The 64,834-nt window shown below is 47.3% G+C and overlaps 1 protein-coding gene and 1 long non-coding RNA gene across 2 annotated transcripts; one reads left to right on the top strand and one right to left on the bottom strand.

The window, feature by feature from the left end:
• Positions 1-20,650: 20,650 nt before the first annotated feature.
• Positions 20,651-50,430, top strand: CBLC (Cbl proto-oncogene C). The gene is made up of 12 exons (XM_083627444.1): positions 20,651-20,681; positions 20,899-21,439; positions 25,402-25,548; positions 30,458-30,614; positions 35,018-35,139; positions 38,837-38,974; positions 39,924-40,011; positions 40,715-40,846; positions 45,195-45,380; positions 45,486-45,617; positions 48,050-48,205; positions 49,198-50,430. Exons 2-11 carry the CDS (start codon positions 21,105-21,107, stop codon positions 48,176-48,178), a joined length of 1,566 nt encoding a protein of 521 aa, XP_083483570.1. The 5' UTR covers positions 20,651-20,681; positions 20,899-21,104; the 3' UTR covers positions 48,179-48,205; positions 49,198-50,430.
• On the bottom strand, positions 31,649-34,186 carry LOC310769233. The gene is made up of 2 exons (XR_014551555.1): positions 33,856-34,186; positions 31,649-32,407 (listed from the first exon to the last, which is right to left on the bottom strand). It is a non-coding gene; the product is annotated as an uncharacterized lncRNA (long non-coding RNA).
• Positions 50,431-64,834: the final 14,404 nt, after the last annotated feature.

Here is a 64,834-nt window from a genome sequence, read left to right on the forward strand (position 1 = left end):
CATCTGACGGAAGGGCGTTCCACAGGACGGGCACCACTACCGAAAAGGCCCTCTACCTGGTTCCCTGTAACTCAGGCACAGGCAACCTCAGCCCTCCAGATGTTTTGGGACTACAACTCCAATCATTCCTAGCTAACGGGACCAGTGGTCAGGGATGATGGGAATTGTAGTCTCAAAACATCCGGAGGGCTGAGTTTGCCTTTTCCTGCTGTAACCTCACTTCTCGCAGTGAGGGAACCGCCAGAAAGCCCTCAAAGCTGGACCTCAGTGTCCGGGCTGAACAATAGGGGTGGAGACGCTCGTTCAGGTATACTGGGCCGAAGCCATTCCTGTTTCCTTTTGGAAACAGACACAACAGAGACTGTGGTGTCTTTATAATATATGGCATATTTACACATAAATATAGCCTGAGCCTATAATGAAGCATCAAGTTCCCAAGACGTTCCAGCTCCTGCGGGAATGGCTTGATGAAGAGTAGTGGTTTGAAGCGCTAGCTGGGGAAACCTCCCTCGCAAGGGAGATGCCAGAGGAGTAAGACTCAGAGCCAGGGGATTGGTGGTGGGACAATGGGAAGAGGTCAGAGGGGGAAGATTGGGAGGAGGTGCCGGATGCTGAAGGGACAACAGGGCTTAGTGAGCAGGAGGAACCTGTGACAGGGAGCAGTTCAAACTCCAAGCTGAAGCAGAGGAGGGGGATGATGAAGAAGAAGAAGAAGAGGAGGAGTTTGGATTTGACATCCCGCTTTATCACTACCCTAAGGAGTCTCAAAGCAGCTAACAATCTCCTTTTCCCTTCCTCCCCCACAACAAGCAGTCTGTGAGGTGAGTGAGGCTGAGAGACTTCAGAGAAGTGTGACTGGCCCAAGGTCACCCAGCAGCTGCATGTGGAGGAGCGGGGAAGCGAACCCGGTTCACCAGATTACAAGTCCACCACTCTTAACCACTACACCACACTGGCTCAACGGAGACTGTTGAAGAATTGGGGCGGGGGTCTTCTTCCCCTGCTGCGACAAACTCCCCTCCCCACTGGTCTCCAAGAACGCACAGAATAATGAGGGCAGAACAGAGCTCAGAGGTGTGCAGGCGCAGTTTGAGACTGCTTGGGAAACATCCAGGAGAGGAAGAGTCTTGAAAGGGTGGAAGGCAGCAACCTTAAAGTCCTAGCAACTGCTCCATAGCGGCAAGACCTGCTGGGAAGTGTTGCTGAGTTGTATGTACAAGGTGTGACTGGAATGTTCGGTGAACGGTCACAGAAATCGGACAGCGAAATATATTCGAACGTAACAATCAGCACCGGAAACCCACGAAATGCTCACAATTGTGTACGGAGTTGAAGCTGTAAGTCGAAAGACAGTGTACGAATGGTTGAAGCATTTCCATGAAAGACAGAAAACCATCGAAGATGACCCTCAGTCCGGCAGACCGTCGACGAGCAGAACGGCAGCAAACGTCAACAGTTATTGATGCGGCATTGGCATTTGTCCGCCAGAATGATGGCGGAAGAATTGCATATTCCGTGTGAAATCGTTACTGAGGTTACTGAGTTGTCCCACCCTCCTTATTCTCCCAATTTGGCCCCCCCCCTCCGGATTTCTTTCTTTTTCCAAAACTGAAAACTGCACTGAAAGGGCGCAGATTTTCCAACATTTCACATGTCCAAGCTGCTCTGACGAGGGAACTGAAAGCAGTAATAAAAGAGGACTTCTCCAGAAGTTTCCAACAGTTCTATGAACGTTGTCAACGGTGCATTGTATCAGAGGCGGCCTACTTTGAAGGCCTGTAAGGTATGTACAGGGACACGGGTGGTGCTGTGGGTTAAGCCACAGAGCCTAGGACTTGCCGATCAGAAGGTTGGAGGTTCGAATCCCCGCGACGGGGTGAGCTCCCGTTCCTCGGTCCCTGCTCCTGCCAACCTGGCAGTTCAAAAGCACGTCAAAGTGCATGTAGATAAATAGGTACCGCTCGGGCGGGAAGGTAAATGGCGTTCCGTGCACTGCTCTGGTTCGCCAGAAGTGGCTTAGTCATGCTGGCCACATGACCTGGAAGCTATACGCCGGCTCCCTCGGGCAATAAAGCGAGATGAGCGCCGCAACCCCAGAGTCGGCCATGACTGGACCTAATGGTCAGGGGTCCCTTTACCTTTTAAGGTATGTACGTTCAAATATTTCTCACTGTCCGATTTATGTCACACCTTGTAGTTTCCTTGACTAAAGAGTTAACTTCGCGGACAACAGAGCGACACATCTTTCGTATGCCAGCTTCTCCCGTAGACACAGCAAGATCCTTGCTCTCTATCTCGACTTCCTAGGTCACATAACGCCCTGTACTTAGAGCTTAGCTCTTTTTATCTGCAGAGGCAGGGCCTATTCATTCACCCTTTCATTCGCATCTCACATGGCTCTTCTGATCCTGTGTTGTGCTAACGGCTCATTACCCCCAGGCTATTGCCTCAAAGGAAATTTGACTCAATTAACTCTTAGCTCATGTTGGTTGCCTGGGATTATCATGGTCTGATACTTTAGGAAGTTTGCCTGGCTTAATTACCTCTTAACACACGCCAATTCCAGCAGATCAAAAGCATCCAACGCACACACCTTAATACACATTGGGTCCAGCACCGTTCTAACACAAGCCGTAATTAAATTCTAACGCTAGCACGATCCAGGAATTTAAGGGAGTTGGGCACCCACAAACTCATAACTGTATGCTAATGTGCTGTTGATGCAATGAGTCTGGTTCATGCAACAGCGGGCTCCGGCTGCGGCTAGTAATGGCCAAGAGCCATAGCTGTCAACTTTTCCCTTTTCTTGAGAGGAATCCTATTCGGAATAAGGGATTTTCCCTTTTTAAAAAAGGGAAAGTTGACAGCTATGCCAAGAGCAGAGAGAAATGGTGTTACGCCCTCCAGGCGCAGTTGGACTACAACTCCCATGAGCCATCGTATGTAGGGCATCACATTGCCTAGAATAGGGGTGGGGGGAGTCCTGCTAAAGTCATTCCCCGGTTGGAAGCTACAGCTGTCAGTCACAAAATGAAACCACCTTCCTCCTCCTGGAATTTGCCATTTAGGGAGAATTTAATCTTTCAAATTGTGCACTTAAAGTGGGCGGGGACCCATTTTAAGTGGGTCCAAAGTGTTGGGGACCAGCTGCTTCACTTTGAACCATTTCGGATCAGGCCCACTTCTCTTTGGAGGCAATTTGTTTACCTCCAGAGTAGGCCATTTAGGGGCTGCATAGCCCCTAATGGGGATAATATGTTGTCTTTTATAATTAATCCAACTGATTGAGCACTGCGCTGGAATTCTAAATAAAATTATGTGTGACATAAAAATATTTACAATAATAAAACAGGATAAATAAATCTGTCCTGCCTTAGAGGGTTGTGGCAAACTGCTTTCAGCAACGGAAATGTGCTCTTTAAATGCTATCAGTTATTAGAACTTTCTACAGGCAGAGTTCCTGAAATATGAAATCCATAAAGGTCACAAACACACAGCAGCATTGCACAAGTCCAGAATAACTGTGTGGTCTCTTGGGATTGCTCCCTGATGAATTTAGAGTTGAAGCAGTAATGTCAACTGCTTGTGTGTCTGTTTGGACTAACCTTGTGATGCCATTCCCAGAAAAAATGGAAAACAAAAACTCAGGGTAAACAAGACAAGACGTTGTTGCCTTTCTGTGGAAGTGACTGGCACAGGTTCAGAGACCACTGATTCTGCAAAATTCAGCCCTGGTTCCTTCCCTCCTAGAGTAACGCTTGAATGAAGACGAGGAAATGACCGGGGTGAAAAAGAATGCACAAACCATGAGATTGCGTTTCGGAAAAATGCACGGTTGACCCAGTCATTTGGGAAAAGCATATCCTAACCCGCTCCTGCCTAGCGCAGTCGCGCCCCAGTGGAATGAGCAGATCTCCTTCAGACTCTCAAGGTGTCAAGAAGGGCTGGTAGCCACATGCCTGGAGGAAGGCTGTCAACATTCCTTGATGGATGAATCAGCCCTGTGCTCCAAGCTCCGAACATCTGTGGTTGAAGTCAGCCGGGTCTGTGCGTGATGTCATACAGTGGCTCCAGGTGGGGCCATTTAAACTGGTTCAGGGTAGCAACATGGTACAGCGGTTAGAGTGCTGGGAGACCAGCGTTCAAATCCCCACTCGGCCACAAAGCTCATTGGGAGGCTGCGGTCCGGTCCCTGCCTCTCAGCCTAAGCCGCCTCGCAGGGTCGTTGTGGGGAATGAACGAGGAGTTGGAGAGCCATGTACCCCACCTTGAGCTCTGTGGAGAAAAAGGTGGGATTGAAATGCAACAACAACAACAACAACAGGCTGAGAGTCTACCTGCCTGCAGACTGTCTCGCCAGAGTGGTGCATGCTCTAGTTATCTCCCGTTTGGACTACTGCAATGCGCTCTACGTGGGGCTACCTTTGAAGGTGACCCGGAAACTGCAATTAATCCAGAATGCAGCAGCTTGACTGGTGACTGGGAGCGGCCGCCAGGACCACATTACACTGGTCCTGAGAGATCTGCATTGGCTCCCAGTACGTTTCTGAGCACAATTCAAAGTGTTGGTGCTGACCTTTAAAGCCCTAAACGGCCTCAGTCCAGTATACCTGAAGGAGCGTCTCCACTCCCATTGTTCTGCCCGGACACTGAGCTCCAGTGCCGAGGGCCTTCTGCTGGTTCCCTCGCTGCGAGAAGCCAAGTTACAGGGAACCAGGCAGAGGGCCTTCTTGGTAGTGGCACCTGCCCCGTGGAACACCCTCCCTTCAGATGTGAAGGAAATAAACAGCTATCTTATCTTTAAAAGACACCTGAAGGCAACCCTGTTTAGGGAAGTTTTTAATATTTAATGCTGTACTGTTTTTAACACTCGATTGGAAGCCGCTCAGAGTGGCTGGGGAAACTCAGCCAGATGGGCGGGGTATAAATAAATTATTATTATTATTATTATTATTATTATTATTATTATTATTACAACAACAACAACAACAACAGAGGGCATCCTCTGGGATGAGTTGGACTGCTTGGTTTTAAGGAACAGCAGAGGTATATAAGGCATATTGTAGCAGACTGGGGAGAAGCAGCAGGACACAATTATTTCTGGATACGAAAGTTATATGCCAGGGAAGGGTGAACTGGGGCTGGCACCACTCAGTATCCACATAGAATCCAGTAAGTTCACCGGTGCTGGTAGGGCTGTCTCTCTCTTTTTATTTTAAATGGATTTTTATCAGGGGGTTTTTTTACACAAACTTTGACATTATTCAATTAACTTTCAGTATAATAATTTCTTACATTTTCACTTCCTATCTTTACTCCCGTGACGTTCCTGTTCTGTTCCTTGATCTGCTGCCACAACTGCCATTGATTTTCAACCGCCTTATAACTTATATTGTAATCATTTATTTATTCTCCCTCCTTTGCCTATCATTCAAATCAGGCTCGCGATTTCATCTGACTGTAGTCCCGCCCCCCCCCAAATAACCCAAAAAGAACCTCCACTCTTCAACAAAATTCGCATCTTTGTGATCTCTTATTTTTTGCTGTCAACTTTGCCATCTCTGCATAGTCCATTGACTTCAAAACCCATTCTTCTTTCATTAATAAATAAATAATAATAAAATTTATTTGTACCCCGCCCTCCCCAGCCAGAGCCGGGCTCAGGGCAGCTAACACCAATAAAATCATAATAAAAACATAATAGGGGGGGAAGAGAAGGGGGGTAACCAATTTAAAATACAGGTTAAAATGCAATTTAAAATGCAGCCTCATTTTAAAGTAGCCAATAAATCATTGGGACTGCTTCTCCTTCTGTCCAGACAGGTTTCTGGGCTGTAGTTGTGACATACATACGGTAAACAATTTAAACATCTTTTTTGAAACCTCTGCCCCTATAATCCCTAGAAGAAATGCTTGGGAATAGCTATTTTAAACATCTTTCTGGTGGGGCTGTATCTCATGGCCAAAGCTTGGGCTCTCATAAGAAAACCAGAGAACTGCAGGTATTCAGTACGGCTCTTCTTACTTCCTTGTCACCTCTCTCCCCCACTCCTATAGCAAAGACCGTTCATGTTGCCTTCTAGTGCTAGCAGTAAAGTCTCACTCGCTGGATCACCCCCTTGCCGTGGGGAGTGGGCTTGCATGTTTACAAAGCTATTGTACTACCAACCTTACTGCGTGCTTGTGAAACACAGGCCACTTATAAACGCCATCTCCAACTCCTCGAAAGATTCCATCAACGGTGTCTCCGAAAAATTTTACACATCACTTGGTGTCAGGGAACTGCCATCGGAGCTAGAGGCGGAGGCAAGACTCCCAAGCGATGCTGGAGAAGGGCCCAGCAGGGAGAGAGGCAGCTCATAGGCTGGGGAAGGAAATCAGCGTAACACCAGGGATAAAGGGGGGCAGATGGGGGAATCGGCGAGGGGGCTCCAGGACTCCTCGCCGGAGACCAGCGGGGAGAGCACGGGTCCTCCGCTGCCCACACCCACCCTGCGCAGAAGACTTCCGTGCAGGGAGAGTAGGCGGAGACTTGGCGTCAAAGAACTTCTATGCTGGAAGAGGTTCAAGAAACGCCCACTGACGGATTCTGCTAGCGACTGAAACAGCCACGAAGTGAAGGGCTGTCCAGACAGAAAAGGTTTAACCAGGCAACCTAGCAAGGAGTGGCGGCAACTTATGCACGAGCAACCCCTATAACCATTACACTTGGCGAACTAAGACAGGCGAACGAATGCCAGTGTCCTGGAAGAAGCAAAGATCACCAGTGTCGAAGCAATGATTTTTCAACAACAACTTCGTTGGACTGGTCATGTTGTGTGGATGCATGATGATCATCTTCCAAAGCCACTACTCTATTCTGAACTTAAAAATGGAAAGCGTAATGCTGGTGGTCAACAAAAGAGGTTCAAAGACTATCTCAAGGCAAATCTAAAAAAATGTAGTATAAACACCAACAATTGGGAAACACAGGCCTCCGAATGCTCCAGTTGGAGAACAGCCTTTACCAAAGGTGTCATGGGCTTTGAAGACACTCGAACTCAGGACGCAAGGGAGAAACACGGTAAGAGGAAGGCACAATTTGGCAAACCCTCACCGTGATCAACTCCTGCCTGGAAACCTACGTCCCCACTGTGGAAGGACGTGTGGATCCAGAATTGGCCTCCACAGTCACTTACGGACTCACTGTTAAAACCGTGTTTATGGGAAACATTCTTACTCGGCTACAAGGGAACGCCAAAGAAGAAGCAATAAAGGATGCTTAAGGAAAATTATTCCTCTCCATTCTGACGTAAACTGACCTGATTCCCGCCTCCCAGGTTAATGCGCAAATCGAAATAATCTGCCAGAGTTCAAACTCTGAATTCACCAGGTCTGATAGTACAGTCCTTGGCTCTCAAAATGCACCAACATGTGCATTTTAGGATAATATGCATTTCAAAGAGTTTGAAGGGACCTCAGGGGTCATCTAGTCCAACCCCCTGTAATGTAGGAATCTCAGCTAAAGCGCCCATGACAGATGGCCGTCCAACCTCTGCTTAAAAACCTCCGAGGAAGGAGATCGGCAAATGGCGATAGAATGTGGCTTTAAACATTTATTTTTGCTGTGAGTTTTTTCTTTTTCTTTTTAACATCAGCAGATTAATATAAGTACTGGACAGAAGGGACTTTTCAGTGCACACACGTGAGTCTGACACAGACCAGAAATAAAACCACGGTGGCGTTTCACGTGCTAGGATCGCTCAGGTTAAATGTCATTGCACACTCTGATGTGGGAAAGCAAAATCTGGCGGAAATTCTCTCTGGTCCATGCAAGAAGGAAACAACAACAGAGCAATATCGCCCCATGGTGGTTGCTGCAATGTGGCGAGGACATAATCTCTTTTGGGACTCTCCTCCCTCTCTGCAAATATTTTTTGGGCCAGGCTCCAAGGTAAGCCGAGAGTAGGGTGGGGTTCCCAGGTGAGCAGATAGCAGCTGGATAGACAGGTACAGCAAGTCACGTCTGCCACCTCTTCTCTTCAAAATGTCAGCCAAGACCTGGGGGAACACTGAGATGGCTCAATGCGAGAAAAGACCCCACTCCCTTTACACCCCAGGTGCACCTGGTATTCAGGCCCGCCAGCGCCATCCCCTCGTAAAATAGATCAAGGCGACTTGCAACACAAAATGCAATAAAAAACACACACATACAAATATATGAAACATAATTAAATTATGTTTGCTAAAAAGAGAAACTCTTTTTATTGTGAAGGCCTGTTTTAAAGGCACCGTTTTGTTTTTGTTTTGTTTTTGTATTTTTATTAACCAGGCATGGCAAACTTTATCTTACGTAACCACAAAAGTCACATTACAATTCATTAGAGCACAATTTTTATTAATTTAAAAAGACTACCAGCTTTTAGTACAGTTCCATGCAGTAGCTTCAATACAGGTGCTTAGCAACAGACGATGCCGTAAAGAACAAAGTTCAGTCAGTTAAAGGGAAAGATTGCAGGGGAGGGTTGTGTGTTTTTTGCAAGAGTAAGAAGAAAGCAAGATTAACTAGGGAATGCATCAAGTTTTGTTCAAATCAGTTCTCCAGAGCTTTTGCTGTAGTTTAAACAAAACTTATGCAACCATACATTGTGACATTAAGTTTGGGAAAACAGGGGGAAACACTATGGAAAACACTTGTTGAGAATTCTGACTGGGGAAAAAAGCACCGTTTTTGAGAGATGTCTGAAAGTAGGCATGGGCAGTGCCTGCCAAACCTCTTGTGGCAGGGAGTTCCACAGGGCAGGGCTCACCACACTAAAGGCTCAGTCCTTGGTGAACCTCAGGGATATGGGGAACCACCAGAAAAGCCCTCTCAGAAGATGCCATCGATCAAGGTGGAGCTTGAGGGATCAGATGGTTGTTAAGGTAGTTTAGCCCTTTATGAATTAACACAAGGACCTTGAACCTTGCCTGGACTACAAGTCCCATTGTCCCAAACCTTTGTTCCATGTATCTTGCACTCTTTGCAAATACACCTAGCGACTTGCCTCCTCTTCTTCCGAGTCCCAAGGTTTCTGCTTTTATTTTTCTCACGTTACACGGAAAGAGAACGTTTCCCACCCTATAACATTTTTTGGGTGTGGGGAGGAATTAATTGAGGCCAGAGCATAAATAAGCAGGTACAAAGTGCCTTTCCCTTTCCAATCACCATCAACCCATATGCTTCCGGGAGTAGACAATATCAGAGCCAGGGAAATTCCCTCTCAGAGATCAAGGAAGGTGATCGGGTTCAAAGCCTGTCTGCTGATTTTAGCTCAGAGGCTCTGATATCTGTCCTCTGCCCAGAGCCAGGTGCCACGGGAATGAATGTGGTGGTTGATCTGTTATGACGGAAAGATCATTTTAATGTCTTTAATGTCAAAAGCTAAGATTTGGAGCAAAGATTGGGGAAGGCTGTTAAGTTGTGGGCGAACATATCAGACGACACAGCGATTCTTCAAACAGCTCTTGTTTATTCAAAGGCCAGAACAGAACTGAACTGAGGAACTCACTCAGCCTGCTTATATAGAGCTCCAGAACAACGTAACTGTTGCAACTTTCTAAAACTATCCAATCACTGAATGTCACTTTCGATCCTTCATTTGCATACAAACTATCCAATCACTGAACGTCACTTTCGATCCTTCATTTGCATAACTATCTACAGTATCCCCCTGCTGGCCCAGGGTGAGAACTTCCTCAAACAAAGCTCAGCTTAGTTCCAGAGCCTCTTGTCTTATTAATTCCCTTTTTATCCCATCCTTTTTCTGCAAGGCACTCAGTGTGGAGACCCGTATTTTTCCACAACAGCCCTGTTGGGTAGTACGGATGGAGGAAAATCTCAGTTCTCTTCACGTTTGAATGCAAACCTACTAAACAGTACTTCCTCCCAAAAGTACACAAATTGAAACGTATCTTTTCTTTGAAATCCACACGCCATGTTTGAGGAAAGCTGCTTGCAAAAAAAAAAGTGAATATTGGGCAAAATGGCATACAAAAAGGGCACAACAGGAGACAACGCACACCAAGATGCTGAGAAGTTTTCGCGAGGACTCTAAAAAAAAAACCAGCATCGCACCCTGATGTGGAAATATGAATGGAAAAGATTAGAAACTGAGTGAAACCAAAACTAACATATTATTGGCCCATCTCTTAGTGGTAGGTTAGACCGAGAGAGAATGTGTTGCACAAATACACAACGAGTGTTTCCTGGCAAAGTGAGGATTTGAATCTGGCCCTCCCCAGTCACAGTCTGACACTCTAACCACTACAGGGCGCTGTCTTATAAATAATATGTCCCGCTTGCCCTGCTTCCTGTTTCTTCCAGGGGCCAGATGATACATTATCTTGTCCCCACGGTAGGCCGCTTCTGCAAAGTGAGTAGTGGTGAGTAAGGTAAAGGGACCCCTGACTATTAGGTCCAGTCATGACCGACTCTGGGGTTGCGGCGCTCATCTCGCTTTATTGGCCGAGGGAGCCGGTGGACAGCTTCCGGGTCATGTGGCCAGCATGACTAAGCCGCTTCTGGTGAACCAGAGCAGCGCACGGAAACGCCGTTTACCTTCCTGCCGGAGCGGTACCTATTTATCTACCTGCACTTTGACGTACTTTCGAACTGCTAGGTTGGCAGGAGCAGGGACCGATCAACGGGAGCTCACTCCGTCGCAGGGATTCGAACCGCTGACCTTCTGATCGGCAAATCCTAGGCTCTGTGGTTTAACCCACAGCATAGTGGTTGCATATTTCCATTGGGTCTGGTTGAGTAGCAGGCAGGGAGGGAGGCCACCAGTAGGTGGCGCCAGAGCCAGTGACAGGCAGAACCAACTCCTCCTGGGTTTGTCCCCATCCTCCACCGAGCAGAGTTGCGCAAAGTTAAGACGGACACTCAGGCCACATGGACGATCAGGACAGATTGGAGAACTGGCCCCAAACCAGCAAAATGAATTTCAATAGGGACAAATGCCAGGTTCTACATACTAAGGCAGGAAAAACCTGCTATACAAATACAAGAGGGCGGGGCTGGATACTTGGCTTGCCAGCAGTACTAAGATCTAGGGGTCTTAGTACACCACAAGATTAACATGAGATGCAGCACCAAAAAAAGAGCTAATGTTATTCTAGGCTGCATCAACAAGTCTAGTGATCACAGAAAGTAATAACACCGTTTATTCTGCCTTAGTCAGGCCCCACCTGGAGTCCTGTGTCCAGTTCAGGGCACCACAATTTAAGGATACAGTGGTACCTCGGGTTACATACGCTTCAGGGTACATACGCTTCAGGTTACAGACTACCCTAACACAGAAATAGTACCTTGGGTTAAGAACTTTGCTTCAGGATGAGAACAGAAATCATGCTCCAGCGGCGCAGCGGCAGCAGGAGGCCCCATTAGCTAAAGTGATGCTTCAGGTTAAGAACAGTTTCAGGTTAAGAACGGACCTCCGGAACGAATTACTGTAAGTACGTAACCAGAGGTACCACTGTATTGACAAGCTGGAACATGTGCAGAGGAGGGCAACCAAGATAATAATAATAATAATAATAATAATTATTATTATTATTATTATTATTATTATTATTATTATTATTATTTATTATTTATACCCCTTCCCCAGCCACTCTGGGTGGCTTCCAACAAAATATCAAAATACAGTAATGCATCAAACATTAAAAGCTTCCCTAAACAGGGCTGCCTTCAGATGTCTTCTAAAAGTCTGGTAGATGTTCTCTTTGACATCTGGTGGGAGGGCGTTCCACAGGGAGGGCGCCACTACCGAGAAGGCCCTCTGCCTGGTTCCCTGTAACTTGGCTTCTCGCAGGGAGGGAACCGCCAGAAGGCCCTCGGCGCTGGACCTCAGTGTCTGGGCAGAACGATGGGGGTGGAAACGCTCCTTCAGGTATACTGGACCGAGGCTGTTTAGGGCTTTAAAGGTCAGCACCTACACTGAATTGTGCTCGGAAACGTATGTAACCTGAGGTACCACTGTATATCAAGAAAAAAGCACACCAAGAACTCAGACCAATTTAAGTTTCAGTAGTGGGAGTGATCCCTACTCGCAAATCAATAGTCAATTGTAACAAAAACTAACCCATTCAAAAGTATGTATTCTGACAAGGATTACACGTGAAGGTCTTAGTTTCAATCATTGAGCAGAAGTCAGAAGTCAATTATGGATCAGAAACCTTCCCGTTGAATCTAACTATGGACTAATATGAACTTATCTCTACTCATAAACTCTTATCTCTAATTCTGTAATTCTGTAACGAATTATTGTGTTATACATATCCTTATGAGTTTGAGTTTGTAATCTCTGTTTGAGTTTGTAATTTTCTATTTGAGTTTGTACTCCTTGTCAGAACAAATACTTTTGAATGGATTAGTTTTTGTTAACAACTGACTATTGATTTGCGAGTAGGGACCACTCCCACTACTGAAACTTATATTGGCCTGAGTTCTTGGTATGCTTTCTTCTTAGCTGAGATTTCTGCATCACAGGGGGTTGGACTAGATGACCCTCGGGGTCCCTTCAAACTCTAAGATTCTGTGATTTCCCACCATATATTTAAAGCACTGCGTGATGCCACTTTAAAGCAGCACGACTTCCCCCATGGAATAATTGGAGCTGCAGTTTGTGAAGTGCGCTAGGAGTTGATGGGTGAATCTTCGGAGTTCCCCATTAAACTGCTCTCTGTGGGTAACCACGAAGGCTGCTTGCTCTTTGTGTGTCATCCAAATCACATGAAGACTCCCCACACATTCTTGGTGTTACAAAGCACCTGCAAGCTGCCAGAAGAGCTCTTGCATTTTCCTTTTGTTATGAGAATTCTATTTTTTTTATAATAATTTTTATTGAGTTTTCCACATTTATCATAGCCACATTTTATTACATAATTCTATAGCCTTAAACATTGCTCAAACAGAGCATCAACCTCCTTCCCTCCCTCTTTCTGACTTCCGAACATCTTTACTAAATTCTTAGCATTTCTATAACCACTTTTTTACCTTCTATCTTCTTTTTACATTTCACCTCATTATATGTAAATCAGTTCCTTACATTCACATTACAAGACATTTCAACTCAAACCTAGAAACGTTTTCAGATGTTTACAATTCATATTTTATATGAAAGAAAAATGTTATGAGAATTGTAAGGTCTAAGATATAAAATAAATGTTCATCAATGTACCAGGCAAACACATAAATATATAAACCACATGTCTGAATCAGCACAGGCAAATGGTCCTTAAACCGTTTTGACTCGCCCAAATTGACCTCAAATGTTTCTCTGCAAGGAAGAAGGAAATGGGAAAACCTCTCCATGGTCTCTTTGCTCACAAATCCTGTCTTAAGGGCATATCTGTGTGTGAATAGGATGAGCCTGTGACCTGGATTCAGGAACTGAGTATTTACCATCCATCACAAAAGAATGGCCAGACTGCCCAGGTAATGCAATCAGTGACCGTTATCAGGTACCCTGGCAAACAGGATTTCTGCTGTAGACAGCCTCCTCTGCTGTTGACCGCCTCCTTCCGTGATGTATGCATGATGTTTCAGGGGGTTGGTCTTGGGATACAGGGCGGGCAATTTCAAAAGTCTATATAAGAGCTTGCACACCAATGTTCCGTGTTCCTCCTCCCTCCTGCGTGGGAGGTGTGAGCACCCTGCTGCAACAGTTTAATAAGGATCAGGCTTACTAGCTGCTTTGCTTCTCAATATTCTCTGGTTGGCGTCTGTTATTTTCTCCTACCGATAGAGAATAATAATAATAATAACAATAATAATTTATTATTTATACCCCACCCATCTGGCTGGGTTTCCCCAGCCACTCTGGGCAGCTTCCAACAGAATATTAAAATACAATAGTCTATTAAACATTAAAAGCTTCCCTAAACAGGGCTGCCTTCAGATGTCTTCTAAAAGTCTGGTAGTTGTTTTTCTCTTTGACATCTGGTGGGAGGGCGTTCCACAGGGTGGGCGTCACTACCGAGAAGGCCCTCTGCCTGGTTCCCTGTAATCTCACTTCTCACCGGGAAGGAACCGCCAGAAGGCCCTCGGAGCTTGACCTCAGTGTCCGGGTAGAACGATGGGGGTGGAAACTCTCCTTCAGGTATACTGGACTGAGGCTGAGAACCTACATAAGGACTCTATACGGGCTCTTGGATACCCCCAGGGAGCAGTTTTTTTCTTATAACACTTTGAACAAGAGACTTCCCCACCACCACCAAACCCTTTGGCCTAACCCCCATCCATCCTCACCTACAACCAAAGCAAACAAAATATGTTTACTCATATTTGCCTGAACTCCTCTGCCTCTTATGATATCCTGAGCCGCATATGTTCTGTCTGGCTCCCGGCCAGCAAATCAGGAAGGGACATTCCACACAACTCCACCTTTTGCTCCCACTGCCAGTGTCCCCGCCCCCTCCAAAGTAAAACCCCATTCTAACTTTACAATGCAAGCTGCTTGCATGCAGAGACCTTTTCCATGCCCTCCAACATTTCTCCAATGAAAATAGGAGTCCTTAAGAATGATTATGATGATTTTATTAATTACACCCTGCCCAGTCACTCAGGTTAAACCACAGAGCCTAGGACTTGCCGATCAGAAGGTCGGCGGTTCGAATCCCCGCGACGGGGTGAGCTCCCATTGCTCGGTCCTGCTCCTGCCAACCTAGCAGTTTGAAAGCACACCAGTGCAAGTAGATAAATAGGTACCGCTCCGGTGGGAAGGTAAACAGCATTTCCGTGCGCTGCTTTGGTTCGCCAGAAGCGGCTTAGTCATGCTGGCCACATGACCTGGAAGCTGTACGCTGGCTCCCTCGGCCAATAAAGCGAGATGAGCGCTGCAACCCCAGAGTCGGCCACGACTGGACCTAATGGTCAGGAGTTCTTTTACCTTTACCCTGCCCAGCCACTCTAGGAGGCTTTCAGCATATATAAAAAACATAATTAAACATTTAAAAACTTTCCTATACAAGGCTGCCTTCAGATGTCTTCTAAAGGTTGTATAGTTACTTATCTCCTTGGCTCAGGGGTTGCATAACTCCATACCCTCCAACATTTCTCCGATGAAAATAGTAAAAGGTAATGGGACCCCTGACCATTAGGTCCAGTCGTGGCCGACCCTGGGGTTGCGGCGCTCATCTCACTTTACTGGCTTCCGGGTCATGTGGCCAGCATGACTAAGCCGCTTCTGGCGAACCAGAGCAGCGCACGGAAACGCCGTTTACCTTCCCGCCGGAGTGGTACCTATTTATCTAGGGACGTCCAAAAGAAAAGTGGGATATTCTGAATTCAAATCAGAAATCAGGACGGCTTCTTCTGTAAACCTGAGGCTGTCCTTGGAAAATAGGGATACTTGGAAGGTCTGCTTTTCCTTGTGTTGCCCTACAAAGAGGTATGTACATTGAAATAACATCAAACGACAAAGATTAAAAAGTAGTAAGGAGAATAATGAAAAGCAACCAACTTTTGGATAAGTATCAGTATGATAATCTCTTGCATCGGGTCCAACTAAAACATCACGAAGCAGCTAGGAAGCTTTCAAGTTCCCTGAAAGATAAATAAAATGGCATTTGTACACGCCTTTCCACCAAAACAGACTCTCAAGGCAACAGGCCAAAAATCAAAAGAATCTATAAGCAAATCTTAGAAAAAATGCAGCTTGCCTTGACTGGAAACCACTGGAGGAGAGAAGGCTCTTGTGCAGGCCGTGCAGGTATAAATAAAAAGGGAATTCGCTGGATGCCTAAGATCCAGGTTGGGGGCTAGTAGTCTTTGGTGAGAGAATTAAAACCACAAAACATGCAGCAAAGGAAAGCGTGGAAATATAGGCTGTTAGACCCTTAAAATATCCTAAGTTGCTCCCAAAGTTCCTCTTTTCCCTTAGCACAGAAAGAGACCATAGGTTTGGTAAGTGAAAAATGATTTTCTTACAAACTCTTCAAAGGTCAAATTCATGTGCTTTTCCATACAGCAGTCAGAAAACACAGGCAGCAAAACTTCGGTTTCCAAGTGGTGAGTGTTTCTAAATTGTTTGTATAGAAACGCAAAGGGCGGCTTGCTTAAGCCACAGAGTCTGAGCTTGGAACAACCAGCATAGACCTCCTTACTGGTGGGGTTCACATGGTGGAATGGAAGAACAAGGAGCTTGATAACCCTTCCTCCCAAGGTGAGGGGGTGTGGCCTAGCTAAGCCTGGCGGGACAGCTTACTCTATGGTCTTAACCCCTTCATGCATTAATTTGACTTGAGTATGCTGGTTATATGAGGCTGGTTTCCCAGAGCAGTTTAACAGTCAATCCCTCTTCCCAGGAATCAGCGGGAATTATAGCTCTGTGAGGAGAGTAGGCGCCTTCTAACAACTCTCTGCAGTCTTAACAAACTACAGCTCCCAGGATTCTTTGGGAGAAGACATGATACTGTTTTAATGTAGTGTGCAGTTGAGGCCTTAGCTTATGGGCCTTCCAAAGAGGCAAATGCTTGCAGTTAAAGGTCATATAATAATAATAATAATAATAATAATAATAATAATAATAATAATAATAATTTATTATTTATACCCTGCCCATCTGGCTGGGCTTCCCCAGCCACTCTGGGCGGCTTCCAAAAGAATATTAAAATACTGTGATACATCAAACATTAAAAGCTTCCTTAAACAGGGCTGCCTTCAGGTGTCTTCTAAAAGTCAAGTAGTTGTTGTTCTCTTTGACATCTGGTGGGAGGGCGTTCCACAGGGCGGGCGCCACTACCGAGAAGGCCCTCTGCCTGGTTCCCTGTAACTTGGCTTCTCGCAGTGAGGGAACCGCCAGAAGGCCCTTGGTGCTGGACCTCAGTGTCCGGGTAGAACGATGGGAGTGGAGACGCTCCTTCAGATATACTGGACCGAGGCCGTATGCAAAATAGGCATGGTTAAAGTGGCCGGACGGGGGGTCGTCTGCCTTCTGACGGGGGTCGTCTGCCTTGAACGGCTACCCTGCAGCCAGAAACATAACCGTTGAAGGTTTTCCTGACCAAGGATGCAACAGTGCTAGGCAATCCAGCCAAATGGGCGGGGTATACAATTATTATTATTATTATTATTATTATTATTATTATTATTATTAAATATTATTATAATTTCTGCATGCATCTGTTGGAGGCAAAAGAGGCAAATCAGAAAAGCTGGCAACCTTCCCTGCAGTCTTGGCCCCGAATGTGGCCCCCAGGCACTCTGTCCAGCTCTCGAAATTCTCCTCAAGCCCCACCTTTCCCTAGCCCTGCTTAGCCCCTTCCCAAACTCCTCCCCCCCGGCTAGAAACATTATTATTATTATTATTATTATTATTATTATTATTATTATTATTTCAGGTCGGAGCTAAACAATACAAACTGAGAGCGTTTGCAGATGACCTAGTATTAACTTTACAAGAGCCAGACACTAGTACGAAAAGAGTTTTAGAGTTAATACAAGTATTTGGTCAAGTAGCAGGTTTTAAGCTGAATAAACAGAAAACGAAAGTACTGGAGAAAAATTTAACAGCTGCTGAAAGAGAGAGGTTTCATAGTGAAACTGGTTTAATGGTAGCAAAGAAAGTGAAATACCTGGGGATTAATTTGATATCTAAGAATGTGAACTTATTTAAAGACAATTATGAGAAATGTTGGACAGAAGTTAAGAAAGATTTAGAAATATGGTCAAATTTGAGACTTTCCTTGTTAGGCCGAATTGCTGTTATTAAGATGAATGTTTTGCCGAGAATGTTGTTTTTGTTTCAAACATTGCAGAATGTGGATAAAATGGATTGTTTCAAGAGGTGGCAGAAAGACATATCTAGATTTGTCTGGCAGGGCAAAAAGCCCAGAATAAAATTTAAGATATTAACTGATGCAAAAGAAAGAGGGGGGTTTGCCCTGCCGGACTTAAAATTGTATTATGAATCAGCGGCTTTTTGCTGGCTGAAAAACTGGCTGCTTCTTGAAAACACAGACATTTTGGATCTGGAAGGGTTCAATAATAGGTTTGGTTGGCATGCATATATATGGTATGACAAGGTTAAAATTCACCAAGGTTTCAAAAACCATATTGTTAGGAAAGCACTATATAATGTTTGGATTCGGTATAAAGATCTGTTGGAAAACAAAACCCCTAGGTGGCTGTCACCAATGGAAGCTAAGGAAGTGAAAAAACTTAATATGGAATCTAAATGGCCAAAATACTGGGAAATTATAGAACAAGAGGAGGGAAAAGTGAAATTGCAGAGCTATGAGAAATTGAAGTTTAAAGTAAGAGACTGGCTTCATTATTACCAGATAAATGAAGTTTTTAAACAGGACAGGAAAATTGGCTTTCAGGTGGAGAGATCAAAATTAGAAACAGAATTGTTGGAACCCAATACTAAGAATTTGTCAAGAATGTATAACTTGCTGTTGAAATGGAATACACAGGATGAGACGGTTAAATCAGCTATGATTAAATGGGCACAAGACTTTGGTCATGACATTATGTTTGCTGACTGGGAACAGTTATGGACTACCGGTATAAAGTTTACGGCATGTAATGCCTTAAGAGAGAACATTATGAAAATGATTTATAGGTGGTACATGACCCCAGTGAAGCTTGCAAAAATCTATCACACGCCCAATAATAAATGTTGGAAATGTAATGAAACTGAAGGTACTTTCTACCACCTTTGGTGGACGTGCCCAAGGATCAAGGCCTTCTGGGAAATGATCTATAATGAAATTAAGAAGGTCCTTACGTGTACCTTTCATAAGAAACCAGAGGCCTTTCTCCTGGGCATGGTAGGCCAATTGGTGTCAAGGAAAGATAGGACGTTCTTTATGTATGCTACAACAGCAGCAAGAGTTCTTTTAGCAAAGTATTGGAAGACACAAGAACTACCCACGCTGGAAGAGTGGCAGACGAAGGTGACAGACTATATGGGACTGGCCGAGATGACTGGCAGAATCCGTGACCAAGGAAAAGAGACGGTGGAAGAAGATTGGAAGAAATTTAAAGTTTATCTTAAGAACTGTTGTAAAATTAATGAGTGCTAAAATGTCATGGGTAATGTAAAACAGAATTGCAACGATAAATGATTGGGTAAGAGAAAAAGGATCAAAGAAATTGAATTATAAGTAATTGAAATTAGGGGTTGCTGAAAAAGTTTAAAATAGGGATGCAGGAAAGGGAGGTATGGGGAAGTCGTTGAAATAAGGTTTAAGAAAAAAAAGCTTATGAAATTATACGTGTTTATATGTTTGTTTGTCTATGTATTGTTAGTTGTGAAGTGTCTCAATTTATGTTGGAAAATCAATAAAAATTTATTATTATTATTAATAATAATAATAATAATAATAATAATCCCCCGCCCATCTGGCTGGGTTTCCCCAGCCACTCTGGGCGGCTCCCAACAAAATTAAAAGCACAATAAAACATCAAACTTTGAAAACTGCCCTAAACATGTCCTTCAACTGTGACCATGAAGCCTTTTCCTCGCCCGAGGGGAGGATGGCTCCAGACGTCTCTGTGTGCAGACAGCCTCGCAGGCCTTCGACTTAGGCCCCAGCCCCCACCTCCCGCCTTCCCGTCCCCTTGCCACTCTGGCATGCGGAGACCCTCCAATTGTCCCTATTTTCCAGCGATGTCCTTGATTTAGAGAAGCCATCCCAGTTTCTGATCTGATCCCACTTTTCCTTAAGATGTCCCTATTTTCATCGGAGAAATGTTGGAGGGTATGGAGTTATCTGACCCCCTGAGCCGTCTGAAGGCAATCCCATTTAGGGAAGTTGTTTTTTAAAAAAATGTTTAATGTTTTATTATGTTTCGATATATGTTGGAAGCTGCCCAGAGTGGCTGGGGATACCCTGTCAGACGGGCAGGGTATAAATAGTAAAATTACCATTATGGAACAGGACATCCCAATTTCCTTTTTTTATTTTTACTTTTTAAAAATATTCTTTATTATACTTTAATTTACATAGAACTTAGACAATACAATACATAAAATAAAGTGCTACCTCGGGTTAAGCACTTAATTCGTTCTGGAGGTCCGTTCTTAACCTGAAACTGTTCTTAACCTGAGGTTCCACTTTAGCTAATGAGGCCTCCTGCCGCCGCCACACGATTTCTGTTCTCATCCTGAAGCAAAGTTCTTAACCCAAGGTACTATTTCTGGGTTAGCGGAGTCTGTAACCTGAAGCGTCTGTAACCCGAGGTACCAGTGTACATACAATACGAAAATTTACATATATACAAACCCAACATAAACACACGGTGAATATTTATTGCGTTGTTTTGTAATTTGTTCATCTATACGCATTTCATTCTTGTTATTTTACTTTCCTATCCTTTTTCTATACAATTTTTGCTATACGTTTTCTCCGTTTTCAAGATCCATTCTGTGTCTGCCAGGAGATTCACATTACCCGTGTACTTTTTAAGGTGTTCTTGAAATATGGCCCATTCCAATTATTCACTTTTCGTGTTGCGCTTCCTCTCAGGGACATCCCTTATTTCCACTGGAGAAATGTCGGAGGGTACGCACGCGGCCCTCGGAAGCTCGCGCGGGAGCGAATGCGGCCCTGGGGGGGGGGGGAGAGAGAGCTGCCACACCCCTGCTGCGCCCTGCGCAACACACCCAGTGCACAATATGCAGCCGGTAAATATTCAGCGGCGGCAGGAGGTGAATAACCGGAGCACTTTTGCATGTGTGTGGGGTGCTGAGGGTGAGTGTGCAATGCCCTGAGGCAGACGAACAAGCCTGTTCGACGCAGGCATCAGCTTGTCCACTCCTGCTGCAAAACTCTCCCCCATGTGTTGTGGCCAGCCCTGTGGTGTGTTGTCAAGGCCTCTCTCGCTCTCCGGCGCTGTTTGTTGTTTCCTTTTCAGGGGTTTGTCAGAGGTTTTTTCCTCCCCTCCACGTCTCAGCCCTGCTCTTTGACTCTCTTTATTTCTCTACCTTTCCTCCTTCCTCCCTGCTTTTCTGCATGACGCAAGGTAGTGCCCTCTCAGAAACCTGCTAGCCTGGCTCCCAGGCTGGCACCGGGGAACTCCGGCAAAGGCTGGGCCTCGCCTTTCTCCGATTCCTTTCCTCCCCTCGACTGCCATGGAGACGCTTCCCGGGCCGTCCCGGCTGCCTCGCTGGATTTCAGCCCATCGCACCCTAGAGAAAGCTCTGCAGGGCTTGGCGAAGCTGCAGCACCTGGTGGGGCAGCCTCGCCTGGGCCTCCGCAACAGCCCCCCTCACCTGCCCTACCTGCTGCCCCAGACGCACCAACACCTCAGGCTTGTTCGGGAACACTATGGAGCAGGTTTGGCCCAGCTCTGGGAAGAAACCTACTTTCGGGTCTTCCTCGCCAACCTGCTAGAGAAGATCAAGGAAGCCACCAGGCTCTTCAAGAGGGAGAAGGAGCAAATCTTCCAGGAGGGCTCGGCTGCCAGGTAAATGTCAAGAAATGGATTAAATCTTTACACGTTAAAGAGGGCAAATCGTAAAATCATAGAATCGTAGCGTTGGAAGGGACCACAAGCCTCATCTTGTCCAACCCCCTGCAATGCAGGAATTTTTTGCTCAATGTGGGGCCCACGACCCTGATATTGAGAGTCTCAAGCTCTGCCAACAACAGAACTATCCCAGGTTCTGCAACATCTTCCTAGGCTGCCCCCATTTTCTGGGACAAGGGTGGTCGCCAGTGCTGGATTTGCGAGCAAGCGAAACTCTGTGATGCTTTAGGGCCTCTGATTATGCAGGGTCTCTAAAACAACAACAATAATCAGCTAAGTTTTCAAATATTGCAGGCTATCCAAGTGTCCCTATTTTCCAGGGACAATCCCAGATTTAGAGAAGATGTCCCGATTTCTGATTTGATCCCAGAATGCCCCGCTTTCCCTTAGGACGTCCCTATTTTCATCGGAGAAATCTTGGAGGGTATGAAGTTATGTGATCCCCTAGGCAAGGAGATAAGTAAATATACAACTTTTAGAAGACATCTGAAGGCAGCCCTGTATAGGGAAGGTTTTTTAATATTTTGTTATGTTTTTATATATGTCGGAAGCCACCCAGAGCGGCTGGGGCAACCCAGTCAGATGGGCAGAGTATAAATGTTGTTGTTGTTGAATAGGATGTCCCTGTTTTCATCGGAGAAAGCTTGGAGGGTATGGTACTGCACAATTATGTTTCAGCCGGCTTGTGAGCTTGCAAATGCGAAAGTTCATTATTTCTGTTTTCTGACAGAATAGCACACATTTTGGGGAAATAGTTAGTGCTGTGGGGTCCCTCCAATTTGACAAAGCTAAAGACCACCCCACCCCCACATATGGATTAACCTGGCATTTCTGAACTGCAGCTCCCATCAGCACCAGCCAGCACGCCCAATGGTCAGGGATGGCGGCGGCTGTCATTCAGCAACATCTAGAGATCGCCCCAGTGGCTCCCCCAGATTTAGGTGCAAGGGCATGCTTTTCGCCTCCCTTCCTTCCCAGGTTGTAAGCATGCTGGTGGAAGGCTGCACCTGTTAGGTTTCTGCCTGGCTAAAGCCCAGGTTTCTGGCCGGAAGGAGTTTTACAAACTAGCAACCCTGCTGGTGCTCTGGGATAAGGTAGATAGATAGATGATAGATAGATAGATAGATAGATAGATAGATAGATAGATAGATATAGATAGATAGATAGATGATAGATAGATAGATAGATAGATAGATAGATAGATAGATAGATAGATAGATAGATATCTTTATTGTCAACACTATTGCCAGCTTCTTTCGTGGCAAAAACCCTATTAAATAATAACCTGGTTGTGGCTCTATAGGTAGAGCATGTGACTCTTAATCACAGGATTGTGGATTTGAGCCCCACATTGGGCGAAAGATTCTTGCATTGCACGGGGTTGGGCTAGATGACCCTCTTGGCCCCTTCCAACTGTACAATTCTCGTATTCTACTGAACAATATGACCAGGGCAGTTTGTTCCGAGCAGCACAAGTTCAAGAAAAAGCTGCATCTGTTGGATTTCTGCCTGCCGCATGGCAGCTGCTAAGGGAAACAGAGTTTCTGCCATGGTAAAACACGGGCAATTATTTTTGCTAGTAATAATTATTACATTTATTACCTTCCCTTCACCAGCAGCTCCCAGGTGGGATACAGCAGTTTAAAATTAAAAATGCTTAAAGCAGATTGCAGTCACGGGAATAGGGTGGGCCTTGAAAGCACGCATCTCCGGTGTGAAAGTCCTGGATTAAAAGTTGCAATAAGGGCTGTGGTTAGTTTAAAATCAAGTACACCTCGAAAGCTGGGGTAGATCAATATCATTTAGTCCCTGGGGCTCTCTTAGGCTGTGAAACATTGCAACCGGGGCGAGCAGAGGTGGCACATTTCTGTACCTACATAGAAGACATTTTTTAACACCAGGTCAGGAGAATCTGGACTGCGCCTGTAAATCCTGAGAAGCCAGAACAGAAGGAAATCTTGGACCTACGAGCCTTATATGCAAGAAGGAGTGGAGGAGCCGTGTTTTTTTTATTTTATTTTATTCACTGAAAAATAAGAAAAGTACAAAATTGTGAGTGCACAGGGTAAAGTAAGACACAAAAAAGAAGAAACAAGAAATAGTACCCATGTAGAAAACAAAGCAGGACAACAACAAATATTGTGTACATTACCAAAAAAAAAAAAAAGAGGGGAAATTCTTATTGTAGTTAACCAGACCTTATGGTATTTATAAAAACGAAATCCAAATATCGTTAAATTTGTTCATGGCATGCCTACGTTTGCACGCAACTTGTTCATGCATAGTGAGTTTTTGTACATATCTTCAACCCAATCATTAAAGGGGAGCTGCATTTTTTAAAAATCCTCCCTCCAAGAGGGGTGCTGGCGAATTTTAATGTAGATGCTTTGGCAGAAATGGCAACTAGGGTGGTGAATTGGGGGTGGTGGCGGGCTGCGAACATTTAAATTTTCACACACACAACCAAAGAATCTGGGAACTGCGGTTTCTTAAGGGTGCTGGAAACTGTAGTTTTTTGAGGGAGGTGAGCTACAGTTCCCATGATTCCTTTCGGAAGTGTGCTTTCAGAAGTGTACAGCCTCCGCCTGGTTTAACAACTTGACTGCAAAATTCGTCAGGGAATTATTTCATGCTAAGGTGTGCAGATCACGGGACTGATAGCAGCACAGGAGCCGGTGAAAGAAAACAGAGTTGGCCATTTTTTCCCCACCCATCCACCTGCGGCCTCAGTGAGCTCTTTCCTCATTTATCAGCCGGTTGCTTAGTAACCAGGGCCTCTCCCCTCCTGTTTTATAAGGCCACAATTGGACTTTATGAATAAAAGTTTCTTGCTGCCTTTTGAACCCATGAGCTGCAGCCTTTTGATCTACAGCAATCTGCAGATAATGTCCCTTTGTCTCATTCCCTCATGGCAGCCTGGTGTTAAAGGAACAGGAGCAGGCCAGGCCTGGCTTTTTTTCTGGCTGTTTGGCAACCCTGTTTGGAGCCCGCTGACGCCACTCACCCAGCCCTTCCCACCGCAACATATACCTAATGCACAAGCCCCAAGAGGCATCGAGGAGGAAAGCGCTTCACCTGTCATATTTCTGCCTGTTCTGCTGTTGTTAAACGACAACCCATATATTTTCCACATTTCCCCCCTGTCCCACGCAAAAAAACAAGCCCTAATGCCTGACTGCAAGGTTGCTTCTTCTGTCCCGGTCGTGGCTTTGACAGAGGCACAGTTCGAAATCCAACCGGTGAAGCTTTGCTGTCATGAAACCTGAAGGGAAATCCATTCAAAGCCCGTGCTGTTGAATTCTATTATTAGCAAGATGCGGCTGATTACTGCACGGCGTGGTTTTTATGAAAGGCGTATTTCTGAACAGCTTTCAAGACTATGAATCAATTGGGGGCAATTGGAATAATAGGACTACAGAGCGAGAAGGGACCCCGAGGGTCATCTAGTCCAACCCCCTGCAATGCAGGAATATCGACTGAGAAATTACAGTGGTACCTCTGGTTACAGACGCTTCAGGTTACAGACTCCGCTAACCTAGAAATAGTACCTTGGATTAAGAACTTTGCTTAAGGTGAGAACAGAAATCGTGTGGCGGCAGCAGGAGGCCCCATTAGCGAAAGTGGTACCTCAGGTTAAGAACAGTTTCAGGTTTAGAACGGACCTCCAGAACGAATTAAGTTCTTAACCAGAGGTACCGCTGTATTGTGAGAAGCAGGAAATGGCTTTATATTTCACACCCACTGTGCCGATTCTTCGTTGTGTTGTGTGTGCTTGTAAAAATTGCCTCCCCGGGCACCGCTGGTAAATGATTATCATTTGTGCCTACAGCTAAGGCCAGTTGTGTGTGATTGATTGACTGGCTGGTTGGCCTTATCCACTTCGCCTTCTCTTGCTGCAGGAGGAATCTCACCAAGCTGTCCCTGATCTTTAGCCACATGTTGGCCGAACTGCAGGCTTTGTTCCCCGATGGGCAAGACCGCGGCAGCACCTACCAGCTCAGCAAGCCCGAGGCCCAGACCTTCTGGAGGGAGACGTGGGGTTCAAGGTAGGACCCTCCCTGCAGGTCGCTCGGGCTTGGTACAACAGCACACCCAAACATCCTACTCTTTCTACTTCAACACACCCGTGCCAGATTTAAAAAGGTAAAGGGACCCCCAACCATTATGTCCAGTTGTGGCCAACTCTGGGGTTGCGGGGCTCATCTCGCTTTACTGGCCGAGGGAGCCGGTGTACAGCTTCCAGGTCACGTGGCCAGCATGATGAAGCCACTTCTGGCGAACCAGAGCAGCGCACAGAAACCCCGTTTACTTTCCCGCTGGAGTGGTACCTATTTATCTACTTGCACTTTGACATGCTTTCAAACTGCTAGGTTGGCAGGAGCAGGGAACCAAACAACAGGAGCTCACCTCGTCACGGGGATTCGAACTGCCAACCTTCTGATCAGCAAGTCCTAGGCTCTGTGGTTTAACCCACAGCGCCACCCGTATAAGCTAAACAAGCTATAGCTTAGGGCCCCACTCTCTTGGGGGGGGCCCAAAAAAATTAAAGGGGAAAAAACCTGGATGTACATTTCCAAAATAGAAGATAAAAAAATAAAATAAAACCTACATACAGCAACATTTTTGTGTTGCGTAGGCTCCTAGGATGTAAGTCATGGGTCCCGCCTGCTTGCCTCATCCCTAAAATATCACTGGTTTGCTCATTTCTATATATAGGGTGCCTACGTTCTGCTATTTATAATTATTAGTAGTTTGCATCATATATTACACCTATTATTATTACATGTTATAGCAAGTTTCTGGAGACTAGATTGTAAGTCTTTGTAAATTGTGTTTCTAAAGGAACTTTTGTTATTGCCAAATGCCAATGAGTTTACATTATTACGTTTGTTATGAATAAAAGTCATTTTAAGTTAGAGCTTAATAACTATTTCACTATTAATAGACTATTATTTCACTATTAATATACTGGGACGCGGGTGGCGCTGTGGGTTAAACCACAGAGCCTGGGACTTGCCGATCAGAAGGTTGGCGGTTCGAATCCCCATGACGGGGTGAGCTCCCATTGCTCAGTCCCAGCTCCTGCCAACCTAGCAGTTCGAAAGCATGTCAAAGTGCTAGTCGATAAATAGGTGCCGCTCCGGCGGGAAGGTAAATGGCATTTCCGTGCACTGCTCTGGTTTTGCCAGAAGCGGCTTAGTCATGCTGGTCACATGACCTGGAAAAACTGTCTGCGGACAAACGTCGGCTCCCTCAGCCAGTAAAGTGAGATGAGCGCCACAACCCCAGAGTCGTTCGCGACTGGACCTAATGGTCAGGGGTCCTTTACCTTTACCTATGAATATACTTCTTAATTGTATTTTAGTTCAACAATGACTCTGATAAAATACATATTTTGTGATGTGCAAATGGCTTTAGATACCTATTAGGTCCATAAATGACCATATAGCACATATTCAACACAAAAAACAGCGGCAGTTTGTTATTGACAAAGGACAGCTGGACATATAAAGGGCCCTGTTACCTTCAGTAGCTGAGGGCCTCACCAAACCTAAATCCGGCCCTGAACGCGACACAGACTCCTGTTGCCCTGTTTATTGTGCATTCACAATGGTATTTGGGGGGGGGGGTCATATGTGACTCAGGATGCTAGCAGGGGGTACAGGGTTCATACACAATCCTGCTTTCGATCCCATTCGTGCCTGCAAAAGTTTTGGGGCGGATGTTCTGCTTTTGCTTCAATTGGCGCAAGTCCCGAAACTGCCTGCTGAAATCTTGTGTTGTAGAGGTTAATAGCACAGGATTTGCCAAACTCAGGTCTTCACCTGTTTTTGGACTACAACTCCCATGATCCCTAGCTAGCAGGATCAGTGGCCAGGGTTGATGGGAATTGTTGTCCAAAAAAACAGCTGGAGACCTAAGTTTGGGAAACCCTGGAGAGAGTCAGACTAGGACAGGCTTCCTCAACCCCTGACCGCCTGAAGTTTTGAGACTACAATTCCCATCATCCCTGACCACTGGTCCTGCTAGCTAGGGATCATGGGAGTTGTAGTCCAAAAACATCTGGAGGGCCGAGGTTGAGGAAGCTTGGACTACGACCTGAGAGGCCAGGGTTTGACTCTCCACTCGGTTGTAGAATCATAGAATTGCAGCGTTGGAAGGGACCCTGAGGATCATCTAGTCCAACCCCTGGATCTCACTGGGTGACCTTGAGGCAGCCACTGCCTCTTAGCCTAGCCTACTTCACAGGGTCGTTGTGGGGATTAAATAATAATAATAATAATAATAATAATAATAATAATAATAATAATGATAATAATTTTTATTTATACCCCGCCCTCCCCAGCCAAGGCCGGGCTCAGAGCGGCTTACAAGCAAAAATAAAAACAAGTTGAATGATTACAACTTAAAAACAAAATTAAAATACAACATTAAAATATTGAAACATTAAAATATTAAAATGTAGCCTCATCACAGGAGGAGAAGGAAAGGAAAAAAGAAAGAGAGGGAGGGAATCAAATTGGCTCCAAGCCAAAGGCCAGGCGGAACAACTCTGTCTTACAGGCCCTGCGGAAAGAAATCAGATCCTGCAGGGCCCTGGTCTCATGAGGCAGAGCGTTCCACCAGGCCAGAGCCAGAGTTGAAAAGGCCCTGGCTCTGGTTGAGGCTAATCTAACTTCCTTAGGGCCTGGGACCACTAGGGTGTTGCTATTTATGGACCTTGAGGCTCTCCGTGGGGCATACCGGGAGAGGCGGTCCCGCAGGTACGAGGGTCCTAGGCCGTGAAGGGCTTTAAAGGTCAAAAGCAGCACCTTAAATCTGACCCTGTACTCCACTAGGAGCCAGTGCAGTTTGAAAAGCACTGGGTGAATATGCTCCCATGGCAGGGACCCCGTGAGGAGCCTCGCTGCAGCATTCTGCACTCGCTGGAGTTTCCGGGTCAGCTTCAAGGGCAGCCCCGCGTAGAGCGAATTACAGTAGTCAAGCCTGGAGATGACCGTCGCATGGATCACTGTGGCCAGTGAGAAGAGGGAGAACCATATGCGCCACCTGTATGTTGGAGAAAAAAGTGGAATAGAAATGCAAGAAATAAATAGAGGAAAAGTTATACTACCAATGTTCCAGTATGTGTATGTTATATATCTCCAGGTTTTCTTGCGCTACAGTGCAAGAGTGCCTGTCCAAGCAGCACTAATACAAGAAAGCATCACAGAACAACTGACAAGGCCGAATGTGTGCGCAGTCCAGTATAAAACTATCCAATAATGTACTATGATTAGGTCAATGCCATATTGCAGAATATATCTGCAAACAAACCAAACAACCGAGCCGTCTGGAGCAGTGCTGGATTTATGTATAGGCTAAGTAGGCTGAAGCCTAGGGCCTCTAAATCTAGGGGGCCTCCCCAGCCTGACCACCCCCCAGCGGGCAGTCTCCCCTCTCCCAAAATTGCAAACCCAAGACTTCATGCGAGGGCAGGGCAACCCAGGCCCAGCAACTTTGAGACTCGGAGCCAGCCAGTGGGTCCCGGTTTGAAACTCTAGTGCCCAACCTGAATTTTTTTTGTTGGGCCCTATGGGGCAGAATCTTAAAGATATAAATCCGTGTGCTGAGTCATTTTCACAAGGTCGGCAAAGCCCTTCAGAAATCAGACCTGTTATTGAGTTCTTGTGCAAGTTCGTAAACAAATTTTGATGACGTTTTCTGACGTCCTTTAGGGGAGAAATTGTGAATTGCAGAATTTAAAATACCCATCCTTGGCATCATTCAATTTTGTTTATAATGCTTTTTCATTTTCTTCTAGTTGTGAGGGTGGGGGAGAGGCCTCACAAGTGGAGTAGCCTAGAGCCTCTCTTCATCTAAATCCGCCCCTGTTTAGAGGGTCCCTAATTCATCCTCCTTAGTTGCTGAAACCATATTTTCATTCCCCTTATCTATCCCCCAGGCCATATTCACATTTAAAGCACCACGATACCACTTTAAACAGTCGGTGGCTTCCCCCAAAGAATCCTGGGAGCTGTAGTTCCTTAAGGGCTCTGAGAGTTTTGAGCCTTTCTCAACCTGTGGGTCCCCAGGTGTTGTTTGGCTACAACTCCCATCATCCCTAGCTGGCAAGGCCAGAGCTCAGGGATGATGGGAGTTGTAGTCCAACAACATCTGGGGACCCACAGGTTGAGAACCGCTGTTTTAGGAGAACCCCTGTTCCCCTCACAGACCTACAGTTCCCAGAGTTTCCTTGTGAGGAGAGATTGAATGCTAAACCACTCTGGGGATTGTAACTCCCTCCACAGTCCGTGGCTCCCAGAATTCTTTGCGGGAAGCCATGTCTAGCGAAAGTGACCTCGTAGTACTTCGAATGATTGGCGTTTCATTCATTCTCTTGCTATCTCTGGTTGCCCTCGTCTGGGCATGTTCCAATTGGCCAGTGACCCTCCTTACTCTGAATTTGGCCTCACCCTTTCGTTTCTCTTTTTTTTTTTTAAGAAATATTTATTAAGATTTTACAAAAAACATATACAAAAACACATAATAAAAAAACAAGAAAAAAAATAAGAGTAAACACACACAAACAAAGATACAAAAAATTAAAAACAATTCTTTTTCATAATTTAAAACTCATTTGCTTGTTTCTTTGACTTCCTCACACCTCCCCTTCTTGTATTCCCATTTAAATAATCAAATCAGCAAATCCTTACCCTCTTTCATTTATCTTATCTCTATAACTTAACATTTTATAACTCAGTATTTTCATCCATTATCAATTCATTTTTGCATATTCTTATTAACTTTGTTACTAATACCACTTATTTCCAATCCAACACCATTTTAGTTATTTTTTTTTTTACCTATTTGCCCTTCTTCCATATTCTTAAAGCATTACAGCTGGAAACCACTTAATTTCTATCCAACATCATTCTAACATTCATTAATTTTCACCCTTTCGTTTCTCTGCAGGAGCCTCGTATCCTGGTCTGAATTTCGGGAAGGACTCAATCGGGTCCACCCTGTGGATCCCGGCCCAATGGCCTTAGCCCTGAGATCCACCATCGACCTCACCTGCAATGGGCACATCTCCGTATTCGAGTTTGACATTTTCACCCGCCTCTTTCAGGTACACCTGGGGAGTTGGTGGGACCTTGGAGTTGGTTTTAACCCTGAAAACGAAATGTCTTGCCCTCTTCACCTTCAAAAGGAGCAAAATCGGAATACTTGGGGAGGGAAAACGGAAATCTGTTTATTTTATATTGATTTACTGTTTCAAAATACAAAATCAAACACAAAACGGAATCATCATTTTGCGAAATATCTTTCTTTATAACATTTTATTAATTTTCCAAAAATAAAAACAATAATAATATTCACTATTAAAAATTTCAGCCATAAATCTTAATTGACTACCCTCCACTCCCCCTCCTGGTTCCATTATTTTACTCTTAGTCATGCACGTCCTTAAAATCTTATATTCTTAATAATCTAATTTTTAACCTTATTCATCTTATTACAAGTGACTTTTAAAAGTTCAAATAATGTATAAACCTATACACAAAGCTCACAAGGTTATGCTTTAAACATTTCCTTTGTTTAAAAAAAAGAAAGGAAAAGCCAATGTCCTTTTGGGTTTCATATTGTCTAATATGTCCTGCATAGTTCACTAGATTATTTTACCGATCTTCTTTATCTTCTTTGGCTGTGGCTTCTTCCTTCTATGGGCCGGTCTTGGCCTGGCATCCACTCTCAGGTGCAGGTCATTTTGCAAAATATCGAAGCAGGGACAAAGAATTGGGTGTGGAGGGCGTGGACAGCAGTAATACATTCCAGGCTTTTGATATAATAGAAAGCCTATGAAATAAAAACAAACACTCTTAACATCGATATCTGTTATCCCTCCCTGGACAGTGGGGAGGAAGTTTAACACTGAAAATGAAACATTTTGCTCTCCTTTGACTCCTCACATTCAAAATAAGCAACGTCGGAATACTTGGGCACTGAAATGTATTTGTTTTATTTTAAAGCATTTATAAACTGCTTAGCATTTAAAAAAACAAAACTCCAAATGGTGTACAATAGTGAAACAAAAAAAATCTTTAAAACAAAAATACAACATAAAACCAAGAAGACAATAATATAATGGTATATTTTTTTAAAAAAAACGCAGAATGGGAATTTAGAGGGTGCAAACACAGAAAATGAGGGCTGATCATATGAATCAGAGGAACGGCAGGGCTAATTTTAGGAAAAATGCTCTTGGTGGTCCTATTTTATCTCCATTTCCAGTTGTCATGCAACCCCCCCACCCCAAGTTTGCTATTAGAGGGAATATGGCACACGCATTCTGTTGTGTTGCCTGTGGCCTTTATATGTTCAGTGAGGGGAGGTGTTTTTGCTTTAAAAAACCCCAGAACGCACTTCCTCCCTGCACCTTTGCGAAATTAAACCAAGCCAAGAGATGGAAACTTTGGCTCCACGCCCACCTCTGCTGACCCCCCTCTGCTATCACCACCCACGTATGGCAGCCTTGAGTGAGCGATGGACGTACATCAGCCACATCCTGGCCTGTGGTCAGCTGCTCTCCTTGCAAGAGGCGTGAAAAACGCAAACGGTGCACACAAGACAAAGATCTTCCATGGAGGGGTGTGGAGGAAGGGGGGGGGGACGGATGTCGTGAAGGAGGCAGCCGGTTGTTTGTCAGGTGGAGCCGGCAGCCCTCTGACCCATTTGCAAAGCTCTCGCCGAAAGCTTCCTGCAAGTCACTTTGCCCTGTCTTCCAAATACTGCGTCCTACATTCTGAGATGGCAAGAAAAAAGCACTCCAAGAACTCAGGCCAATGTAAGTTTCAATAGTGGGAGTGGTCCCTACTCACAAATCAATAGTCAATGGTAACAGAAAATACCGTATTTTTCGCTCTATAAGACGCACCAGACCATAAGACACACCTAGTTTTTGGAGGAGGAAAACAAGAAAAAAAATATTCTGAATCTCAGAAGCCAGAATAGCAAGAGGGATCGCTGCACAGTGAAAGCAGAAATCCCTCTCGCTCTTCTGGCTTCTGTGATAGCTGCGCAGCCTGCATTTGCTCCATAAGACGCACACACATTTCCCCTTACTTTTTAGGAGGGAAAAAGTGAGTCTTATAGAGCAAAAAATACGGTAATCCATTCAAAAGTATGTATTCTGACAAGGATTACAAACTCAAATAGAGGTTGCAAACTCTAACAGAGATTACAAACTCAACTCATAAAGATATGTATAACACAATCCTTCGTTACAGAATTAGGGATAATTAGAGTTTTGTTACTATTGACTATTGATTTGTGACCACTCCCACTATTGACATTTACATTGGCCTGAGTTCTTGGTGTGCTTTTTTCTTGGTATATTTAATAACAAGAACTCCAACTTATCCTACATTCTGAGATGGCAAGGCTCAAGCCCCATGTTAAAGGTGCCGAGACCTGTGAGGAGACCCCCATATTCCCCTCACAGAGCTATAATTCCCAGAGTATTTTAACAGTCAAACCCACTTCCAAAGGAACTCTGGGAATTGTACTTCTGGGAGGAGAATAGGTTTTTTTCCCCTAACAACTTTCAGCACACTTAATAAGCCACAGCTCCCAGAATTCTTTGGGGGAAGCCATGACAGTTAAAGTGTTATCATGGCGCTTTAAATGGATGGTGTGAATGTGGCACAAGTTGTTGTTAACTGAGGTCTAGCTCCGAGGGCCTTCTGGCGGTTCCCTCCCTGTGAGTAGTGAAGTTAACAGGAAACCAGGCAGGGGGCCTTCTTGGTAGTGGCACCCGCCCTGTGGAACACACTTCCTTCAGATGTCAAGGAGATAAATAACTACCGGTACATAACTTTTATAAGACATCTTAAGGCAGCCCTGTATCGGGAAGTTTTTAATGTTTGGTGTATGTCTTACTGTGTTTTTATATTTTGTTGGAAGCTGTCCAGAGCGGCTGGGCTAACCCAGCCAGATGGGCGGCTTACAAATAATAAAGTCATTATTAGGGCTGTGTGGTCAGGCTATTGCAGCTTTCGGTTCCTCATGTCATTTCGTAGAGCCCTTGTCAGTGGGCAGAGGTGTAGCAGGTGCCAGACTATAACCCTCGATGGCAGTTTAGGCTGGGTGATATATCAATATATTGCCCAATACTGATTTGAAGTGATATCGGTTTCATAATTTTTGACCTGGCAATGTACTGCAAATCATTATGTGTGTCAGGACTGAGTGAAATATTGTCCTAGGGATAATAATAATAATAATAATAATAATAATAATAATAAATTTTATTTATACCCCGCTCTCCCCGGCCAGGGCAGCTAACACCAGTAAAATTACAGTAAAAACACAATAGGGGGGAAAAAACCAATTTAAAATACAGGTTAAAATGCAATTTAAAACGCAGCCTCATTTTAAAAGTAGCCCATAGATCAAAACCATAAGGGGAGGGAAACATAAGGGTCAGACTGAGTGCAAACCAAAGGCCAGGTGGAACAGCTCTGTCTTGCAGGCCCTGCGGAAAGATGTCAAGTCCCACAGGGCCCTAGTCTCTTGTGACAGAGCGTTCCGCCAAGTCAGGGCCAGTACTGAAAAGGCCCTGGCCCTAGTTGAGACCAATCTAATCACCTTGCGACTTGGGACCTCCAAGGTGTTGTCATTTGTGGACCTTAAGGTCCTCCGCGGGGCATACCAGGAGAGGCAGTCCCGTAAGATGTGAGTTGTAGTCCCAAAACAGCTGGAGAAACCCTGGACTAGATAGACCTTTGGTCTGATATAGGAGGACTTTTCTTATATCAGAGGTAGGGAATGTGGCCTTCCGGACCTCTTTCTCTGGCCCCAGGGCTCTTTCCGGGCTGCACCTCCTCCATAGTCACACTCCCTGCTTTGCATCCTCTTTGAGTGCTTTTGCCTGTGTTATGTACTGAGTTGAATAGGATGCAAAATGCAGCAGTCTGATTGGTACTAGAACAATAGGATTCAGAATGCAACAGTCTGATTAGTCCCCAAACAAGAGGATTCAGAATGCAGCAGCCTGATTGGTCCTAGAACAATAGGCTCCAGAATGCAGCAGTCTGATTCGTCCACAGGAGCCACCCAATCCCGCTCCAGGTGGAAGTGAATCCACGATCTGATTGGCCTACAGGAGAATCCTGGAATTAGCCAATCACGTGGGGCCCATTGTGTAAATATGGTATATAAAGCAGACATTCTGGGGAAATCCACTCCCGACTCCAAGTATATTTCAGCCTGCCTGGAAATGCCCCCTTAATAATACCCGGATGGAGGACTATGTGTGTGTAGATGTAAGCCTACTCCAGAAGGGGAAATTTGCATCTGTTGCTCTGCCTACTTTGCCCATGGCCCCACCCACCACCGGCATGCGGCCCCTGGAAGGTTTATCCAGTAGGGGATTTGGCCCTCAGGCTGAAACAGGTTCTCTGCCCCCTTCTCTTACATTTATAACGGCTCCCGGCCGCTTGCTGATGCCTCTCTCTGCTCCCTCCCCTGCAGCCTTGGCCGACATTGCTCAAGAACTGGACGTACCTCGCTGTCACGCACCCGGGGTACATGGCTTTCCTCACCTACGACGAAGTGAAGGCACGCCTGCAGGCTTACACCAACAAGCCCGGCAGGTAAGATGGCTGCCTTGAGTGGTTCTACATAATCAGGCCTCCTTGCATCACTTAAGAACTGGTTTTCTCAGGGACCCTCCAGTTTTTATTCTGGTTCGCTTGCACAAAGTGTACGCAGCGGTTAGACCAGCTCCGTTCTTTCTCAAGCCTTTGTTCCGATTTGTTTATGGGGCAGTTAGACAATAAGGAGCGTCTTTCCCACATTCATTCCTTTTTTATGTATAATTTTAATTAGGTTTTTTTAACATATCATTTTCAACAGTAATTAAACATACTTTTACATATTATTCGAATTTTTACTTCCATCAATCCTGTCTGAATATTTTCCAATCTAATCTCTCAGTGTGCATTTCTTATCTTCCCTATTACATTTCCAACTCATAACCAATATCTCTATCTTTTTCTACTCTGTAACACTTCGTATATTTCTCCTTACAAAACTTCTCGTAGTCCTACTAGCGTAATTTGTTGATTACAGTTGCTCTTCAAATAATTCATATACTTCTTCCAATCTTCTGTAAATCTCTGGTCCTGCAGGTTTCGAAAACTTCCTGTCATTTTGTCCAATTCTGCATAGTCCATTAATATCGTCTGCCATTCTTCTTTCGTCGGAATTTCTTCTTGTTTCCATTTCTGGGCTAACAATACTCTTGCTGCAGTTGTTGCATATAAAAACAATTTAACATCTTGCCTATTAATGTCCTGGCCTATAATACCAAGTAAAAATGCTTCTGGTTTTTTTTTAAATGTATATTTCAACATATTTCAGCATTCATTCCTGATACGCTGGTGGGCCAAGGTGTAGTGGTCTGGGGTCACGGGAGGGCCAAAGTCCCCTTTCTATTTCTGCAGTGGGGTCCCTGCCTCTAGCTTCCTGGAGGCGCCCAGCCAGAATGAATGGGGAGATTTCCAGCCACTAAGAAGTCCTCTCACCCTTTGTGCTCATTGGAACCAATCTGAGTGAAAGGAGATGAGTCCATAGCTGTCAACCGTCCCTTATTTGGCGGGAAACTCCCTTATCCCAGCACTGTGCCCCGCTGCTGTCCCTTATTGATGATGTCCCTTAAATTTCCCGGGTTTCAAAGGAAGCAGCTCCTCTCCCTCCCTCCCTGCCAGCCAGGGAGGAGGGAGGCTCCAACTGTGTTGCTTGGCTGCGTTGCTCACCCAATAAGGAGTCTAAGAACGACTGGGGGGGTGGAGCTTGCATGCCTTATGCCAGTCAAATTGGCCGCGTTTCCTGGGGACTCGCCTTTGCTCAGCGCTTCCCAGCGGAGAGGTGACGGTTGTTTTCCTTGCTGCATCCCCTTTGCTGGGTTGCTGCGCTATAGGAACCACCGCTTGAGGCTTCGTTTGGCTGCTGGCTGGGCTTTTTGCCTTTGGCTCGGAGGGGCTCAGAAGTTGAACATACCTGTGCTCTGAAAATCCCTTAATTTGGCTGCTGATCCCTTATTTTTGAGGCTGCTGGTCCCTTACTTTCAACTCTGTAAGTTGACAGCTATGGATGAGTCGGCCATTGAGGACGGGCTCCTAGGGTCACCCTGGAGAGGAGATGCAAGCTAACCGTTCAGGAACACTGGAAAACACAAGAGGTTTGGGGTTCGAGATAATCCTGAGCAAGTTCTGTCACATACAATGGAACTTCGAGGAAAACGCAACTTAAGGTTTGAAGAACTCCACATCATGTGCATTCCTGGGCTCTTTGTGGGATATTTACACAATTTGTGAGATATTTACACCATTTCCTGCTGATCGTTCATTCATCCTGCATTTTTCTCATTGCTTTCCTAACCTCCAAAGTCCAGTGTTGTTTTGGGGGTTTGGGGACTGGTGGTGGTGGATTAATTGCATTGGGGCGACAGATTGCCCAAATGTGCTCTAATTGCCCAAATCTAATGTGCTCTACCCCTTCATGGATTACTGCCTTGCCGTGGCGAAGGGGCTTGAATAACTCAGAGAAGCTATGAACTATGCCGAGCAGGGCACCCAAGATGGACAATTTTCCCAGTAGTGATGTATGGAAGTGAGAGCTGGACCATAAAGAAGGCTGATTGCCAAAGAATTGATGCTTTTGAATTATGGTGCTGGAGGAGACTCTCAAGAGTCCCATGGACTGCAAGAAGATCAAACCTCTCCCTTCTGAAGGAAATCAGCCCTGAGTGCTCACTGGAAGGACAGATCCTGAAGCTGAGGCTCCAATACTTTGGCCGCCTCATGAGAAGAGAAGACTCCCTGGAAAAGACCCTGATGTTGGGAAAGATGGAGGGCACAAGGAGAAGGGGGCGGCAGACGACGAGATGGCTGGACAGTGTTCTCGAAGCTACCAGCATGAGTTTGACCAAACTCTGGGAGGCAGTGGAAGACAGGAGTGCCTGGCGTGCTCTGGTCCAGGGGGTTACGATGAGTCGGACACAACTAAACGACTAAACAACAACAAAAACAACAACGTACTCTAATTGCCCAAATCTAAAATCCTGCCTTGCTCTGGAATCCCTTGACAGCCGAGGCACCTTCAGCGAGTAAAGGGAGGAGGAGGAGGTGTGGCTGTCCAACCCCAAGCAAGGACCTTGCTGCTCAGTGGTTAGAGCACCTTCTTTGCATGTCAAAAGTCCCAGGTTCAATTCGTGGCAGCTCCAGGTAGACTACTACTTGGAACACAGGAAAATTTCCTTAAATCAAATTGGAACATTGGTCCATCTAGCATTGTATACACTGACTGGCAGTGGATGTTTTGCATATAATCAAAATAAAAACAACCCCCCCCCAAAAAAAACCCACATTTTAAAAGGGCATAGGATGTCAATCAGATCAGCCAAAGGCCTGGTTAAAAAGGAACGTTTTTGCCTGGCACCTAAAGGTATAAAATGAAGGTGCCAGGCGAACTTCCCTGGGGAGAGCACTCCACAGACAGGGAGCCACTGCAGAAAAGGCCCCGTTCTCATGTTGCCACCCTCCGGACCTCTCGAGGAGGTGGCACATGAAGAAGGGCCTCGGAAGATGATCCCAGGGTCCGGGTAGTTTCATATGGAAAGAGGTGGTCCTTGAGATATTGCTGTCCTGAGCCGTTTAAGGCTTCATAGGTCAAAACCAGCACTTTGAATTGGGCCCGGAAACTAATTGGCAGCCAGTGCAGTCAGACCAGGATCGGTGTCATATGCTGAAACCATCTTGCTCCGGCGAGCAACCTGGCCGCTGAATTCTGCACTAGCTGAAGTTTCCAAACCATCTTCAGAGGCAGCCCTACGTATAACGCATTGCAGTAATCTAACCTTGATATTACCCAGGTTACCAGCTACCTGGAGAAGCTGCCAAGGATTGAACTCAGGGGCCCTCTGCCTGCAAGGCAGTTGCCCTAACCACTGAGCCATGCTCCTTTTCCCCCAGAGAAGTCCTGCAGAGCTTCTGCCGCACAGTTTGGGCAGCACTGAGCTAGGTGGACAAAGGCTCTGACTTGGTATCAGGGAGTTCCTGAGGACCCTTAGCAGATGCCAGCCAACGCCGCCGCCGCCACCAGCTTCTGCTTAAATGCTCCCAGCTAAAAATACTTCTGTATCACCTCCCTTTGTGAAACTCCCCAACCTACCAACCTTCCAGGTCTCTTCCACCCCAGTCTGAGAACCGCCATTCCGTTTGTGCCGCCAGTTCTTAACTGCTGTATTGCCCTGCTATTGACCTCTCGCTGGATCTCTCTCCATCTCAGCTATATTTTCCGCCTGAGCTGCACCCGGCTGGGCCAGTGGGCCATCGGCTACGTGACGGAAGACGGGAGCATCTTGCAAACCATCCCACAGAACAAACCCCTCTTCCAGGCGCTGATTGACGGACGCAAGGAGGGCTTGTAGGTGATGGGGATTGGCGGTGGGGATGTGGTGGGGCCGGAATTGCGGGTGTTCTATTATTGTTACTAATATAACAATACTAATAATAATGATGATGATAATAATAATAATAATAATAATAATAATAATAATAATAATAATTTGTTTATTTATACCCCGCCCATCTGGCTGGGTTTCCCCAGCCACTCTGAGCGGCTTTCAACAGAATATTAAAATATAATAATCTATTAAACATTAAAAGCTTCCCTAAACAGGGCTGCCTTCAGATGTCTTCTAAAAGTCTGGTAGTTGTTTTTCTCTTTGACATCTGGTGGGAGGGTGTTCCACAGGGCGGGCGCCACCACCGAGAAGGCCCTCTGCCTGGTTCCCTGTAACTTGGCTTCTCGTAGCAAGGGAACCGCCAGAAGGCCCTTGGCGCTGGACCTCAGTGTCCAGGCAGAATTATGGAGGTGGAGACGCTCCTTCAGGTATACTGGGCCTTTGAGGCCATTTAGGGCTTTAAAGGTCAGCACCAACACTTTGAATTGTGCTTGGAAATGTACTGGGAGCCAGTGTAGGTCTTTCAAGACCGGTGTTATATGGTCTCGGCGGCCGCTCCCAATCACCAGTCTAGCTGCTGCATTCTGGATTAGTTGTAGTTCCCGGGTCACCTTCAGAGGTAGCCCCACATAGAGCGCATTGCATTAGTCCAATTTATATTATTTCTTTATATTTCTATACCACCTTTCGTCCAAGAAGCTCAAAGTGTATTCATTTTTATGCAAACTCCCCCCCCCATATATGCAAATTTGCAAACATGCTTCGGTGAGTAAGCTGCAGAGCAAAATTCAGATAACTGCACACATTTTTGTGTTTCGGTTCACATGGTGTTTTTTTGGAAAGGGAATTTGTTAAATTCGGCTTCAGGCAAGACCTGGATTGAATTTCTATCCCATCCCCCTTCTGCAGCTATCTGTATGCTGACGGGAAGAATGCAAATCCGGATCTGGCCGAGTTGACGGAGGTGTCATCCCAAAACCGAATCCAGGTCTCGCAAGTAAGTCTTCTTGTGCTTTCCCCCCAACCTGAGCAGGTTGCTAAGACTTTAAAATTAAGTGCTCCGAGTATAGGGACAACAGGATAAAAAACTCATGCATGCCCACCTTCATCAAATGCCTGGTTTCCAGCCCCCATATCTGCAGCTTCTAGGTGGGTGCTACCTGGGGACTCAGCTGCATTAGTAAAGAAACAGCAATTTGAATGTGCTATCAACATTCAACACCAGATGGCGCCAGAGAGCAGGAAATTTTAAAAATGTGATTTTCCATAGAGATTTTTTAAATCTTTTGTTAAATTGTCTAATTTCTCACTTATTTATAGCAGGGGGCGGGTTTCCTGTGTTTAGATCCACCCAGGATAGGGGGACTTTTGGGTACTGACACCTTGTTTGTGGCCTACCACTGCCTGGAGAAATCCACCTGGCACCACTTGATTCCTCTTTGTTTTTGCCATTTAAAATGGCAGGTTAAAACCGTTGCGTTTCGCCAGACCTTTGGTGGAAAACAGAGCTTTCCCCTCTCCCAAATGTATCCTCCGAGCAACCCTGTGAGGTATGTTAGGCTGAGAGGCAGCAACCTGAGCTTCAGGGTTCAGTGAGGATTGGAACATGGGTCTCCGAGTGCAGCGCTCCAACCATTAAGCCACGCTGCCTCTCGTTCTCTCAAGTCACCATCCCATGCCCCTTTCTTCTTTTCCCACAGGAGCAGTTTGAACTCTACTGCCAGGTGGGCTCCACCTTCCAGCTCTGCAAGATCTGCGCTGAGAACGATAAGGATGTCCGCATCCAGCCTTGTGGCCATCTCCTCTGCCGGGGCTGCCTCAACACATGGCAGGTGAGGGCCCGACCCCTGACCTTTCCCAGGCCCCTGCCCCTTCGCCCTGCCTGGCTGGGCCTCGCTGCCTTATGCAAGCAGCTGCTTCTCTCGTGAACTAACACCTTACTGTCTCCTCACCGTTTCCTTGACCCTCAGCCACTCTTAATGCCATTCCACGGTAAGCATTATGCCACTTTTAAGAGTCATAGCTTCCCTCTGTAGAATCTTGGAAGCTGTAGTTTGTAAAAGGTGTTGAGGGTTGTTTGGAGACCCTTATTCCCCTTCCTGAAACTACAGTTCCTCAGAGTGGTTTAACAGTCGGTCCCTCTCCCCAGGGGACTCTGGGAATTTTAGTTCTGTAGGCGAATATGACAGTGTTCTTGAAGCTACTAACATGAGTTTGACCAAACTGCGGGAGGCAGTGGAAGACAGAAGTGCCTGGCGTGCTCTGGTCCAGGGGGTCACAGAGAGTCGGACACAACTAAATGACTAAAAAACAACAACAACAGGCGAATAGGGGCCTCCTATTAGCACCCTTAAGGTAAAGGGACCCCTGACCATTAGGTCCAGTCGCGGCCGACTCTGGGGTTGCGGTGCTCATCTCGCTTTACTGGCCGAGCGAGCCGGCGTACAGCTTCTGGGTCATGTGGCCAGCATGACTAAGCCGCTTCTGGCGAACCAGAGCAGTGCACGGAAACGCCGTTTACCTTCCCGCCGGAGTGGTACCTATTTATCCACTTGCACTTTGACATGCTTTTGAACTGCTAGGTTGGCAGGAGCAGGGACCCAGCAACAGGAGCTCACCCCGTCGTGGGGATTCGAACCGCCAACCTTCTGATCGGCAAGTCCTAGGCTCTGTGGTTTAACCCACAGCGCCACCCGCGTCCCTTCTCAGCACCCTTAACAAACCTTAAAAATATATCACTACGGGAATTGTGTTGAGAGTAGTTAGGAGGCCTCCATTCCCCTCCCAGAACTACAGTTCCCAGAGTTCCCTGGGAGGAGGGACCGGCTGTTAAACCGGTCAGCGGGCAAGGTCGTTCTGTGACAAGCAAACTAAAGTTCCCAGGATTCTTTGGAGGAAGCCATGCCTTTTGAAGTGGCAAAAGACTGGACGGTGTGGCTGAGCCCCTTGTTGTTTTCCTTGATGTGCTCCACAAAATGAACTGTCCCATCCCCAGCTGGTTCCTCCCTCCATTCCTCTGCTTCCAACCAGCCCATAATACTGATTCCATCTTGCTTAAGTGTTCATCCAGTCAGTACAGTGGTACCTTGGTTCTCAAACTTAATCCATTCCGGAAGTCCGTTCCAAAACCAAAGCGTTCCAAAACCAAGGTGCACTTTCCCATAGAAAGTAATGCAAAATGGATTAATCCGTTCCAGACTTTTAAAAATGACCCCTAAAACAGCAATTTAACATGAATTTTACTCTCTAACGAGACCATTGATCCCTAAAATGAAAGCAATAAAAAATGTACTGCAGTCACACAATCCGTCAATCAGTAGCTGAACTGTGTTCTACACAGTCACAAAAAAAGAGCCACAAGAACAAAAATGCAAAATAAATTACAGAAACACAGACCTCAGTGTAACACTCAAATCGGAAGTGTAACACTCAAAACTGAGCACGTTCGGCCTCCGAAAAAGGTTTGCGAACCGGAACACTTACTTCTGGGTTTGCAGTGTTTGGATTCCAAGTTGTTTGAGAACCAAGGTACCACTGTACAAGGATGGGGAACTTGCTGATCTCCAGTTGTGGCCAAACTCCGACTCCCATCAGCCCCAGCCAGCATGGTCACTGGTCAGGGATGATGGGATCTGTAGTCCACCATCGTCTGCAGAGCTTCAGGTTCTCTATCCCTGGTTTGCTATTTCTAAATGCGTCTTCTTCGTTTTATATCTCTATCTACGTATCTCCATTTTGAAATACGGCCCTGAGATTGTAATCTAACCCCCGGACCGCTCGTCAAGCTTCCATAAATCATTAAGAAAATCGTTTGAGACTGGAGACGGCAACACAGGGAGTTGACAAGTTCATCCGCCAGGCATCTGGATTTATCAGTTCCATCAGGCTTAATGGCCCATTTGCATGAGCCAGTTCATTAGGATCTCTCTCGCTCTCTTAATTCTCCTCAGCACATTTCGGAGATAAGCTGCTCCTTATCGTTCGGCAGCATAAACCAATTCTCCGGCCCATCATATTTTAACAAACTTGGAGACCGTGTGTCTCTTACAGTCAGGGAGTCAGATTTAAACGAGGGACGGCGTAGTTCAAATTCCCACACAGCCACAAACCTTAGGTGCCTGATTTGGGCATGTCGCTGCCTCCTAGCCTCACAAGAGGTGATAAAAGAGAGCGCAAACCACAAACACCATAAAGGAGAGAAAACACTAAAAAAAAACTCAACCCAGTGAAGACTGAGTGTCCTCAGTATTTTGTTGTTGTTTAGTCGTTTAGTCGTGTCCGACTCTTCATGACCCCATGAACCAGAGCACGCCAGGCACTCTTGTCTTCCACTGCCTCCCACAGTTTGGTCAAACTCATGCTGGTAGCTTCGAGAACACTGTCCCACCATCTCGTCCTCTGTCGTCCCCTTCTCCTTGTGCCCTCTATCTTTCCCAACATCAGGGTCTTTTCCAGGGAGTCTTCTCTTCTCATGAGGTGGCCAAAGTCTTGGAGCCTCAGCTTCAGGATCTGTCCTTCCAGTGAGCACTCAGGGCTGATTTCCTTCAGAATGGAGAGGTTTGATCTTCTCGCAGTCCATGGGACTCTCAAGAGTCTCCCCCAGCACCATAATTCAAAAGCATCAATTCTTTGGCGATCAGCCTTCTTTATGGTCCAGCTCTCACTTCCATACATCACTACTGGGAAAACCATAGCTTTATCTATAAGGGCCTTTGTTAGCAAGGTATTTACTCAGTATTTACTGTTTATTTATTGCATATATTTCCCCACCTCTTTTTCCAAGGAGCTCAAGGGGAACCCAGCCAGATGGGCGGGGTATAACTAATAAAATTATTATTATTGAGGGCCCGCTCCTCATCTGATTCCCACAACAACCTTGCGAGGTAGGCTGGGCTGAGATAGGCAGTGGTCACCCAGTGAGCTTCATGCCCAAGTGGGGATTTGAACCCTGGTCCCTCCCAGGTCCTAGTCCGAAACTCTAACCACTACACCATGCTGGCTCTCTGTAGCCTCAGCAGCCAGGGAATGCTAACATGACAGTGGAGGAATTACAACCCAAGGGAATGGAATGGAGAGATTAGAATCCGGGACAGCAGGACTCCATGCAGCAACACTTTGTTGAAGTTCCCAGTTCTTAACGCTGTTCACATGTGTTGCAAAAGCACATCAGCTGCTGCGCTCTCTCCTGCCACCGTTACCACCCCCCTCCTTGGGCAAAGGTAGGGCAAATCTGCCCGAATCGGTTCCTCTCTGTTTCTCAATTTTACAGCCTTACATCCTGTTCCCCACATTTCCATACCAATTCATGACTGCTTTATTTAAAACAAAAAACTCATGAAAATCCACCAGCGTTTTATATGAAGTTCTCCAAATTTGCTTGTATGCAATTCTACGTAATATGCACATTTTCACAATGCAGCTTTTCTTAATATAATGTGGAATTTTTGGGACATTAGCTATGATTCTTGCTAGATGGCCCAGTACGTTTCCGAGCACAATTCAAAGTGTTGGTGCTGACCTTTAAAGCCCTAAACGGCCTCGGCCCAGTATACCTGAAGGAGCGTCTCCACCTCCATTATTCATCCTGGACTCTGAGGTCCAGCTCCGAGGGCTATCTGGCAGTTTCCTCACTGCGAGAAGTGAGGTTGCAGGAGACCAGGCAGAGGGCCTTCTTGGTGGTGGCGCCTGCCCTGTGGAACACCCCCCCCATCAGATGTCAACAACTATCTGACTTTTAGAAGACAACTGAAGGCAGCCCTGTTTAAGGAAGTTTTAATGTCTGATGTTTTATCGCCTTTTTATTATTATTATCATTAATTCTGTTGGGAGCCACCCAGAGTGGCTGGGGAAACTCAGCCACATGGGCAGGGTATAAATAAAAATTATTATTATTATTATTATTAAGCTCCCTTCCAACTCCGCAACCCTATAATTCCATCATTCTTTTCACTAATACATGCAATTTAAAAAATGCACATTATCCCAGCATTTTTGGTACATGTTACTTGGCTGCAAAATTCAGAAAAGGGCCTGTTTCATGGGAGGTCTGTGTGCAAATTATGTAGATTCGCCTTTGACAGCAACCTGGGCAGGATTCCACCTCCAAGCTCCCCTTTTGGGAACACAGCCGCCCTTGACCCCAGCCTGGCAAACTCTAACTCAGCCTTCTCTGCCCCCTAGCTCTCCGAAGCTCATACCTGCCCCTTCTGTCGCCGGGAGATCTGGGGCCACGAAGACATCCTCATTGACACCTTCAGCTACAAAGAAGACAGCAGTGCCAGCCTGGAGGACGAGGGGGACGAGGGGGATTTGGAAGACGTGGAGGTGGTGCTTCAGGAACTGGCCATGATGCGCCAGGAGAGAGAGGTTGGTAGAGCAAGGTGCAAAACCGGCCGGGGTGGGGTGGGGAGTGCAGTTTATAGGACAAGATCTGGATTAATTTTGCCCTTCCCCTTCTGCACCAACCCTCAGCTCCAGGCAGCAAATGCTGCCCCATCTCTGTGCGCCACCCCCAAGTTGCAAACCTCGGCTAAACCACCGGTGCCACCTCGGCTAAACATGCAGAGGCAGAAGAAGACCCCCCTACCCAGTCCCGACTACCAGGTGAGTGGTACCCAGTTCTTAAGTTTTGCTCTTTCTCTCTCTCTCTCTCTCTCTCTCTCAACACCAGGCAAAAGAGCATTCTCCTTTACGCAGTGCATACAGTTAAACTGCGGAACTCCAATTTGGATGGTTTGAAAAGACGATTGGGGCACATTCATGGAGGGGAGAGGGCCATTGGGGGCTGCTAACTATGAGGGCTATGCACTTGCCTCCATTGCTGGAGGCAAGCCGAAGGAGGAAACAAACCCCACGTTTTCTGGCCTTACGCTTTTCCTTAAATTCTTCTGAAACCACTGGAAACCACAGGAGAAGACTCTGGTGCTTGGATTCTGCTAGCTCAGTGTTTCCCAATCTCGGGCCTCCAGCTGCTTTTTTGGACTACAATTCCCATCACCCCTGATGACTGGTCTCGCTAGCTAGGGATGATGGGAGTTGTAGTCTGAAAACAGCTGGCGACCCAAGTCTGGGAAACACTGAACTAGAGGGTTCCCCGAAGCTTATCTGGTTGGCCACTGTGAGAATGGGATGCTGGACTGGGTGCACCAATTGGTCTCATCCAACAGGCTATTCTTGCATTTTGTGTGGAGTGGGAGGTGCAGAGGATGTCCTGGACCAGGGGTCCCCAGACTAAGGTCCGCGGGCCAGATAAGGCCCGAGGGACTCATTTATCTGGCCCGTGGCCCGCTGCTGCCACCCGCTCTTTCCGGCGCTGTGCTGCGCAGCTGCCCACTTCCGAGTCTGAGGAGCACCGGAAATAGCTTGTGCGCATGTGCAAGCGTTATTTCCGGTGCACATCCGGGTCGGAGGAGGTGCGTGCACATGTGCACAAGCTATTTCTGGTGCTTCTCCGACCCATAAGTGCGCCGGAAATAGTGTGTGCACACGCGTATGGGCACGCGCTCCCCCGCCCTCCAGTCTGCCGCGCGATCGGCACTGGAGACACTGGCCCGAGGCCCAAGTTTGCTGACCCCTGTCCTGGACAGTCTGCAGAGCTTTGCTTGAATGACTTTGGTGGGACCATCTAACCCCAGAGCCTGTCAAATGGCAGAGAGGACTCCAGTTGCTGCTTCCCCTCTGTGAGGCAGAGAGGAACAATTTACAGTGAAGAAGCACCAGGCAGGGGAGAGTTTACCCTTTCCCCACCCACCGTTTTCCCCCCAAATGTGCTTTCCCTCCAACAGGGGCTCCCAGAAGCAATAATCATTCTGTGGATATGATGGAAGAGGCCAGGAAACTGCAGGGGCAAAACAGCAGGGAGAGGCGGGTTAAGCACACACACCCCTTGCTTCTTCTCCCCTGCAGATTGCACATTTATGGCGACCGGCATTTGTTGCAACCCAGAGTGGGTGCTTCCCCCAGCACTCTCTTGCGCACCCCAGAAATGATCTCTTTCAGCTTTTTCCTTCTGGAAGAAGGTACAGGGTTATAAAGACTAGGACCAGCCGCCTGAGAAACAGTTTCTATTCAAATGCGATTTTGGTTTTAAACGCAGTGTAAGGTAGTCTCTGTGGGAGTATATTGTATTTAATTATGGGGTATCAGAGTTTTTAGGGGGCTAACCAGGCTGGAATAGCAGGCTTGTTGGTTTCTGAATGTCTGGTGTAGATTTTCAATTTCGTTGTTCTGTATGGGACAAGGACAATAAAGATTATCGTATCGTATTGTAAAATCCAGGACGTGGGATCGTAGAATTGTAGAGTTGCAAGGGACCCTAAGAGTCATCAGGTCTACTCCCCTGCAATGCAAGGATAAATGTGCCCACAAGCAGTGCCAGGTTTACATATAAGCTAAACAAGCTATAACTTAGGGCCCCACGCTCAAGGGGGCCCCAAAAAAATTTAAAGGGGAAAAAAGCCTGGAAGTACATTTCCAAAATATAAGATAAAAAACAAATATAATAAAACCTACATTCAGCAGCAGTGTTTTGTGTTGTTGTAGGCTCCTATGATGTACCGTATTTTTCGCTCTGTAACACGCACCCGACCATAACACTCACGTAGTTTTTAGAGGAGGAAAATCCATAGGCATGCCACCCGTAGGTATTCCCTCCATAACACGCACAGACATTTCCCCTTACTTTCTAGGAGGAAAAAAGTGAGTGTTGTGGTGCAAAAAATACGGTAAGTCATGGGCCCCACTTGCTAGCCTGCTCCCTAATATATCACTGGTTTGCTCATTTCTATATATAGGGTGCCTGCATTCTGCATGTGCAAATGGCTTGAGATACCTATTAGGTCCATAAATTACCATATAGCATATATTCAACACCAAAAGCAGTGACAATTTGTTGTTGACAAAGGACAGCTGGACATATAAAGAGCCACATTACCTTCGGTAGCTCAGGGCCTCATCAAACCTAAATCCAGCCCTGTCCATGAGTTCCAAACATCATTGGCGGCCAGCTGATGCCAACTCTTTGACTCTCTGCCCAGGCCTCCTCCTCCGGCCACTGGATGCTTCATCGCCCCTTGCCAAGTCTCCCCCAGGGCAGCCCCCCTTCAGCAGCACCCTGGGACACCCTGGCAACTTCGCCGTTTCCTGAGGAGCAGCAGCTGAGCTGATTGTGGCTGAGACGGCAGCGGAAACGGGTAAGAGACATCGCCAGCAGATTAATCAACCAGAGACTGAAGTTGACTGACTGAGGAGGGAAGGTTAGGCCGACTGCATATGAATATCACAGGAGAATATGATTCCTGTGCTCTGAATCAAAGCTCCACCTAGTGAAGAGCAGAATGAAAAAGGACAGTGAGAGGAGAAAGGGGGAAGGGAGAAATCTGAAAGGCCCTCTCTGCTATCGGAGCAATGTCCATTGGTGGAAGGATGCAAGCTTCATAAGTTACACAGAGTCCTTCAGCAGAACCTGTTCCAACCAGCTATGGGTGGCCTTGGGTAAACATCCATCTTCTGGCTTCAGCTACCTCACAGGATCATTGTGCAGCAGCTGAAACGCACCCCCAAGCTGCTTGGAGGAGGGGGTGGGAGAGTCCCACTGCAGTTTTTCAGATATTTTTTAAAAATGCTTCCTTCGTTTGCCCCTCATCAACAACCCAGGAAGCTTGGTCAGGCTGAAAGAGAGTGACTTTGAGCTGCCAGAGGCAGGCAGGGTGCAACAAGGATCTCTACAGGGTGTGCCTGGTTTGTTCCCCCCCCCCCCCAGATTCTGTGCCCAGGGTCACGGGGGCCCCTCCTAGCCCCTTCACGCTACACCACTGAGATAGGGTATGTGGGTTTTATCCTCTCAACAACCCTGTGAGGTAGGTTGGGCTAAGAGATAGCCATTGGCCCGAGGTCACCAACTTAGCTTCATGACTGAGACCCCCAGGTAAAGGGCGGGATATTAATAATAATAATAATAATAATAATAATAATAATAATAATAATAATGGCTGCTTGGGGATTTGAACCCTGGTCTCCCAGGTCCTAGTCCAACACTCTAACCACTAAGCCACGCTGGCTCTCTAGGGTGCTCCTGGCCAGGCAGCGCCTCCTGTACCCGACTCCAAAGCTTCTGCCCTCTCCAGAGCCAACAGAAGCAGCCAGAAGGCTAGATGTCGCCTAACCCATTTTTGTGTTTGCACAGCTGATGCCATCTGCAACGCACAATCTGCTCCGCTGGAAGGTACTCCTGTCCCTCCGCCTCCGGCATCCCATCGCCAGCCTGGATTGCGTCCATTGGGGGCAGCAGCCACACAAGACTGAACTTTCCATCGCACTGGTTGTCACCCACTCTGCTGCTCCCTGTTTTTCCCAGGGGGAAAGACGGGTTTGCCCCTCTGCAACTCTTTGCCTCGCAACCTTGAACCTCACGGACTTCCCCCGCTAAGGACGAAGGACAGAGCCAAGTGGGTCCTCTGTATTTTTCAGCGACTTCTGGGTGCCTTTTCAGATAGGTACCGGTTTTCCCAGGAGAACAGCACAACCTGCGCAAACCACATCACACAGACAGCCACTCCTGCCAGCAGAAAGTCGCTCAGCACTCAAAGCATCTTTGCTGGGAAACAGCTATTTCCCGCTCCTGCTGATGCATCACAAGAACTTCCTCCTTTCCTTGTGAGAATGGCAGTGGTGCTCATGCCGCGGGCTCTGACTGGACAGTGTCCATGCCGTCATCACCATTTCCCATTCCTTGCCTAGCTGCCTCATTGTTTGGCAGGCTGCTGGTTTTTGTAAATTGCTCTGATGTCTTGTTTTTTCCTTTTGGGAGCAAACTCAGAAGGAAGGGTCCAATATATTTTTTTCCAGACCTTCTGAGGCCAGGGTTGAATCTGGCCTGTGTTACGAGAGTTAGTTTTGGTTAGCATTTCAGTCTAGCTGTGTGTGCATGATGCTTTTCTTGGTTGAATGGATGCTGTATTAGCCACATCCACAAGGTGGTGTCAACACTCAAGTGATAGAGGCAGCGAATACCACAACTTCAAGTTCGAACTTGTGTGTACACACACACACACACACACACACACATGTGCACTTCTAGGGCATTTCCAGACTACTGCTGCTTCCAAGTGGGGTTCATTCTCATGCCCGCAAATTCAGGTTGCACTTCTAAAGACGATTGGGCTGCTGTTTTGCAGCAGACCTGCTCCCCCCCAAAATCAGATTTTATTGCAATAAGGAAAATGATGGGGGAAATGTCCTTGTAAAGTATGAGATGACAATTGCTTGACCTGACGTTGTGCAAACTCCCCTCAAACCAATCAGAATGTATACTCGGTAAATATACATGTCATCTAACCTGCTTGCAAACCTTGTGCAAACAAATCAGGATGAAAGTGTAATAAACAGGTCGCCTGGAAGCGACCAGAGTCTCCTTTCAGATTTTTAAAGCTTGCATTGTTTATTATGGGTGCTGATGGATGCAGGGATTTGGGGCGAGACCAGGGATTTTCTTACTATTTTTATTTATAAGATAAAGGTATACATTACATGTGGGATGCTACTTTCTTAAAATGTCATAATGACAAGTCCAGGTTTGTTGTTGTTTAGTCGTGTCCGACTCTTCGTGACCCCCTGGACCAGAGCACGCCAGGCACTCCTGTCTTCCACTGCCTCCCGCAGTTTGGTCAAACTCATGCTGGTAGCTTCGAGAACACTGTCCAGCCATCTCGTCCTCTGTCATCCGCTTCTCCTTGTGTCATTTCCCAACATCAGGGTCTTTTCCAGGGAGTCTTCTCTTCTCATGAGGTGGCCAAAGTATTGGAGTCTCAGCTTCAGGATCTGTCCTTCCAGTGAGCACTCAGGGCTGATTTCCTTCAGAATGGATCGGTTTGATCTGCTTGCAGTCCATGGGACTCTCAAGAGTCTCCTCCAGCGCCATAATTCAAAAGCATCAATTCTTTGGCGATCAGCCTTCTTTATGGTCCAGCTCTCACTTCCATACATCACTACTGGGAAAACCATAGCTTTAACAAGTCCAGGTTACATTACCTTTAAATTTCAAATGCAGCGCTGGAAAGTGTCCAAGATTTAGGGTTTCTGCCATTTTAAAACTGAAGTCCCTGCTGTCCCTTTAGCCACACATGAAAAGGGATGTTTTCATGTGAAGCTCTGCCAGCGCCCACCCCACCTCAACACCACCCCGCCCCTGGCACTACCAACGAGGAAATACTTTGTCTGCGAAATTCCTCCATCCGAGGCTGCAGGATCTGAGCCTGTCAATGAAACCATGGCCCTGAGATGTGCCCAAAATATCGGGCAGGACATCCGAAGGAGGGGGGAAGCAAAGCAAAACGAAACACTGAAAGGGCAAGAACAACTAATTTCTTGCCAAAAAAAGAGAAAAAGAAAAGGGGCAATGCATTTTGCCTCATATTGCAATTTTTGCAAATGCTAGGAATATTTGCTAGGAAGAAAAAGGAAGCTGGGGACCTGGAGGTTACAGTTTGTTGGAGGGGGGATTCCACACACCCCCAATAGATGTTCTCCACTACCTTGACCCGAGTGGCAATTTGCTCCTCCGGCGAGACTATTGATCTCGCTTCCCCAGGGGGAAGGAAGAGGTGGCTCACTGGCTCCGGGTGGTTTGGTGAGATCAGCTCCTATTCCGGGAACTGTTGAGAGCACAGATCAATGCTCTGTGGTGGAATGAAGTGCTCAGGAGGCGAGCAGAACAGAATCTGTGCAAAAACAGAGGAGGCTCAGAAGAAGCCCCCCTCCTCTGGACCGCCGAGATGAGGTGCTATTATGAGAGGTGGCTTCATGGGGTGCAACTTGCTTTCCCCCCTCCCTTTCCTTGGGGGGAATAGCAGTTGCGATCCTGTCGGAGGCTCCTATTGGGCAGTGCCCATGCCATCACCACTCGGGGCTTCTTCACAGGGCCACGCTTAATAGCTCAGTGTGTGAGTGCTGTTGTTTTTTAGGGGGGTTGCCCTGGAGTTTTCCTCGGGGAAACCCTCTCTTTAGCGCTCAACTGGAGCAAACATCAATTTGGGGTTTTCCAAATTGTGGACACATGCACCCCCAATCTTCTGCTCCTCCACTGTAGCTCTGTGAGGGGTAAACCACATTTCCCAGGGGTTTTTTTTGGGGGGGAGCAGCAGCCAATAAGGTACAGTGGTACCTCGCAAGACGGAATTAATTCGTTCTGCGAGTTTTTTCGTCTTGCGAATTTTTCGTCTTGCGAAGCAGGGATTCAAAAACCTCAAAAAAGGCTACCACACCGCGTGCTATGAGTTGCTCCTCGAAGTCAAGTCGCAACTGCACCTCTTCAAGCAATGCACCCTGGGTATTAACGGTTTTAAGAAAAAGGAAACAAACTTGCAAGACGTCTTGCGAAGCAAGTCCATAGGGAAATTCGTCTTGCGAAGCAACTCAAAAAACGAGTTTTTCATCTTACGAGGCATTCGTCTTGCGAGGTACCACTGTATAGGACAGCTCTCTAGATCTCCTGTGCTTACCCTTTGTGGCCTAAGCAGAAATTATGCTAATGGCATGGATGTAATGTATATAGCAATCACTGAGCTTGTGGGGGGTAGGGGGAAGCAAGATCAGGATCCCAGTGACTGTGGAGGGGGAGTTAACCCTTTGCAACCCGCTGCCCTGATCCCAGCAAAAGCTACTGCCACCCATTCGGCTTCTTCTCCCCACCTGCCTCTGGCGTTTTACCTGTTAACTTAATTCCATTTCTGCCCCACCTCTCATCCCAGGAGCCCAAGGCAGCGTGTGTGGTCCTCCCCCTCATCTCTTGATGTTCTCCTCACAACAACCGTGTGAGGTAGGTCGAGCTGGAAGAGGCAGCAACTGGCCCAAGGCCGCCCAGCTGAATTTTGGGGCTGAGGATGTGGGATTTGAACCCAGGTCCGACACTCCTAACAGACTGGCACTGGAGGGAGAAGCCTTGATCACTACAGATCTGCCATTTTCCTCCATAACTCCTAACTCTGTTCTCCATCTGAGGGAAACTGGGCGGCGTGTGGGGGATTTAAATAGCTCCTGCCTCTTCTCCCCCATTCTGGCTCCTGCGATCTTATTTTCTTTCCATCCATCTCCCCCCCCCCCCCGGGCATCCTACACCCACCCCCCAGACGCCACTGCGCCAGCTGTAACCACGCTCCATTTCCCATCCAATTTCCCCTCAGCGAGAGCTGGAAGCAAACAAGAGGTGGGGAAGGACATTAGGGAGGGGTAGGCGATGGATAAATCATTGAGAGGCTTCCAAAATGGCCTCCTCCCCACACAACACAAACCGCACGGGCCTGGTGCGACTGACAGGACCAGGGAATGCATTTATCAGAAACGGGAGTCAAAATTCTACTGCCTGGGGTGAGATATGGGCTGCCACATCCCGCAGAATAAAATATGGCAAGGAACTCTGAGATAATATTGTTGGGCTATTGGGGGGGATTATCTCCTCCCCTCCCCTGAGGAAAGCAGCCATGGCTTCCGAGCCTATTATGAATCAGGCTAGTCTTGCTGCTGCTGCTCCCGCCATCCATAGGATTTGGTCCAGTTGGCAGGGAGAGAAGAGGCGGTTTCTACGGCAACAGATGAAGTGTCTTGTTCGGACAGTTGATTTCAAGGTTGGGATGGATGGGTGAGTGGGTGGGGGGTTGGGATTTGGGAGGGGGCAACATTGCCGGGAGGGATGCACCACAGAGGAGACTCAGTGAGGGGAAGAGATGGGGTCTGACAGAACTGGGGAGCTGCGGGGGGGGGGGGCAGGGAGTCAGCCATCCTAATATAGGGCACCGCCTGGGGCTGCTCAACGCTTCTCTCACAAGTTCCTAAGGGAACGTCGGTCCTCACCCAGGTCTCCTTGACGCCTCAGCCAGTGGACAACATCCCAGACTCCCCTTTCCTCCTGTAAGGTGGGGAGGGGGACCTGGACCCCCCCCAATGTCACTGAACTACATCTCCCATCATCGCATGTGGGTTGGGACTGTTGAGTCCAACTATGACTTGGTGGTTGGTGGCAGACGTTCCCCAGCCCTGATGTAAAGGAAGCTTTTTGTCGCAGGCCTGTGTTAAGAGCCTGGCCAGGGAACTGTATGTATACCCTCATCAATCATTCTGTTTCATCACTGAACGGGAAGCCTGGATCCAGTGGCGAAGATCCGGCTGCCTCTGCGTGCTTGCAACCTTGCACTGAACTTTGCTCGCCCAATCTCCTGGAAGACGCTTTGTCCCCCAAGTTCTGGGTCACGTGGTGGCTAAGCCCCCTGTTCAAACACCCCCAGGAGCCTGTCCCTCGTGGACATGCACACGAAACCCCTCTTTGTCTTTCTCTGCCGTCACACTCAGGCAGTCCCCTGAAAGGCCGGATACTCACCAGCCTTAATAGGGTTTTTCTGGCTCCCTTTGGCGGATGCTGATTTTCTCTGAGTCCATTAAATCGAGCCGGCTCATTAGCCACTCGCTGCAGCTCTTCCCCGCCTGCTGCTCTAACAATCGGAGCAGAGCGGCCCATGTCTCTCCTCTCCCCCCCCCCCATGCCTTTGCTTTTAAGGGGGCGATCGAAGCTCCTCACAAGTTTCCTCGCTTTCTACTCAACGCAGGAAATGAGCCAAATGAGGGAGAGGCGCTTAAGCACTCATTCCTGCAGCACGCAGCCTGGCTCACTTCCTCGAGCCAGCCAAAGCACCGTAGGCCAGGGACGGGGAGCCATTTTCAGCCGAAAAGGGTGGGGGGGGAGGAACCTTTGGCACAGGGTTGTGGGGACGCACATGGCAGTGTTGGGCAAAAGCAGGGAGAGCAACGGATGTCAAGTTCACCTTCGCACGGTTGGCGACTTTCTTCACACGCTGAAACATTCCTGTCTATTTTCCACCCAGGCAAGCGAGAGGCCTTATCGGAGCTGAAGAGCACATTCCAGGCTGGCAAACACTCAAGGAGGGTGCGGAGGAAGGAGGGCGGGTCAGATGGGGCACCTGCAGGAATTTGTCTAGCGAGCAGCAAGATGAAGCACTGAAAAGAGAGAGCCAGCTAGCCCCCCCCCTCTCTCTCAGATGAAGGAAGGAAGGAAGGAAGGAGCTGGGAATCTGGAGGTTAAGATTTATCCAGGACAACTGCTCCGGTGTGTCTGCACTGCTTTGGACCCCCAAAACAGGGGACAGGTGTGTCCTGGTGGGAGAGGGGGCTGGCTGAGAGGGAGCGTGGCCTGAGAGATTTCCAAAGAACAGAGAGAGAATGGAGTGGAGGGCTGCATTTCACACAAAAAAGGCACACACCAGACCCTCCAAGTATCCATCTTTTCCAGGGATAGACTCCCGGATGTCCAAAGTCCATTTTGGGGGCCTAATGTGGCCCAACGGTTGATTTAATCTGGCCCCCGTGGCAGTAGATGTGCTGGGGTAAAATCCTAAAAAAAGAAGCTCAACAACTTTGAATGTTCACTTCATCAAATTCGGCCCTCTTTGAAAAAAGAAAAAGGAGAGCGCAAAATATGGTCTGAAGCTCAACATCAAAAAAACTAAGATCATGGCCACTGGACCCACCATCTCCTGGCAAATAGAAGGGGAAGAAATGGAGGCTCCATGATCACTGCAGATGGTGACAGCGGTCACAAAATTAAAAGACGCCTGCTTCTTGGGAGAAAAGCAATGACAAACCTCAACAGCATCTTAAAAATCAGAGACATCACCTTGCCGACAAAGGTCCGTATAGTTAAAGCTATGGTTTTCCCAGTAGTGATGTATGGAACTGAGAGCTGGACCATATTGAAGGCTGATCGCCGAATAATTGATGCTTTTGAATTATGGCGCTGGAGGAGACTCTTGAGAGTCCCATGGACTGCAAGAAGATCAAACCTCTCCATTCTGAAGGAAATCAGCCCTGAGTGCTCACTGGAAGGACAGATCCTGAAGCTGAGGCTCCAATACTTTAGCCACCTCATGAGAAGAGAAGACTCCCTGGAAAAGACCCTGATGTTGGGAAAGATGGAGGGCACAAGGAGAAGGGGGCGACAGAGGACGAGATGGTTGGACAGTGTTCTCGAAGCTACCAGCATGAGTTTGACGAAACTGCGGGAGGCAGTGGAAGACAGGAGTGCCTGGCGTGCTCTGGTCCATGGGGTCACGAAGAATTGGACACGACTAAACAACTAAACAACAAGAAAAACATTGATATAAGTAACCATAAGTAACCATACAATCTTTAGGACATGAGAAGGCAGCCCTGTACTTGGAAGATTTTTAAAAAAATTTATGATGATGATGATGATGATGATATATTGGAAGCCACCCAGGGTGGCTGGGGCAACCCAGCCAGATGGGCAGGGTATAAAAATAAGGGCACTTGGAGGGTTGTAAATTCAGAACACAAACCCACTTTGAAAGGCCTTCATCTTGGGCTGTGTCACATCTGCTGCCCGCTGACTGCCACCGGTTTAGGGTCTGGCAGTGCTCAGAGCCCCGATGCTCTGCCACAAGTCCACGCAGCAAGTCTGGTCAAAGTTGCCTGTGGGGCAGCGCTTCCTGAATTTCACTTTGACAGAGCTGCATTAATAGCAGGCAGCGTCAATGGCTTCCAACCAGGGACACAGGTCTGTCTCCATCCCTTCGTGCTAATGAGCATCCCTGAGGCAGCTAGCTGGCTGTCTACCATTAGGAGCCAGAGAAGGGGCCTAGAGAGAAGGACCTTTGGTCTGACCCAGCCGGAGAGCTCTTTGCGTTGGGGTGAGGGGCTGACTAGCGCTCGCCGGGCGAGACCTCTCCCATATGCTCCTCTGGAGGTCAGGTTGATGCCCAAAGGGAAGAGGAGCTGCCAGATGTCGTCTTGCTCATCTCAGTTTTCACCTTGAACATCCCGGCTCCGTGCAGCACATAGAGAGGACATCCCTGCTCACAGAATACAGTGGTACCTCTGGTTGCGAACGGGATCCGTTCCAGAAGAAGAAGAAGAGTTTGGATTTGATATCCCGCTTTATCACTACCCGAAGGAGTCTCAAAGCGGCTAACACTCTCCTTTCCCTTCCTCCCCCACAACAAACACTCTGTGAGGTGAGTGAGGCTGAGAGACTTCAGAGAAGTGTGACTGGCCCAAGGTCACCCAGCAGCTGCAGGTGGAGGGGCAGGGAAGCGAACCCAGTTTCCCAGATTACGAGGCCACTGCTCTTAACCACTACACCACACTGGCTCCAGAGGCCCGTTCGCAACATGAAAAGAGTGCAACTCGCAGCGGCGCATCTGTGCACAAGCGGGTTGCGATTCGCCGCTTCTGCGCATGACATCATTTTGCGCTTCTGCACATGCGCGAGCGGCGAAACCTGGAAGTAACCCTTTCCGGTACTTCCAGGTCGCCGCAGGACATAACCTGAAAGAACATAACATGAAGCGGACGTAACATGAGGTATGACTGTACTCCAATGCCACTGCTGTCGTTCTAAGAGAACGAGGGAGGCGTTCGCAGAGAGGTTCGGCAGCTTCCCCCCCCCCCCTCAGAAAATATCACTGCGTTTGTGCCACATAAAAGAGGAATATATAGCACAAACCCAGCGCTCATTTCTATGTTATTTGCAAACGGGTCTTTTATTTTTCTTCTGGAAGGAAATAACATGAAAACGAGTGCCAAATTTGCGCCACTTTTGCGTTATATTTCCAAAAGTGGCTTTTACACCGCGTGAAAGTTCAAGTACGTTGCAGAAGTTAACAGTTAAGGAAATGTCGAGGAAATGGAATAAATGGTTGCGTGAAGGCCGCCTTGGGAGCGGGGTGCATTCAACCACCACGTCTCAAAAGACAACGCACATGCTTCTCCCATTTCTGCAGGCACCAGGCACCCGTGCTCAGGAGGAACATTTTTGTAGGGTGTACATACTTGGAGAATTCAATGCTGAGGCCCGAACAGCACCAGACCCTCCAAGTGTCCCTATTTTCCAGAGACGGTCCCGGATTTACAGAAGCCGTCCCGGTTTCTGATTTGATCCCGGAATGTCCTAAGGACGTCCCTATTTTCATTGGAGAAATGTTGGCGGGTAGGAGTTATGCGACCCCCGAGCCAAGGAGATAAGTCACCATACAACCTTCAGAAGGCGTCTGAAGGCAGCTGTGTATAGGGGGGGAAATGTGGTGTTTAATGTTTTATTATGTTTTTATAAATGTTGGAAGCCACCCAAGAGTGGCTGGGGCAACCCAGTCAGATGGGCAGGGTATAAGTAATAATAATAATAATAATAATAATAATAATAATAATAATAATAATAATTATTATTATTATTATTACCGTATTTTTCCCTCTATAACACGCAGATTTTTTCTCCTAAAAAGGAAGGGGAAATGTCTGTGCGTGTTATTGAGCGAATGTGTGGTCCCTGGAGCCAAATGGCAAAAAAAATCAGGCAAAAATCAAATCGCGCGTCTCGGAGAAGGGAAACCTGAAAAGAGGAAGTGGCTGCTTTCCTGCATTCTGCCTCAGGGTCTTACTGCCCACCCTCCTCTGTTTCCTTGCTGTGTTTGCTCAAACGGAACAAAGAGCAGGGAAAGCCCCTCCCCTCCAGGCAAGCAGAGGGGAAAGCAGAGTGTCGTCTCTGTGCTCCGGTGCTGCTGAAAACATGCAGGAGGGAGAGAGAGAGAGAGAGAGAGAGAGAGAGAGAGAGAGAGAGAGAGAGAGAGAGAGAGAGAGCTGGCTGGCTTGGGTGGGTAGGTGAGGGAAAACTTTTGCCTTCCTTTCCTCCCTCCCGTTATACCCATCTCCTGCATTCTTAGCCAGCTGCTTCTCTGCACACCCCTCTCGTGCTCCTTGTCCATTCTGTATTTTTCCTTCCTTCCCCACTTAAAATGTGGTTAAAAAGCATGGATCCACATGGATCCTCAGGATCTTTGCATTGGGTCACCCCAAATTCACCATCAGATCACATAGCATGTCCATGGCTACAGCCTGCCCCCCAAAAATCACACACGCACTGTTGCCTGGGGCTGCAATGGTGCAAAAATGTGGTTAAAAAGCATGGATCCACATGGATCCTCAGGATCTTTGCATTGGGTCACCCCAAATTCACCATCAGATCACATAGCATGCCCATGGCTACAGCCTGCCCCCCCCCAAATCACGCACCCACTGTTGCCTGGGGCTGCAATGGTGCAAAAACGTGGTTACAAAACATGGATCCTCAGGATCTTTGCATTGGGTCACCCCAAATTCACCATCAGAGCACATAGCATGTCCATGGCTACAGCCTGCCCCCCCAAAATCACACACCCACTGTTGCCTGGGGCTGCAATGGTGCAAAAACGTGGTTACAAAGCATGGATCCACAGGGATTCTCAGGATTTTTGCATTGGGTCACCCCAAATTCACCATCAGATCACATGTCTGTGGCCACAGCATGAAGCACAAAAATGATACATCCACTGTTTCATTCAGAATGTTTTTTCCCTTGTTTTCCTCCTCTAAAAACGATGTGCGTGTTATGGTCAGGTGCGTGTTATCGAGCGAAAAATACGGTATTATTATGGAATAGGAAGTGAGAGCTGCACCATAATTCTGTTCGCCAGAGAATGGATGCTTTTGAATTCTGGTGCTGGAGGAGACTCTTGAGAGTCCCATGGACTGCAAGAAGATCAAACCTCTCCATTCTGAAGGAAATCAGCCCTGAGTGCTCACTGGAAGGACAGATCCTGAAGCTGAGGCTCCGATACTTTGGCCACCTCATGAGAAGAGAAGGCTCCCTGGAAAAGACCCTGATGCTGGGAAAGATGGAGGGCACAAGGAGAAGGGACGACAGAGGACGAGATGGTTGGACAGTGTTCTCGAAGCTACCAGCATGACTTTGACCAAACTGCGGGAGGCAGTGGAAGACAGGAGTGCCTGGCGTGCTCTGGTACATGGGGTCACGAAGAGTCGGACACAACTAAACGATTAAACAACAACAATTTCTATTGGAGAAATGTTGGCAGGTATGCAGCACCATCGATACCCATAGCAAAAACCAAGAATGGAGCATACCCAGGAATCTGCCTAGACAGACCAGCAGTCAATCCAGCTCGGCATTGTAGGCACTGAGTGGCAGCAGCACTCCAGTAATTCCCCCCCCAGGCAATGGGGTTTATTGTGGGTGTTTGTGGCCGGGTACTTTCCACCCCTGGAGACTGACTGACTGGTTGTCAGATTCCTCCTTCTCCTCTGTCTCAGTGCTGCCCCCTGTAGGACTCAGCTGGGAGCGGGAGACCAAACGAGAGTCGGTTGCCCCTGCCTCACATTGGCTCTGGCGCCACCTGCTGTTGGGCTCCCCACTTTCCACCCTACCAGTCCCAAATGCCCACCCCCACTGGCTGCAAAGGTGTGGGTTGGCTGCAGCTCATGTATTGATTTGAAATAAGTAGGGGCTTCTTGGTTTTGACATCCCACTTAAGCTGAGGTCCTGAAGGGAAAGTGTCCTCTGTGTGTCTGTGTGTCACCTCTGAGTGAACCTTCACACACACACACACACACACACACACACACACACACACAGCAAAGCACACTCAACCCCTTGCAAGCACTCAGTTGCTAGGGAATTGGAGCTCCATCCCAGGGCTGCCCGCGAAGGGAAGGAAATTCACCGCCGCTCCCACCCAGCCCTTCCGTCCAAAGGGGAACCCAGCCCAGATTCAGGACCACGGTTGCCTTAATAATCAGGAAAAGTCTCTCTGTGTGTGTCTCTCTTGCTCATGAACACACACATGTGCAGGATCACTTAACCCACACAGAAACACCCTTTTCTACAAACCTTTGCTGGATTTCCATGTCTGCAATCAGGACCGCTGAGATTGTACCACCTTGCTTGAGTTTAATTGTATTTTGCATCGACTGAGCAATCAATTGCATTCATATCCCGTCTTTTTTTTTCCTTTAGGGAGCTGTACGTCCTTCTTCCCTCCTCATTCATTCCCCACAACAACCCTGTGAGGTAGGTTGGGCTGAGAGACAGTGATGGCCTAAGGCCATCCTACATGGCCAAGTGGGGATGTGAACCCTGGTCTCCCAGGCCCTGGGCCGACACGCTAACCACTACACAGCACTGGCTCTCAAGCGACGACACCCTGTTGCCAGCATCCCGCGAATAACTTCTCAAAGCAGAGGCAGTCTCAGAGCGGGGTCTTTCCCCAGCCCAATCTGGAGGTGTTGAGGATTTGAACCCAGGATCTTTTGCATACAAAACAGGTGATCGGCCACCGAACCCTGAATCCCTCCAATCTCCTTGCATGGAGAGGAGGTTGGCATCCCTAGAACTACCTAGGTTGCCAACCTTTCTTGGCAACACCTGCCCCATGACTTAGTGCCATGCTAGGTAAAGATGTGGGTGGTGCTGTGGTCTAAAACATTGAGCCTAGGGCTTGCTGATCAGAAGGTCGGTGGTTCGAATCCCAGCAATGGGGTGAGCTTCTGTTCGGTCCCTGCTCCTGCCAACCTAGCAGTTCGAAAGTACATCAAAGTGCAAGTAGATAAATAGGTACCACTCCAGCGGGAAGGTAAACGGCGTTTCCATGCGCTGCTCTGGTTCGCCAGAAGCAGCTTAGTCATGCTGTACAGTATGTACTGGAAGCTGTACGCCGGCTCCCTCGGCCAATAAAGCGAGATGAGCGCCGCAACCCCAGAGTCGTCTGTGACTGGACCCTAACGGTCAGGGGTACCTTTACCTTTACCTTTACCTTGAGGTAAAGATTCACCTGTAAAGCTTCATCTTGTGGGATGGGGTGCTATTGAAGTCAAAGCAGTGACTTTGCTTTTCGCCTGAGCTCTGCAAGTGCAGCTTTTTCCTGCTTGAAGTGCAGAGTGTTTGAGGACCGGGACATTTGCAGGGAAACCAAAATGCTTGTTTACGAAGCTGTTGTACTAACAACCTGACTGTATGCTTGTCAAACACGGAACACTTATAAACGCCTTCTCCAACTCCTCAAAAGACTCCATCAACAGTGTCTCCAAAATTTTTTACATATCACTTGGGGAAACAGGCGAACTAATGCCAGTGTCCTGGAAGAAGCAAAGATCACCCGCGATGATTCTTCAACATCAATTTGGTTGGACTGGTTATGTTGTGCAGATGCCTGATGATCATCTTCCAAAGCAACTACTCTATTCCGAACTTAAAAATGGAAAGTGTAATGCTGGTGGTCAACAAAAGAGGTTCAAATACTTTCTCAAGACAAATCTTTAAAAATGTAGTATAAACACTGGCCTGCGAGTGCTCCAACTGGAGAACAGCCTTCACCAAAGGTGTCATAGGTTTTGAAGATGCTCAAACTCAGGACAAAAATGAGAAACGCACTAAGAGGAAGGCACGTTTGGCAAACCCTCACCGTGATCAACGCCTGCCCGGAAACCTATGTCCCCACTGTGGAAGGACGTGTGGATCCAAAATTGGCCTCCACAGTCACTTGCAGACTCACTGTTAAAACTGTGTTTATGGAAGACAATCTTACCAGGCTACGAGTGATCGCCAAAGAAGCATTAAAGTCAATGCAGTTCAGTCCATAAAGAGCATGGCATACCTAATTGTTTGTGGGGAGACGGCAGTGGGGCCATGATTTTCCCTGGGTCTCCTGTGCCTTTAAGAGAGGGCAGCAACCCGCCCGGGAGTCCATCTCTAAACCCTGCTGCCCAGGAACCAGGAACAGAACCCCAAAAGCTGGCAGCGGGGATGCTGATGATCTCAAGTGCACCAAAGCATGTGCAGAGTGCTGGTCCCCTGTTAAAGAGTTACCGTAAGCAGGCCTCAGCAGAAACTCCCTTGCTTCCTTTTGTGGACTGGTTCAGAAATCGCCAGGCGCGCCGTGATCTTTCTCTCTTCCGCATCTCAGCAAAGGATGTCATATTTAGCACATCGACACAAGCCCCCAGGGGCCAGGGTTGGCATATGTGTGCGCCAACTGTGCAGGGCATGTTGAGAAGATGCACAGCACTGCGGCGCGATGATGGATAACACCTCTTTATGAAGCGAAGGGAGCTGAGAACGGGCCCCATTAAACACAGGCATATTCCTCAGGCGCCTCAAGCTGGGGATAAAAGACCTTTCAAGGTCAAAGGACACAGGCAGAAAATTCACATCGCTCTCAGAGCTGGGGCTTTTCGAAGAAACTGGTATGCAACATACTTAGAGCACATTCCACCCCCACCCCCCCAAAAAAGATTGCTGCGAGCTGCAGTTTAGCCCTCAGATAGCTACAATTCCCAGCACCCTTAGCAAACTATAGTTCCCAGGGTTCTGGCAAGAGTGTCTTTGAGTGTGCTTTAAATGCCTGGTGTTTATGCAGCCAAATGGCCCATCGAGGCTTTGAGGCAGGGTAAGCTTTATTAGCGACACGGGTGGCACTGTGGGTTAAACCACAGAGCCAAGGGCTTGCTGATCAGAAGGTTGGCGGTTCGAATCCCCACGACAGGGTGAGCTCCCGTTGCCCGGTCCCTGCTCCTGCCAACCTAGCAGTTCGGAAGCACGCAGTGCAAGTAGATAAATAGGCGGGAAGGTAAACAGTGTTTCCGTGCGCTGCTCTGGTTTGCCAGAAGCGGTTTAGTCATGCTGGCCACATGACCCGGAAGCTGTACGCCGGCTCCCTCGGCCAATAAAGCGAGATGAGCGCCGCAACCCCAGAGTCGGCCACGACTGGACCTAATGGTCAGGGGTACCTTTACCTTTTACCTTTAAGCTTTATTAATGATTCCAAGTTCTGATGACTTTCAAATAATTCCTGGAGAACTGGCTGCCTTGCTGCTGACAGCAGCTAGACTAGAAACAGCTGGAGGTGGCAGGGGTCACCAAAGGCCAGACAGTTTGACACCCTGGCTAGCCTGAACACAGGGACGTGGTGTTATCAGAGCAATTGCTGTATCACACCCAAGCGAGCGAGAGGCATTGCAGACAGGAGAGAGAGATAAACTTGACATAATACGGTGGTCCTTTATCTCATGCCTTGACGAAGATTTGTGCAAACCTCCATCAAGTCAGATATCAACGGGGAAGAGTTATATTTAAAGGACTGGCCACAGCTTGAGGACATCTGTAGGAAACTTTGCTCCACAGAAAGGACTGTGTCATTGTACCATGGCAACCTTGTTGTTTCCTGTCTTCATTTGGCAAAAAGTTCAATAAAAATAACTCCTTTGGGAGCATGCAGTTCCTAGTCCCGTTTCGTCCCCAGTGGCTTTTCAGTCATTGCATCCCCATGATTTATTTTAGCAGGCACCCACATGGCAACTTGGGTGCTCAGCTGCCTGGGTGATTTGGCAGGGTGAAGACAATGGCGAGAGACGCAAACATACACCGGGTTTTGGGTGTGATCACCCTTTGCTTTCTGCCATCCACACCAACTTGGCTTGTTCTTGGGCGCGGCGTTTTGGCAAAGATCGCGTGGGACACGCCCAGCCCTCCCCAAATCCCCTGAGAGGTGACGTGATCGCCACCTTCAAGTATCCAAAGAGCTGTTACGTGGAAGATGGAGCAAGTTTGTTTTCTACTGCTCTGAAGGGCAGGACTTGAGAAATCTCAAGGAAGGAGATTTTGACGAAACATCAGGAAGAACTTTCTGACAGTAAGAGCTGTTTGGCCGTGGAATGGCAGTGGATTCGCCTTCATTGCGGGGTTTTAAGCAGAGGTTGGGGGGCCATCTGTCATGGATGCTTGAGTTGAGATTCCTGCTTCGCAGGGGGTTGGACTAGATGACCCCTGGGGTCCCTTCCAATTCTACTACAACAATAATTTATTATTTATACCCCCACCCATCTGGCTGGGCTTCCCCAGCCACTCTGGGCGGCTTCCAACAAAATATTAAAATACTGTTTTACATCAAACACGAAAAGCTTCCCTAAACCGG

The sequence above is a fragment of the Podarcis filfolensis genome (genome assembly GCF_964270895.1).
Source record: "Podarcis filfolensis genome assembly, chromosome: 8".
Lineage (NCBI taxonomy): Eukaryota > Metazoa > Chordata > Lepidosauria > Squamata > Lacertidae > Podarcis > Podarcis filfolensis.

Coding starts and splice junctions, on each gene's coding strand:
- CBLC (XM_083627444.1), top strand. CDS start 21,105: ATGGAGACGCTTCCCGGGCCGTCCCGGCTGCCTCGCTGGATTTCAGCC. Junction 25,549..30,457: donor AGGGAGACGTGGGGTTCAAG/GTAGGACCCTCC, acceptor GTTTCTCTGCAG/GAGCCTCGTATCCTGGTCTG. Junction 45,618..48,049: donor TACCCAGTCCCGACTACCAG/GTGAGTGGTACC, acceptor CTCTCTGCCCAG/GCCTCCTCCTCCGGCCACTG.